The following is a 72,089-nucleotide window of genomic DNA, read 5'->3' as shown; positions in this document are numbered from 1 at the left end:
GGAAACAGGAAACCACAATCCTGCCAAAGGTTTTGAAACAAATGAAGAATGTAGGTATATAGCTCTTAGGACTTAAGTGGTGGGACTCTAAATTAGGCTTGGCAGAGGATATGAGGTCCACCACAGAATTTACACTTTAAATGAGTTGTCAAACTCTCAGTGAAGGTCTGGAAGGGGTCTGTCAGTATTTATAGGGTTGGAATCTAGTAAAGGCAGTGGAATGCTGTGTGGGATGAGGAGGGGCTTACCCTCCTAGTGTTTTGGTGGACTAAATTTTCCACGGGAAACAGCTTTTGTGGTGTGATGGATATTATAAACCATGGACTGGGACCAGAACCAAAATAAAATAATGATGTCCCATGGAGCCAAATCAGTGGGTGACTTTAGCTTTATATTGTTTACCCTAAATTGTAAACTGGATGTTGATTCGATCAAGACCAAGTGGAGAAAAATAATGCAAACTGTTTGGCTTCTGCATTTGGAAGGCTTATCGGATGGTAGTTGGGCACACTCTTGTACGCAGCTTCTTTTCCTTCCTATTAGTTTTTCACTTAGTCTAGCTCTATGGTATCAGGATGCTGCATGCTCAGATTCAGGAACCAGAGATATTTTATTTTGGGAACACCCCCCACTATAAGAAAAATCTTTAATGAATGTTAAAATTTTCAAGAAAAATGTACTGAGTAATAAACAGAGATCCTCATGAGACGTGCATACAGAAAATATGTCTTAGAATTTGAACACTACATTAACTCTTTAAAAAATTATTTAGTTTTATTTATGTGTACTTATATGAGCCTGTGCAACTATGTTTTCCACATAAATGTAAGAAGCTGTGAAAGAAGTCCAGCTAAAGGAATATGTTCCCTTACAACTAGAGTTATAAGTGGTTGGGGCTACCACGCGGGCTCTGGGAACTGAAGCAAAGTCCTATGCAATGGAAGAATGTGTTCCACCTATGGTCACTTGATTTTTGACAAAGGAGCCAAAACCATCCAATGGAAAAAAGATAGCATTTTCAGCAAATGTTGCTGGTTCAACTGGAGGGCAACACGTAGAAGAATGCAGATCGATCCATGCTTATCACCCTGTACAAAGCTTAAGTCCAAGTGGATCAAGGACCTCCACATCAAACCAGACACACTCAAACTAATAGAAGAAAAACTAGGGAAGCATCTGGAACACATAGGCACTGGAAAAAATTTCCTGAACAAAACACCAATGGCTTATGCTCTAAGATCAAGAATCGACAAATGGGATCTCATAAAACTGCAAAGCTTCTGTAAGGCAAAGGACACTGTGGTTAGGACAAAACGGCAACCAACAGATTGGGAAAAGATCTTTACCAATCCTACAACAGATAGAGGCCTTATATCCAAAATATACAAAGAACTCAAGAAGTTAGACCGCAGGGAAACAAATAACCCTATTAAAAAGTGGGGTTCAGAGCTAAACAAAGAATTCACAGCTGAGGAATGCCGAAGGGCTGAGAAACACCTAAAGAAATGTTCAACATCTTTAGTCATAAGGGAAATGCAAATCAAAACAACCCTGAGATTTCACCTCACAGCAGTGAGAATGGCTAAGATCAAAAACTCAGGTGACAGCAGATGCTGGCGAGGATGTGGAGAAAGAGGAACAGTCCTCCATTGTTGGTGGGATTGCAGACTGGTACAACCATTCTGGAAATCAGTCTGGAGGTTCCTCAGAAAATTGGACATTGAACTGCCTGAGGATCCAGCTATACCTCTCTTGGGCATATACCCAAAAGATGCCTCAACATATAAAAGAGACACGTGCTCCACTATGTTCATAGCAGCCTTATTTATAATAGCCAGAAGCTGGAAAGAACCCAGATGCCCTTCAACAGAGGAATGGATACAGAAAATGTGGTACATCTACACAATGGAATATTACTCAGCTATCAAAAACAACGAGTTTATGAAATTCGTAGGCAAATGATTGGAACTGGAAAATATCATCCTGAGTGAGCTAACCCAATCACAGAAAGACATACATGGTATGCACTCATTGATAAGTGGCTATTAGCCCAAATGCTTGAATTACCCTAGATCCCTAGAACAAACGAAACTCAAGACGGATGATCAAAATGTGAATGCTTCACTCCTTCTTTAAATGAGGAAAAAGAATACCCTTGGCAGGGAAGGGAGAGGCAAAGATTAAAACAGAGACTGAAGGAACACCCATTCAGAGCCTGCCCCACATGTGGCCCATACATATACAGCCACCCAATTAGACAAGATGGATGAAGCAAAGAAGTGCAGACCGACAGGAGCCGGATGTAGATCGCTCCTGAGAGACACAGCCAGAATACAGCAATACAGAGGCGAATGCAAGCAGCAAACCACTGAACTGAGAATAGGTCCCCTATTGAAGGAATCAGAGAAAGAACTGGAAGAGCTTGAAGGGGCTCGAGACCCCAAAAGTACAACAATGCCAAGCAACCAGAGCTTCCAGGGACTAAGCCACTACCTAAAGACTATACATGGACTGACCCTGGACTCTGACCCCATAGGTAGCAATGAATATCCTAGTAAGAGCACCAGTGGAAGGGGAAGCCCTGGGTCCTGCTAAGACTGAACCCCCAGTGAACTAGTCTATGGGGGGAGGGCAGCAATGGGGGGAGGGTTGGGAGGGGAACACCCATAGGGAAGGGGAGGGGGAGGGGGATGTTTGCCCGGAAACCGGGAAAGGGAATAACACTCGAAATGTATATAAGAAATACTCAAGTTAATAAAAAAAATAAATAAATAAAGGGACTGGAGAGATGGCTCAGTGGTTAAGAGCACTTACTGCTCTTCTAGAGGCCCTGAGTTCAATTCTCAGCAACCACATGATGGCTCACAACCATCTGTAATGGGATCTGATGCCCTGTTCTGGTGTGTCTAAAGACAGCCTCATACAAATAAAATATATATGTAAATATATATATATATGTAAAGAAAGCATTTTTAAAAGTTCAAGGTCATTTATTTTAAGTTTTTACATCATGGCCAGCTTCACATACCCCTCTGACTCAAAAGAAAAAAATGGAAAAGAAAAATGCATTTTAAGACTGCATTCCCTTGTTTGCTTTACTGTTTGTTCATTCAGTTGTATTTGCTTTTGTTTTAATTTGTTTTTGTAGACATATATGAGAATGACCTTGCACTCTTTCTCTCTCAGTTCCTGAGTGATGGGTTTATAGACACCGGCCTTTCTGGGGCTTTTTTGAATGAAAACCTGTATTAATCAATCTGTATTCACTTGTATGACATGACTAGGTTTGCATGATGTATACAAAAGTCTGCATTGCTAAATTTGTGAACTTCATTACTTTTGATTTTCATTTTGAGTGAAATCTAAGAAGAATGAGATTGCCTTGAAAAGCTTTAAGAATTTGTGAAGGAACACCCATTCAGAGCCTGCCCCACATGTGGCCCATACATATACAGCCACCCAATTAGACAAGATGGATGAAGCAAAGAAGTGCAGACCGACAGGAGCCGGATGTAGATCGCTCCTGAGAGACACAGCCAGAATACAGCAAATACAGAGGCGAATACCAACAGCAAACCACTGAACTGAGAATAGGTCCCTCGTTGAAGGAATCAGAGAAAGAACTGGAAGAGCTTGAAGGGGCTCGAGACCCCATATGTACAACAATGTCAAGCAACCAGAGCTTGCAGGGACTAAGCCACTACCTAAAGACTATACATGGACTGACCCTGGACTCTGACCTCATAGGTAGCAATGAATATCCTAGTAAGAGCACCAGTGGAAGGGGAAGCCCTGGGTCCTGCTAAGACTGAACCCCCAGTGAACTAGACTATGGGGGGGAGGGCGGCAATGGGGGGAGGGTTGGAGGGGAACACCCATAAGGAAGGGGAGGGGGGAGGGGGATGTTTGCCCGGAAACCGGGAAAGGGAATAACACTCGAAATGTATATAAGAAATACTCAAGTTAATAAAAAAAAAATTTAAAAAAATGTAACTCACAGCAACAATTTAAATAAAAACTTAAGCCCAGCAAAAAAAAAAAAAAAAAAAAAAAAGAATTTGTGAAGGTGGCTGGAGAGATGGCTCAGCGGTTAAGAGCACTGACTGCTCTTCCAAAGGTCCTGAGTTCAATTCCCAGCAACCACATGGTGGCTCACAACCATCTGTAATGGGATCTGATGCCCTCTTCTGGTGTGTCTGAAGACAGCTACAGTGTACTCACATACATAAAATAAATAAATTAAAAAAAAAAAAGAGAAGAATGTGTTCTTAACCACTGAGCTATCTCTCCAGAACCGTTAATATACCTTTAAAAGTGGTTTTATTTTAAAGATTTGGTGTTATAATAGGTTAGAAAACAAGCCTGCTGGGAAGGATGAGGGACTCTTTCTGAGAGACCACTGTGCAGACCAGAAACAGTCCAGGGAAAACCTAACGTTGGTAGCACTTGATGACAAGTCTTCTAGCTAGTTCTCCTCAGTCCCCTCTGACCATACTCACTCTTCATAGATATCTCTTTTATTTTTAAATATAATTCTGGTCTCACAGGACAGAAAATACTCTGATATTGTCAACATTAGACAAACGTTTAGTAGAAGTTGAAGTTGATAGTTTGCTCCTATAAGTGATATTCTAGGTTCAATTTTCATTGTCACAAAGAAAAAGAAACCTATTTAATTATTCCTTTACATTCCTCAGGTGAGTTCGGGTGAAGTCTGGTGCATGCTAGGCAAGTATTCAACCACTGAGATGCAATCCCAGCCTAAGTTTAAAATATAATGATGAATACATTATTAAAGTAGAGATATTATATTTAATATATAAATTAATTAGGTGTCTTTTATAGAGTGCATTTCCTTAATTAGTCATAATTATGTCTGCTCTGTTTTATCTTTACTCTTTAATTTTGGAGAGTCAGTTTGACAGGTTCCTGAGTCTTATTTTTGATAATTTCCAGAGATAATTCATATTCCTTCTCATTTTTTCACCCTTTCCCCTGTTATCTCTTTAAAATCATGATTGACAACTTCTTTTCTCTTGTCTCTGTGCCAATATTTCAGTATTAAATCTGTAGACCCTTTGCACAACACAGACCTTGTTCACTAGGCTCACTGAGTTCTTGGGTGTTTAATCTCCCTTGGCTCCACCAATCACAGGAAATGTCGCTTCAAAAGCCTGATAACTCATCTGTTGCATCCAAGATCCAACTTCCACAGCCCCACAGAGCAAAAGACGAATCCATGCTGCAGCCCCCTCGTCACACTTCTGGCTCTTCAGCTTTTGCTTAATGTACCCAAAGTGCCAGCAAACAAGAACCTTTCTATCTCGCTAAATTCGCCCATGTACTCCTCTCTACTCTTCAGAAAATGAAGCCCTCTTTAAGCTTACTTAGGTTCATTGTTTATAGTCTGTGTGCTTTATAAATTTTATAATTAAACTATAAGTTGTCAAGATACTTGAAAAGAGATGATCAATACAATTTTTTAATTGTATAAGGATTTTATGAAGCATATAAATATAAAACATTTTTTAATAATGATTTTTTTATTTTTTTTAACTTGAGTATTTCTTATTTACATTTCGAGTGTTATTCCCTTTCCCAGTTTACAGGCCAACATCCCCCTAATCCCTCCCCCTCCCCTTCTTTGTGGGTGTTCCCCTCTCCATCCTCCCCCCATTGCCGCCCTCCCCCCAACAATCACATTCAGTCTTAGCAGGACCCAGGGCTTCCCCTTACACTGGTGCTCTTACTAGGATATTCAATGCTACCTATGAGGTCAGAGTCCAGGGTCAGTCCATGTATAGTCTTTAGGTAGTGGCTTAGTCCCTGGAAGCTCTGGTTGCTTGGCATTGTTGTTCATATGGGGTCTCGAGCCCCTTCAAGCTCTTCCAGTTCTTTCTCTGATTCCTTCAACGGGGGTCCTGTTCTCAGATTAGTGGTTTGCAGCTGGTATTCGCCTCTGTATTTGCTGTATTCTGGCTGTGTCTCTCAGGAGCGATCTACATCCGGCTCCTGTCGGTCTGCACTTCTTTGCTTCATCCATCTTGTCTAATTGGGTGGCTGTATATGTATGGGCCACATGTGGGGCAGGCTCTGAATGGGTGTTCCTTCTGTCTCTGTTTTAATCTTGGCCTCTCTATTCCCTGCCAAGGGTATTCTTGTTCCCCTTTTAAAGAAGGAGTGAAGCATTCACATTTTGATCATCCGTCTTGAGTTTCATTTGTTCTAGGCATCTAGGGTAATTCAAGCATTTGGGCTAATAGCCACTTAACAAAGAGTGCATACAATGTGTATTTCTCTGTGATTGGGTTACCTCACTCAGGATGATATTTTCCAGTTCCAACCATTTGCCTATGAATTTCATAAAGTCATTGTTTTTGATAGCTGAGTAATATTCCATTGTGTAGATGTACCACATTTTCTGTATCCATTCCTCTGTTGAAGGACATCTGGGTTCTTTCCAGCTCCTGGCTATTATAAATAAGGCTGCTATGAACATAGTAGAGCACGTGTCTTTTTTATATGTCGGAGCATCTTTTGGATATATGCCCAAGAGAGGTATAGCTGGATCCTCAGGAAGTTCAATGTCCAATTTTCTGAGGAACCTCCAGACTGATTTCCAGAATGGTTGTAAAAGTCTGCAATCCCACCAACAATAGTGTTCCTCTTTCTCCACATCCTCGCCAGCATTTGCTGTCCCCGGAGATTTGATTTAGCCATTCTCACTGGTGTGAGGTGAAATCTCAGGGTTGTTTTGATTTACATTTCTCTTATGACTAAAGATGTTGAACATTTCTTTAGGTGTTTCTCAGTCATTCGGCATTCCTCAGCTGTGAATTGTTTGTTTACCTCTGAACCCCATTTTTAATAGGGTTATTTGTCTCTCTGCGGTCTAACTTCTTGAGTTCTTTGTATATTTTGGATATAAGGCCTCTGTCTGATGTGGATTGGTAAAGATCTTTTCCCAATCTGTTGGTTGCCGTTTTGTCCTAACCACAGTGTCCTTTGCCTTACAGAAACTTTGCAGTTTTATGAGATCCTATTTGTCGATTCTTGATATTAGAGCATAAACCATTGGTGTTTTGTTCAGGAAATGTTTTCCAGTGCCCATGTGTTCGAGATGCTGCCCTAGTTTTTCTTCTATTAGTCTGAGTGTATCTGGTTTGATGTGAAGGTCCTTGATCCACTTGGACTTAAGCTTTGTACAGGGTGATAAGCATGGATCGATCTGCATTCTTCTACATGTTGCCCTCCAGTTGAACCAGCACCATTTGCTGAAAAATTCTATCTTTTTTCCATTTGATGATTTTGGCTCCTTTGCCAAAAATCAAGTTCCATAGGTGTGTGGGTTCATTTCTGGGTCTTCAATTCTGTTCCATTGGTCTATCTGTCTGTCTCTGTACCAATACCATGCAGTTTTTATCACTATTGCTCTGTTATACTGCTTGAGTTCAGGGATAGTGATTCCCCCTGAAGTCCTTTTATTGTTGAGGATAGTTTTAGCTATCCTGGGTTTTTTGTTATTCCAGATGAATTTGCAAATTGTTCTGTCTAACTATTTGAAGAAATGGATTGGTATTTTGATGGGGATTGCATTGAATCTGTAGATCGCTTTTGATAAAATGGCCATTTTTACTATATTAATCCTGCCAATCCATGAGCATGGGAGATCTTTCCATCTTCTGAGGTCTTCTTCAATTTCTTTCTTCAGAGTCTTGAAGTTCTTATTGTACAGATCTTTAACTTGCTTGGTTAAAGTCACACCGAGGTACTTTATATTATTTGGGTCTATTATGAAGGGTGTCGTTTCCCTAATTTCTTTCTCGGCTTGTTTCTCTTTTGTGTAGAGGAAGGCTACTGATTTATTTGAGTTAATTTTATACCCAGCCACGTTGCTGAAGTTGTTTATCAGCTTTAGCAGTTCTCTGGTGGAACTTTTGGGATCACTTAAATATACTATCATATCATCTACAAAAAGTGATATTTTGACTTCTTCTTTTCCGATCTGTATCCGTTTGACCTCCATTTGTTGTCTGATTGCTCTGGCTAGAACTTCAAGAACTATATTGAATAAGTAGGGAGAGAGTGGGCAGCCTTGTCTAGTCCCTGATTTTAGTGGGATTGCTTCAAGTTTCTCTCCATTTAGTTTAATGTTAGCAACTGGTTTGCTGTATATGGCTTTTACTATGTTTAGGTATGGGCCTTGAATTCCTATTCTTTCCAGGACTTTTATCATGAAGGCGTGTTGAATTTTGTCAAATGCTTTCTCAGCATGTAATGAAATAATCATGTGGTTCTGTTCTTTCAGTTTGTTTATATAATGGATCACGTTGATGGTTTTCCGTATATTAAACCATCCCTGCATGCCTGGGATGAAGCCTACTTGATCATGTTGGATGATTGTTTTGATGTGCTTTGGATTCGGTTTGCCAGAATTTTATTGAGTATTTTTACGTCGATATTCATAAGGGAACTTGGTCTGAAGTTCTCTTTCTTTGTTGGGTCTTTGTGTGGTTTAGGTATAAGAGTAATTGTGACTTCATAGAAGGAATTCGGTAGTGCTCCATCTGTTTCAATTTTGTGGAATAGGTATGAGGTCTTCTATGAAGGTCTGATAGAATTCTGCACTAAACCCGTCTGGACCTGGGCTCTTTTTGGTTGGGAGACCTTTAATGACTGCTTCTGTTTCCTTAGGAGTTATGGGGTTTAACTGGTTTATCTGTTCCTGATTTACCTTTGGTACCTGGTATCTGTCTAGGAAATTGTCCATTTCCTGCAGATTTTCAAGTTTTGTTGAATATAGGCTTTTATAGTAAGATCTGATGATTTTTTGAATTTCATCTGAATCTGTAGTTATCGCTCCCTTTTCATTTCTGATTTTGTTAATTTGGACACACTCTCTGTGTCCTCTCGTTAGTCTGGCTAAGCGTTTATCTATCTTCTTGATTTTCTCAAAGAACCAACTTTGATTCTGTTGATTCTTTCTATGGTCCTTTTTGTTTCTACTTGGTTGATTTCAGCTCTGAGTTTGATTATTTCCTGCCTTCTACTCCTCCTGGGTGTATTTGCTTCTTTTTGTTCTAGAGCTTTTAGGTGTGCTGTCAAGCTGCTGACATATGCTCTTTCCTGTTTCTCTCTGCAGGCACCCAGAGCTATGAGTTTTCCTCTTAGCACAGCTTTCATCGTGTCCCATAAGTTTGGGTATGTTGTACCTTCATTTTCATTAAATTCTAAAAAGTCTTTAATTTCTTTCTTTATTTCTTCCTTGACCAGATTATCGTTGAGTAGAGCATTGTTCAACTTCCATGTATATGTGGGCGTTCTTCCCTTACTGTTATTGAAGACCAGCTTTAGGCTGTGGTGGTCTGATAGCACGCATGGGATTATTTCTATCTTTCTGTACCTATTGAGGCCCGTTTTTTGACCAATTATATGGTCAATTTTGGAGAATGTACCATGAGGAGCTGAGAAGAAGGTATATCCTTTTGCTTTAGGATAGACTGTTCTATAAATATCTGTTAAGTCCATTTGGCTCATGACTTCTCTTAGTCTGTCTACGTCTGTGTTTAATTTCTGTTTCCATGATCTGTCCATTGATGAGAGTGGGGTGTTGAAATCTCCTACTATTATTGTGTGAGGTGCAATGTGTGTTTTGAGCTTTAGTAAGGTTTCTTTTACGTATGTAGGTGCCCTTGTATTTGGGGCATAGTTATTTAGGATTGAGAGTTCATCTTGGTGGATTTTTCCTTTGATGAATATGAAGTGTCCTTCCTTATCTTTTTTGATGACTTTTAGTTGAAAATTGATTTTATTTGATATTAGAATGGGTACTCCAGCTTGCTTCTTCCAACCATTTGCTTGGAAAGTTGTTTTCCAGCCTTTCACTCTGAGGTAGTGTCTGTCTTTGACTCTGAGGTGTGTTTCCTCTAGGCAGCAGAATGCAGGGTCCTCGTTGCGTATCCAGTTTGTTAATCTATGTCTTTTTATTGGGGAGTTGAGGCCATTGATGTTGAAAGATATTAAGTAATAGTGATTATTGCTTTCTGTTTTATTTATATTTGAATATGAGGTTATGTTTGTGTGCTTTTCTTCTCTATGTTTTGTTGCCAAGATGATTAGTTTCTGCTTCTTCTAGGGTGTAGCTTGCCTCCTTATGTTGGACTTTACCATTTATTATCCTTTGTAGTGTTGGATTTGTAGAATGATATTGTGTAAATTTGGTTTTGTCATGGAATATCTTGGTTTCTCCATCTGTGTTAATTGAGAGTTTTGCAGGATACAGTAACCTGGGCTGGCATTTGTGTTCTCTTAGGGTCTGTATGACATCTGTCCAGGATCTTCTGGCTTTCATAGTCTCTGGCGAAAAGTCTGGTGTGATTCTGATAGGTCTGCCTTTATATGTTATTTGACCTTTTTCCTGTACTGCTTTTAATATTCCTTCTTTATTTTGTGCATTTTGTGTTTTGACTATTATGTGACGGGAGGAGTTTCTTTTCTGGTCCAATCTATTTGGAGTTCTGTAGGCTTCTTGTATGTCTATGGGTATCTCTTTTTTTTAGGTTAGGGAAGTTTTCTTCTATGATTTTGTTGAAGATATTTACTGGTCCTTTGAGCTGGGAGTCTTCACTCTCTTCTATACCTACAATCCTTAGGTTTGATCTCCTCATTGAGTCCTGGATATCCTGTATGTTTTGGACCAGTAGCTTTTTCCACTTTACATTTTCTTTGACAGTTGAGTTGATGATTTCTATGGAATCTTCTGCTCCAGAGATTCTCTCTTCTGTCTCTTGTATTCTGTTGGTGAAGCTTGTATCTATGGCTCCTTGTCTCTTCTTTTGGTTTTCTATATCCAGGGTTGTTTCCATGTGTTCTTTCTTGATTGCTTCTATTTCCATTTTTAATTCCTTCAACTGTTTGATTGTGTTTTCCTGGAATTCTTTCAGGGATTTTTGCGATTCCTCTCTGTAGGCTTCTACTTGTTTATTTATGTTTTCCTGTGTTTCTGTAAGGGAGTTCTTCACATCTTTCTTGATGTCCTCCAGCATCATGATCAAATATGATTTTGAAACTGGATCTTGTTTTTCTGGTGTGTTTGGATATTCAGTGTTTGCTTTGGTGGGAGAATTGGGCTCTGATGATACCAAGTAGTCTTGGTTTCTGTTGCTTGGATTCCTGTGTTTGCCTCTCGCCATCAGATTATCTCCAGTGTTACTTTGTTCTTCTATTTCTGACAGTGGCTAGACTGTCCTATAAGCCTGTGTGTCAGGGGTGCTGTAGACCTGTTTTCCTGTTTTCTTTCAGCCAGTTATGGGAACAGTGTGTTCTGCTTTTGGGTGTGTAGTTTTTCCTTTCTACAGGTCTTCAGCTGTTCCTGTGGTCCTGTGTCCTGAGTTCACTAGGCAGGTAGGTCGCTTGGAGTAGGAAGGTTTGTCTTACCTTGGTCTTAAGGCTCAAGTTTGCTTGTGGGGTGTTACTTATGAGCTCTCCATGGCGGCAGCAAGCAGGAAGATCTGCACCGCCCTTTCCGGGAGCTTCTGTGCACCAGGGTTCCAGATGGCCTTTGGTGTTTTCCTCTGGAATCAGTAATGTGTGCAGAGTGCAGTCTCTTCTGGTTTCCCAGGCGTGTCTGCCTCTCTGAAGGTTTAGCTCTCCCTCCCACGGGATTTGGGTACAGAGAACTGTTTATCCAGTCGGTCCCTTCAGGTTCCGGCGATGTCTCGGAAGCAGTGGACCTGCTGCTCCTTGGCCCTCCTCTAAGGGAACCCAGAGGTCCTATACAGTTTCCTCTTGGACCAGGGATGTGGGCAGGGGTGGGCAGTGTTGGTGGTCTCTTCTGCTCTGCAGCCTCAGGAGTGCCCACCTGTCCAGGCAGTGAGGGCTCTCTCCCACAGGTTTTGGGAGCAGCGAGCTGCTGCGGGCAGGGATCCGCGGGTTTGGGACTCCCGCCAAATACTGGAAGTGTCCGGTCCTAGAGAAATTTTGCCTCTGTGTGTCCTGAATTCACCAGGCAGGTCGCTTGGAACAGGAAGGTTTGTCTTACCTGTGGTCCTGAGGCTCAAGTTTGCTTGTGGGGTGTTGCTTATGAGCTCTCCACAGCATCAGCCAATATAAAACATTTTTTATTAGTAGTATGTTTAAGAAAACATTTTAATTTTATAATTTGGGAGGGCAGCGTTATAGTTTTTGGGCTTGATTTAGCTTTAACATTTTGATATAAAGCATTCACCCTCACAATGAAACTTTCTGTAGTAAGGAAGCATTTGTAGAACACTTTGATGTTGGCTATTGTTTTCCCATGTTCTGTTGCTTAGAGGAGTGGTCAGCATATTTCCTAGAATGACACTGGCTCCAAGTTTCTTGCCCTTGTATCTCTAAATATCCAGGTATCTTCTACACTTCTGTAAATAAGCTTTGTCACCAGATCTCTGACTAAGCATAGGCAGTGACTCTTGACAGCAAAAAAATAAAATCATTGCATTTATTAGAAATGACAAGAATTGTATGTCTTATAATAGTGGGGAAGGCCTACTTAATGTAAGAAAAGATTTTATTGGATCTAAAGTAAGCATTGTATTTCTCAAGGAATTCATATTGTAAAGGCAAAATCTAATCAAAGGAAACATAATACTCAAATATTACAAATCAATATATATATATAATCAGATATTACAAATCAGAATATATGTGTGTGTGTGTGTGTGTGTGTGTGTGTGTGTGTGTGTGTATCTTTCCCTTCCCTTTTTGTTTCTTTTTTTTCCTAACCACAAAGGTATATTTCTCTTTGGTCTTAAAGGTATATGTCTTTTGGTATATATCTTAAAGAATTGTGTGTTTAGTTTAAAATGAAAGTCTGAAAGGTCATTGCCAGTGGTATCATTTTCAGATTGCATTTGAAGTCACTCCATCTTTCCGTTAAACTTCATTCCAGTGTGCAAGCATGAGAAGTGTAGTGTAATTATTTAAACAGAGACAAAGAGGCCTCTGTTCAGAGTTGCAAGCAGTGTTGGCTCAGGGCCATTGCCCTGGGCTGAGTGATGAGTGCCAAGCAGATAAGAGGTAGGGAAGGCCACAGAATGTCATTTAGGAAGCAATTCCTGGGGCCACAGCAGCAACTTCAGACACACAGCATTCCTTAGGGGGCAATAATTGATTTGAACAAACACTCAAGCAATTTAGGACTAAAGGCAAATAAGAGTCTGGGATCTTTGTTTTTCTGGTTTTTGTTTTTGTCTTTTGTTTTTCTTTTGTAAAATGAATTTCACAGAATGAATGACAATAGGAATGGAAATTAGGAGAGATCCAGAGAATTCATTGACCATCCACTCCTTAGAGTTTGATTGCTCAATGAGTAGTTAAATTAGGGATCCTTACCACCCCATGGCCTTGCACTTAGTTTACATCCTACTGCTTACAGTTTTAAAGTTGTTAATAAAACACAGGAAGCAAAGATGATTCTGTTTCCAGTTACAAGGCCTGGACTTGAACATTTACTCTAGTGATCTGACAGGCTCTTGTATGTAGATAACACTTCAAAAAACCTAGCTGGGTTGTACTTGTTTCTTCAACAGAGTAGGAAATACTGTTACCCTTGAACTTTTTGTCATTTTGAGGCACATTCTGTAGGCAAAACTAGATTATACAGGAAAAAGTCTGTGTTAATTAAAACTCTTATTCACATCTACTAATTTCAAATGCTTCTTGGATTGCTAATTACTAATATTCTGAGATTTTAACAAACTACTTCCTGACGATGAATTTGTTTGGTTAATTTAAAATTTCTTGCATTGACCTTGCATATACTTTGAGTTTCCTCTTTTTCCTATAATGTTTAAAACAAGTTATTAATAATAATGTTAGTATATTGCTTATTATTTTCTCAATATAATTGTTATTGTGTCATGTCATTATATATTTATAATACTAGAGTATGTATGCAGCCATACATAAAGCACGATTCAAACAAATATATACTTCACAAAAATAATGTCATTAAAAAATACAAGGGGAATTCAAGGGCTAAATCATTCACACTAAATATTCCTATGATGACTTTTAAGCCCCGATGATTCTGTTTCCAGATACTGAGTCTCCATGAGGTTGTTAAAAATCTAGTAACACCACAGTGACTGAACATTAAAGAAATATATCCAGCATCTTCACAAGTCAAACTATACAAGTTGGCTCTCTTTTCCTGTTCCTCATACATGGGTACAAAAAAAAAATCTGTCTGCAGTATAGCATAAACCTCCAACCCCAGAACAAATCAACTCATGCTTAGTTTTGAACTTCTAGCATCCAGAACTATGAAAATGTCAGTTATTTGTAGTTTATAATGTTAAAGGAAGATTTGCTCCCTGGATGCTGCTGTTCGCCAGTTTGATAAATGCAATCAGGACAGTGAGTGACCCAGGTTACTCTCCATGAAGCTGGCCATGGTTCTAGCTGGAACGTGCTCACTGGATCTTTCGCAGAGCACAGGTAGAGAAGGAGAAAACACTTAAATATGCAACTATTTCCCTTCTAATTACAATCCCAGTCTATGAGTATTATCAAGCTGCCTTAGCACTCAGTTTGTCAAAGAACTGGAAAAAGCCACACTGCTGACTTGTGTTACTACTTCAAATCCATTCATGATTTCTTCAGAAACTGGCTTTTTTACCTAATTGATCGCCATTTCTCTTCTGATAATTTATTCATGGTTTTCTAAAACTTAGAGTCTATAATCAGTGAAGTGCGGGTTTCCTTTAATCAAATATCAGTGGCGGCTTAAGAACTGACATGATTGTTCTCATGACTTGTGAACCTTGGGATTTCTATTCCTTTGCATCTTAGATTCTATTTCTTCCATTGGCTTTTGTACTGTTAGCCAGTGGCATAGAATTAATGTAAGCAGGAAAGAGACATAAGAGACATGATGTCATGGTCTAGACTTATGTCTTAGAAAAAATGAAGGGAGTATTTTCACTTTTCTGTGCTGTAATTTGACTTAAATATTTCTCTGGTATATATAGAATAGGAGAAAAGGGGGAAGCAAGGAACCTCTGCACACTGATGAATCCTGGGTAGCTGGTGCTGATATAAGGATTTTGTATGTATTTTATTATTGTTATTATTGTTGTTATTATTCAGTTTTTGTTATATTGCTAGTAATAGTAAAAAACCTTAAAAACAAACTGAGTCAGAGTTCCTTCGCTAAGTTTCTTAAAGGAACGTCTTAGATATTAGAGTTAAATATTAAGTCTGCTCAACTCCAAAGGGCATGTTAAACTCCACTCTTTGTATGAACTCTGTAAAGAAAATGGCCTCTTAATGAGTGTAAGCCAAAAGTTGGTTAGCATTGGCATTAGATAAAGGGGATCTTAGGAACCAGGAAACACAGAAACTAAAAGCAAAACAAAGAGCATTTTACCATGTTGTTTATAAACCAGTTCCATCTCAAGCACTATACTATTCTTCTTTCCTGTTACCTCTGTCTAGGTAATGCAGGTGTGGGGGAAAAATCACCAACTCGATGGGTCAGATTCTAAACAAACCAACCCCACAGTAATTCTGATGAACAAAACAGATTTAAAGAAAGCTGCTGGCAAGAATATGGGACAAAGAAATTGCTTGTCAGGAGCAAAAGAAATGTACAGGAGGGCAGGATGCCAGAGTCAGGACAATGGATCCAAAATCAGATATGGAACAGACACAAGATCAAAAGGACATGAACTCACCTACAACTGGGCAACTTGATGCAAACAGTATCTAGTAGGGAAATGGGGGCAGTAGATATTGATCTTTCCCAAGGCCATTCATCACTACTAAGGCAATGGAACGTGGGCAACAAATAGAGATCAGATTTGAGGATAGACTCCATTATGAAAAGACGACCAATTTTTAGAAGTAGATAAAATGAATATACAACCAGAAGCTAGGCCAAGCCAGAGAAGTTTAGAGATGATGAACAAATCCTTTTAATATAAACAGGATGCTACAGTGAGACTTAGGCCACTATGTGGAATCTGCATGACCTTTTTACTTTAATGTTCCTCCTGTTTATGCCTCACACTCTCTTACCACTCTTAGCCCATTAATGTTTCCATGAAGATCACAGTGAACACATTTTGGTAGAATGCATTTCTAAACCTATGTAAGCTACTTCTGTGTGTATGGTGCTCCTCCACTGTTTCCCGTCTCCTTCACTTTAGCTCTCCCTTGCCACTTTCCTTTCGAAATCCTGTCTTCTCACTGTTTCCTTGGTGATATATTGTGCTGCCACATCTTGGGATAGCAAGAAATGTGGACAAGTTGTTGGATGTCGTAGGAGATCCTAAAGAAAAGATACCGCCATCCTGTGTTTGTCAAGTGTCTTCTCAAATTCTACAGTACTGAGACTGTGACCTTGCCCATGATATCATAGGAATCTTCATAGAGGACCAAAAAATTCAATAGTAAGCAGAACTATAATTTAATTAGTTCTTAGGAAGCTCCTATCAAGATAAGGCACGGTCTACCTATTCTGTTTTTCAATATAAATAGGAAGAATGAAGAAGAAACAGAAAGGAAAAACTTGCTTCCCCCCTTAACTTCACATTTTCTGCATTTCCATTTTATGAATGAACAGCAGATGATTGAGGAATTACATTGTCATCTAATGGTCCTTAATGTGTTTTACAACAGTGCTTAGCTTTATGTAATGTGACTAATGTATATATCCACAATGGCAGTGATTTTCAGAACCTAATTAGGGGAAAATCCAAGCCTCTGGATTCCACATTTTCTTTGCAATAGTGTCTTTGTTTTTTGGAGAACATCTGAATTTTCACATAGTATACACTGAATAGTAATTATATTTTTTTTCTGTCCGTCATGAATGTGGAGAGCAGACACGGACAGCATGAAAATGAATAGACTCGGTGTACTCCATCATCTCTTTATGGAATGGGGCACCAGGCTGCTTTTGTACACAAACTATGCATTTTGACCACTCTTAAAATTTGAACTGAAATCACTTCTCGTTGAATTTTAGTAAGTTGAAATTATGGTTTTAATTAAGACTGGAATACCCTTGCTGTGTATTGTATGTCAGGGTTCTTCCTACTATCTCTAGCTTTTTGTGATCAGATCAGTTGATCACTCCACTCTTCCAGCTTCACAGACAGTGGCACTTGTCCAACAAGGTAGAAGAAGCTGGCAGGAAACTTTGTATTCATAACTGTTTCCTCCTTCATTGTTCACATGGAGCAGTTTCACGGAAGAGCAAGGACATTTGTGGAATTATAGAATATTAGCTAGAAAGGGACCTTAGATTAATTTTTACTGTTTCTACTTTACCTAAGGAGATGAAGATAAGACATCAATATAAAGATACAAATAAACATATGAAGCTTCAGTGTTAGAGTTGAATCCTGTAACTTACTAGCATGGCATTTTCTTATAATATCCTAAGCATTTTTTTAAATCATTACCCGATAAATAGAAAAATATACAATAAAAACAGTCCGATCTCTGACTGTCCCCAACTTTGAAACAATGTTGATTTCATTCCTCTGCCATGTTCTCCTTTATTCAAGATACACCTGCATTACCAAAAGTTATCAGAATGTTGAGAATTTTAACAAAATAGACAATCACGTATATAGTATCACATATTAGACACAGGATGAAGAAGATTTCTGACTATCATTTTAGTCAAATAAATAAATTATTTAAAATTTAAAACCTTATTTTCAGCTGTATATTAATGTCTTCAGAAAATTAAGCCTTAAACAGGAAACTTTGAAGAGAAGGTGGTAATTGATTTGCATATATTTCCATGTGATTAGTTCAGCTTTAATAACCACCCATGCCTCATATGTCAAATAGTCACATAGATTGTGAACATTGGGCAGGGTTTTAAGAGACCCAATTGGGAATTTGGGTTATGCTGTGCTGGCCTGCATGTGTGTGCACACACACACCATGATTTCCCATGAGCCTAGAGAGACGAGCTGAGTATGTGGAATGTGATCTCCAAGAGGGTACCAGAAACTGGATGTGAGGTTGCTAGGCAATTTCCCCCATTGTTTTAAACAAACTTCACAGAACTGGCAGCAGCTGTCAGAGTTCCTGGCTCCTAAGAATAACAGAGTTGAATAACACAAAGAACAAAGGTCTGCCACAATAATGGCAATAAATAACCGGAACTTTCTATGCCGGTGAATGCAGGCACTTGAATGTTAAAGCAATTAATAAGGTTAACACATACAAGAGGGTATTTGAGCTCTATTTGTTGTCAAATAATTCTCCTCGGACACTTTAATTTAAATAACAAGACCATCTGAAAAGAGTGGTATGACGTGGTTTTGACAAATTATCTTTCTAAAATCACCATTTCTTGGTTTTGCTTGCATTCTTATTTCACCTCTGGAACAACAGTATAACCTTCCCTTTGCATATGTTAAAAGCATCTTAAATGGAAATGTATTCTACACAATGCTAAATAATGACTCATTGAACTATATCAAAAAAAAAAGTTCTTTCTTTTAGCCCTTCCTAGCCTTCTAGCCTTCCTATTTCCTTATTCTTGCCCTCTTTATCACAGGAGGCTATATACAAGGATATATGCAATGAGAATAAAAGGGTAGCACACACAAGTGGGCCACACATAATTATCCAGTTCTGACTAGCTTCTGTGAGTGTTGTCAATGCCACCTTATATGAGCATACTTCAATGTGTGTGTGCGCGCGCGTGCGCGCGTGCGTGCGTGCGTGCGTGTGTGTGTGTGTGTGTGTGTGTGTGTGTGTGTTTGCCATAGGAAGATGGGCTGCAATGTGCACAAGTTTGCTATGGGAAAAAGGAGTAAAAAAGAGACAATCTCTTGTAAAAAATGTATTATTTCAAACCCAAATGTTAAACCCAACTCCTACTTTCTAATATTTCAAAATTGAGATTTTAGTCCTAAACTAATGAGTTATAGTCCTGGTATTTTACTTTTTATGATTGAATCGTTCTCTTACTAACATCAGTGTGTGCTTAGGTGTCTCTTGCAAAATAATTTGAGATACACAACCTAGATATATCTTGCTAATAACTTTAATATATTCTTGAATTAATATATTAAACATATTTAATATATATTGTATACCTGTCGAATAATGTTACAAAAATATCTGTCAATTCTACATCATTTGGAAATTTGCAAAGATTTTTCTTTTTTAGGGGAAACAAAGTTTTATTGTTTCTGTGATGAAGGCAATTTTCTAAGGGTCTCTGATTGACGTTTTTTTAAAAATATACAAGCAATCAGTAGAGATTACAAGGGAAATACATAGAGATTAAATATACATTGACTGACTTTATCCAGTGATTCTCTCTTATATATGTTTGTCAATAACAAAGTGAGGAACTTTTGTGGGTACAATTTCTATGTGTAAACTCAGAGTGATGCCGCTTTCCTATGTACACAGGTGTCTATAAAAGTCCATGAGGTATTGGTGCCAGAACCACCCTGAAATATAAAATATATCCTGGTTAGTCAAGTCTCTTACTAATTGGTGGATCGTTATGTAATCTTGCATGCAGTTACTTGTACTTTAAATCCTGTCTTTTATTTTATGAAAAAAATATAATGAAAGTGCTAGAAAAGTAGCTGTTACACCTTATCAGGTACATGTTTAGTTCAGGGACAGTTTTTAGCTTGAATATTTTGTATTCTCTGTTGGTTGAGGCAGATTCAAGACTGGGAATATGCAGAACAACTTGCCCTATCTTATATGTGTGAGTGATTTACCTACTTATATGATGATATCCCGAACTGCTAACCCATGTTTTAATGGTTAATTTTAAATAAGAATATGGTCAATCCAAACTATACTTATTATACAATCAATTTCACAATTGCTGCTATGTTGTAAGAGCATGCTTTCCCTGATGGTGACCGATCATATGTTCTGACCTTTGGCAACGGGGGACAGTTACAATGTGGCTGCATGCCATTTCTGTATCTGTGGTTACACTCTTGTGTAATGTGTAAATACACTACAGCAACTTCCTGGAATACCAGAGTAATATTCAGCCATATATGTAACTACTCACTTGAGACTTATGGTATGACGTTTCCAGAAGTATTGAAAATTTAAGTCTTGGCAAAATTCAAAGCCTCTTATTTTGAAGTATTAATTTCTAGGTTTGTGGAAACTCATGTTGTTTGGGGGGAGTGACAAAAGTCTACACGTCTGCTTCGGGTGAATGGCTGCAATTGTTCCATTTCCCTTTATTTTCATTTACACTTGGTTTGAGATGAGAAGAAACAGCAATGCAAAATGAGACCTGCATATTGGGTACTGTGAACCATTTTCAGTGTATAATAAATAACAAATAACTTACTCTTCAATATTGAGGTAAATTACCTCATTCATTTGCAAAGAAAGGAAATTGAGATACTAAGCAGTACTGATGACTAATGAGATAATTTTAAAACTTAAATGTATAGAATTCAGGGTCCACACTTCAGAAATCACATAATACAAATGGGGAAAACATAAGCATTAGAACTTTTGATCTTAATATTTGACCTAATGTAAATATTGAATATCTTAACTGCTCTATGCCGTTACCTCTAAAATGGAAAAAAAAGTACCCCATAGGAAAATTGTGTAGATATTTAAAATGTGCTATAAAACTCTGGCCCCAGCTAAAAATGATGGAATAGCTGTGATTATGCTGTCTCATTTTATTTTAAAGATGTATACTAAGTGAATTTTGTGTTTTTCATTACATGATCAGTGTCTACTTGAAATACTGATAAATGTTTCTTTTTCATTTTCACAGCATTCTCTGTCCCTCATCCTTTTTTCTTATCTGAAACTTTATCTGTCTCCCCAAGAGCTTCATTGACATTTGAAGCATACATTACCAGTAGGTTTCCCATACACATCCAACTCTTGCCATTTTAAATGACCTGAAACAAGCAGAGCTAATTCATCACGTCTCAGTTCCATTCTTGTTGTCTCTGTCTGTCTATCCAGCTTCCTCTCTACCTATTCAAATATTCAAAACTAAAGAAAGGCTTAATTGAAATCCATCTATTCTTTCAAGACCTCCTGTCTGTTTCGTTTGACAACATAACTCAGTAAAATCTTGTAAAACCCGACAGATGGATTGTTAAGGTCCACTTACCAAGGACAATTGTGTTTCCTTGGAGTATCTGGTTTGCTTCCAGTTTATTCAAACTGCCAATCATGTATTAGCTTTGTATGTGCATGCCTGTGTTTACATGGTTTTCTGGAATTTGAGCCCAAACCCCTAGTCCACTGAAAAGCCTTCAAAGTGTGTTAATTATTACTTTCTTTATAGAAATGTAGTAATGTATATTTTAATTGTACTAGCTCTCTATCTACTCTGCCTTTACACACACACACACACACACACACACCCACACCCACACACACACACACACACACACACACACACTTCTTTCTTAATTTTGTATGCATTCTATTGTAAAGGTAACATAACCATAACTTACACACACACAAAACACAACCTATCTAAAATTAATAAAATAGAGAAATTAAAAGTAACTAAATTTTAAATACTTATAGATAGATAAGTATCCAAACACAAATACTTCAAACTTTGGATCTTATTTTTTCTGTTAATTTTGTATTTGTGATTTCTTCAATGGACTTGGAGTCTGTTAGCACGTAATTTTCTATCATTATTTAGAGACAAATATTTTTGTCATTCTTTCAAAACCTTTATGTAAAAAAATAGTAGATTATAAGTACATCATGATTTAATTGAAGTATTTATATTTGACTAAAATCTATTCTACTTAATGAAAAGCACATATGGAAATGCCTGATTTTTAACTGCACATTAGTAATGGATACTAATGAAAAGGAAGACTCACCTTAAAGGTAACATGTTATTAAACTACCATTACTATCAATATGTGCTGCCAAAGTATTTATCATTTCTTTATTCACTGATCAACTGTGGCATTATATATTTTTCTATACTTAAGCTATATACATTTCTAGAAAACCTTTGAAAGGTAAATATTTCAATATCTGAATGACTGTGTAAGTGAGTTGATGCATTTCCAAGCAAAAATTTATTTTTCTTCCAAATGAATATATGAACATTGTATCTGGTATATTATTTTACTTCCATTTCTACTTTATATATTAATATTTTACCAATAATACTTTGTTTATTTCTATAAATAAGTTTTAAATCCCTATAAGAAGACATCATATATCTATGCAATGGTTTATTCCTGTAATTCCAGCAGTTGGGGGATGAAGGCAGGAGGTACCAGGGGCCACTTTAGTGACATAGTGAGTTCATATTTAGTTCCATAGAGAATTCGAGGCTAGACTATGCTAATGAGATAATAGTTAGCAAAGCTGAACTAGAAGATTCTATGTCTTCTCAATCTCTATGGTGTCACTATTCTTGTGCTAATAGAGAGAGATAGAACACATAGCCCACATGTTTTTAAATCGATCAACAATAACACTTTGACAAAGGAAAGAAAATCATTCTCCACTCTTTCTGTATCTAAGAATCATAGACAGTTTTTACCATCACACTGAATTGCTTTTTAAATTTGGATTAGAACACCTTGTTGTCAAATTGCAAAGCACTGAAGCTCTAGTGTTTCCAAATGTCATCATGTGACCTCTCAAGTCTCTGGGTGTGGGTGCACCATAGAGAAAGAATCTGAATGAATCATTCAATTGAGAGAGATGTATGGAGCATACAAAATTGAGTGGAAAAAAATAGACTAACTCAAGAAGAATGATTCAGAACCAATTGGTCATAATAAACTAACTATCTGACATGGTTATTTTGATGGTACAATGGACAGATCCTATTGAGGGTTGGAAATGTAGCAAAAAGACCAAGAATTCAGAATGTTCTAGTTGTTCACATCATGTTATACCTCAGCTGTTCACTTATCCGTGTGTAAAAATCCTCTGTCTAACTGTTTCAATTATCTTTATATTTTTATGCACATAGTGCATGAAATCACTATCATTTTAGAGGTGTTGCAAAAACAAGAGAGAAAAGCATAAGCACATGCAGCAAATATTCCATGTTTCCCATATGAAATCTGAGTTTTGGCTTTGCTTTTATGTATTTGCCAGAAGTCATGCAAATATATACACAGACACAATTTTCTTCAGATAGAAGCCAGGTTAAAAGTACATTTGGATTTCTTTGCATGACAAGATGTGTGTGTGTGTGTGTGTGTGTGTGTGTGTGTGTGTGTGCGCGCGCGCGCGCTTGCAATTTTATTTTTCCATGCATGTATAACAATTTTCATTTAAAATGTCAGCGGCGGCTTGGTCACATCTTAAAATACAATCTTTGTGATGTGTATCTACAGGGAAAATTTGTCATTGGACGTTTAAAATGGCTTCAGGTAGAATTTCTTATATGCTTTAGTAAGGGAAGAGCATTTAACTGTACGTCATGTTGCTCCTTAAAATAATGTCGTTATATATTTTTGAGAATATATGAAGGCATACTGTGATCTGAATAGAAGATGTGCGACGTATAGGATAAACCAAAGAGAAAGGCATGGGGCAAGTTTTTAAAAAGAGGATTGAAGAGAAAAGCCATGTGATGGCCGTAATTACCAGACCTGTTCTAACTGTAATGCCATTGTGGTATTAACTCCACGTCTGTCTCTGTCTGAAACCTGAACAATTCAAAGAGATGAGAAGATACAGTGGCCCTGACCCATTAGTTCTTGTTATTCTTAAGATTAACAAACCATTCTACATACTGATTGTATGTCAAAATATTTTATGCACTCTGATGAGAGGATATTATATTTTAGTAGGATAGCCATAAAGCATTAGTAATATAAAGGATTCGTTTTTACACCAAGAGTTTTACTCTACAGTGATGTATGTAGTGATAGTCAAAATATTTAATTTTGAAAATGTGATTTGATTTCTTGGAGTTTAGTCTGTGTAAAAAATTACATAATATACGATTATATAATGATCTAGTACTCTATAAGCTATCTGATTTTGACAACACCTCTCGAACTTTACTGTGCCTAGCTCTACCTGAGAATTGGTCCCAGTGGAAATTTCTATAACCAGCTATAGTTCGCCAAATGGTAGGCAGCTCATTTGGATAGGTTATCACTGAAGAACCAGGTCATTTTGCTAGCACTACTATGACTCAGCCTTTTAAAATTGCTGTTTAATTTTTCCTTGTAATTTCTTTTTCAAAATACCATAATCAGACGATTAAACCCAAATTTAAAGAAAGACAAGTAAAGACACAGAATCTAGCAAAAAGCCTTAAATTCAAGGCTACAGACTTTAAATTTTACCCATCAAGGTTTATCTTTTGGCTCACATTGTATTGATGTGAAGGTGCATTATAGAGTTAAAATAATTAATTTTTATACTAATTAATTTCATTACTCATTATTGAATTGCAGTAGGTATGTTGAAGACTGTGGTAAAAGGAAGCAAAAGGGAAAATATCTACATGTTTCTCACACTGTACAAACTCATCAACTCCAATTAGGTTAGCTTCCAAAAACTACTTCTCAGAGGGAAAGCATTTTGCTTGGTAGGGTCAGTGTGACCTCTCACCTTGGAGATTCCTTACTTCAAATCTGAGAAATACCATTTTCTTACCTGGACTCTACTCACATCCTCTTAAGTTATCTAAGAAATCTGCAGAGTACAGTAGACCCAGAATGGGTAACATCCACTTTATATTTTTTAAATTTTGTGGTTATGATTCTGGATCATTCCAGACTAGATTTAAAATCAGCATGTGCTTTAAGTTTCTACATGTTTTAAAAAAGGAAAGGTTACATTACACTCCACCAGGGATAGAGTAACATATTGTTTCTAAGGTTTATATACATGTTCTGCAACGATGCAACCTATTGACCATAGCTAGTACAAACAATTTTTATTACTAAGAACTATTTTTATTACAAAATTAATAGAACGACAAATCATATAGAAATTCTGACAAAAACTTAAGTTGTCTTCATAGGTTCTAAGTTTCTTAAGCAAATGTTAGAAAAGCTGAACTAAACTGTCACATTCATATAATAGATTAACAGTGTTATGAACGAAAACATTAACTCATTCAAATGTACCTCTTTCTGTTCTCACCACAGTGAAATAAAGAAATCATATTTGTATGTTCCCTGAGCTAAAAATATCATTCAACTACTATATAATACTTCATTAAAGTTACACCATTGTGAGTGGCTTATGTTAGTTTAATTTTTGGCTCCATATTGACTTTGAGAGTAGTTGTACCAGTTTGAAATCTCACCACCAACGGAGGAGTGTTCCTCTTTCTCCACATCTTTGCCAATATGTGCTGTCAACTGAGATTTTGATCTTAGACATTCTGATTGGTATAAGGTAGATTCTCAGGGTCATTTTGATTTGAATTTCCCTGATGACTAAGGACTTTGAACATTTCTTTAAGTACTTTTAGGCCATTTGAGGTCCCTCTGTTGTTTTTTGATTGGGTTGTTTGGTTTTTTGGAGGTTAGCTTCTGGAGTTCTTTATATATTTTGGATATTAGCCCTCTATTAGACTTGGGGTTAGTGAAGACTTTTTTATCCAATCTGCAGGTTGATGATTGTCCAATTGACAATATCCTTTGCTTTACAGAAGCCTTTCAATTTCTTGAGGTCCCATTTATCAATTCTTGATCTTAGAGCCTGAGTCATGGGTGTTCTGCTTAGGAAAGAACTGCAGGGAAGAAAATGGAGAAGAGACTGAGGGAAAGGTGCTTCAGTGACTGGCCCAACTTGGAATCCACCTCAAAGAGAGGCTCCATGACTTGACACTACTACTGATGCTGTGATGTGCTCATAGAGAGGAGTCTAGCATGGCTGTCATCTGAGAGGTCCAACAAGCAGCTAACTGAGACAGATGTAGATACTTATACAAAACCATTGGACTGAAGTTGGCAACCTCTGTGATTGAATTAGAATAAGGCTGGAAGAAGCTGAGGAGGAGGGGTGACACCCTAGGAAGACCATCAGTCTAAATTAACCCAGGCCCCTGAAATCTATCAGACACAGAGCCACCATCCAGGTAACATACAGGTCCCCAACACATACAGCAGATCACAGACTGGTCTGGCCTCAGTGGGAGAAGATGCACCTAACCCTTGAGACCTTAAGGACACAGGAAGTGGGGGCTTCTGGTGGGGTTGGGGTGGATCCTCTTGATGATGGTGGGAAGGAGGAATTGAATGAGGAACTGTTGGAGGGCCGACAGGGAATGGGCAAGGACTGCTATAAAAGAATAGAAGTAATACAATTTTTTTTATTAACTTGACTATTTCTTATATACATTTCGAGTGTTATTCCCTTTCCCGGTTTCCGGGCAAACATCCCCTTCCTTATGGGTGTTCCCCTCCCAAACCTCCCCCCATTGCCACCCTCCCCCCAACAATCTAGTTCACTGGGGGTTCAGTCTTAGCAGGACCCAGGGCTTCCCCTTCCACTGGTGCTCTTACTAGGATATTCATTGCTACCTATGAGGTCAGAGTCCAGGGTCAGTCCATGTATAGTCTTTAGGTAGTGGCTTAGTCCCTGGAAGCTCTGGTTGCTTGGCATTGTTGTACATATGGGGTCTCGAGGCCCTTCAAGCTCTTCCAGTTCATTCTCTGATCCCTTCAACGGGGGTGCTATTCTCAGTTCAGTGGTTTGCTGTAGGTATTCGCCTCTGTATTTGCTGTATTCTGGCTGTGTCTCTCAGGAGCGATCTACATCCGGCTCCTGTCGGTCTGCACTTCTTTGCTTCATCCATCTTGTCTAACTGGGTGGCTGTATATGTATGGGCCACATGTGGGGCAGGCTCTGAATGGGTGTTCCTTCAGTCTCTGTTTTAATCTTTGCCTCTCTCTTCCCTGCCAAGGGTATTCTTGTTCCCCTTTTAAAGAAGGAGTGAAGTATTCACATTTTGATCATCCATCTTGAGTTTCATTTGTTCTAGGCATCTAGGGTATTTCAAACATTTGGGCTAGTAGCCACTTATCAATGAGTGCATACCATGTATGTCTTTCTGTGATTAGGTTAGCACACTCAGGATGATATTTTCCAGTTCCAACCATTTGCCTACGAATTTCATAAAGTCATTGTTTTTGATAGCTGAGTAATATTCCATTGTGTAGATGTACCACATTTTCTGTATCCATTCCTAAGTTGAAGGGCATCTGGGTTCTTTCCAGCTTCTGGCTATTATAAATAAGGCTGCTATGAACATAGTGGAGCACGTGTCTTTTTTATATGTTGGGGCATCTTTTGGGTATATACCCAAGAGAGGTATAGCTGGATCCTCAGGCAGTACAATGTCCAATTTTCTGAGGAACCTCCAGACTGATATCCAGAATGGTTGTTCCAGTCTGCAACCCCACCAAAAATGGAGGAGTGTTCCTCTTTCTCCGCATCCTCACCAGCATTTGCTGTCCCATGAGTTTTTGATCTTAGCCATTCTCACTGGTGTGAGGTGAAATCTCAGGGTTGTTTTGATTTGCATTTCCCTTATGACTAAAGATGTTGAACATTTCTTTAGGTGTTTCTCAGCCATTCGGCATTCCTCAGCTGTGAATTGTTTGTTTACCTCTGAACCCCATTTTTTAATAGGGTTATTTGTCTCCCTGCAGTCTAACTTCTTGAGTTCTTTGTTTATTTTGGATAAAAGGCCTCTATCTGTTGTAGGATTGGTAAAGATCTTTTCCCAATCTGTTGGTTGCCGTTTTGTCCTAACCACAGTGTCCTTGGCCTTACAGAAACTTTGCAGTTTTATGAGATCCCATTTGTCGATTCTTGATCTTAGAGCATAAGCCATTGGTGTTTTGTTCAGGAAATTTTTTCCAGTGCCCATGTGTTCCAGATGCTTCCCTAGTTTTTCTTCTATTAGTTTGAGTGTGTCTGGTTTGATGTGGAGGTCCTTGATCCACTTGGACTTAAGCTTTGTACAGGGTGATAAGGATGGATCGATCTGCATTCTTCTACATGTTGCCCACCAGTTGAACCAGCACCATTTGCTGAAAATGCTATCTTTTTTCCATTGGATGGTTTTGGCTCCTTTGTCAAAAATCAAGTGCCCATAGGTGTGTGGGTTCATTTCTGGGTCTTCAATTCTATTCTATTGGTCTATCTGTCTTTCTCTGTACCAATACCATGCAGTTTTTATCACTATTGCTCTGTAACACTGATTGAGTTAAGGGATAGTGATTCCCCCTGAAGTCCTTTTATTGTTGAGGATAGTTTTAGCTATCCTGGGTTTTTTGTTATTCCAGATGAGTTTGCAAATTGTTCTGTATAACTCTTTGAAGAATTGGATTGGTATTTTGATGGGGATTGCATTGAATCTGTAGATCGCTTTTGGTAAAATGGCCATTTTTACTGTATTAATCCTGCCAATCTATGAGCATGGGAGATCTTTCCATCTTCTGAGGTCTTCTTCAATTTCTTTCTTCAGTGTCTTGAAATTCTTATTGTACAAATCATTTACTTCCTTGGTTAAAGTCACAACGAGGTACTTTATATTATTTGGGTCTATTATGAAGGGTGTCATTTCCCTAATTTCTTTCTCGGCTTGTTTCTCTTTTGTGTAGAGGAAGGCTACTGATTTATTTGAGTTAATTTTATACTCAGCCACTTTGCTGAAGTTGTTTATCAGCTTTAGTAGTTCTCTGGTGGAACTTTCGGGATCACTTAAATATACTATCATACCATCTGCCAATAGTGATATTTTGACTTCTTCTTTTCCGATCTGTATCCGCTTGACCTGCTTTTGTTGTCTGATTGCACTGGCTAGAACTTCAAGAACTATATTGAATAAGTAGGGAGAGAGTGGCAGCCTTGTCTAGTCCCTGATTTTAGTGGGATTGCTTCAAGTTTCTCTCCATTTAGTTTAATGTTAGCAACTGGTTTGCTGTATATGGCTTTTACTATGTTTAGGTATGGGCCTTGAATTCCTATTCTTTCCAGGACTTTTGTCATGAAGGGGTGTTGAATTTTGTCAAATGCTTTCTCAGCATCTAATGAAATGATCATGAGGTTTTGTTCTTTCAGTTTGTTTATATAATGGATCACGTTGATGGTTTTCCATATATTAAACCATCCCTGCATGCCTGGGATGAAGCCTACTTGATCATGGTGGATGATTGTTTTGATGTGCTCTTAGATTAGGTTTGCCAAAATTTTATTGAGTATTTTTGTGTCGATATCCATAAGGGAAATTGGTCTGAAGTCCGCTTTCTTTGTTGGGTCTTTGTGTGGTTTAGGTATAAGAGTAATTGTGGCTTCATAGAAGGAATTCGGTAGTGCTCCATCTGTTTCAATTTTGTGGAATATTTTGGATAATATTGGTATGAGGTCTTCTATGAAGGTCTGATAGAATTCTGCACTAAACCCGTCTGGACCTGGGCTCTTTTTGGTTGGGAGAACTTTAATGACTGCTTCTGTTTCCTTAGGAGTTATGGGGTTGTTTAACTGGTTTATCTGTTCCTGATTTAACTTCGGTGCCTGGTATCTGTCTAGGAAATTGTCCATTTCCTGCAGATTTTCAAGTTTTGTTGAATATAGGCTTTTATAGTAAGATCTGATGATTTTTTGAATGTCCTCTGAATCTGTAGTTATGTCTCCCTTTTCATTTCTGATTTTGTTAATTTGGACACACTCTCTGTGTCCTCTCGTTAGTCTGGCTAAGGGTTTATCTATCTTGCTGATTTTCTCAAAGAACCAACTTTTGGTTCTGTTGATTCTTTCTATGGTCCTTTTTGTTTCTACTTGGTTGATTTCAGCTCTGAGTTTGATTATTTTCTGCCTTCTACTCCTCCTGGGTGTAAATGCTTCTTTTTGTTCTAGAGCTTTTAGGTGTGCTGTCAAGCTGCTGACATATGCTCTTTCCTGTTTCTTTCTGCAGGCACTCCGGGCTATGAGTTTTACTCCTAGCACAGCTTTCATCGTGTCCCATAAGTTTGGGTATGTTGTACCTTCATTTTCACTAAATTCTAAAAAGTCTTTAATTTCTTTCTTTATTTCTTCCTTGACCAGGTTATCATTGAGTAGAGCATTGTTCAATTTCCACGTATATGTGGGCATTCTTCCCTTATTGTTATTGAAGACCAGTTTTAGGCCGTGGTGGTCCGATAGCACGCATGGGATTATTTCTATCTTTCTGTACCTGTTGAGGCCCATTTTTTGACCAATTATATGGTCAATTTTGGAGAAAGTACCATGAGGAGCTGAGAAGAAGATATATCCTTTTGCTTTAGGATAGAATGTTCTATAAATATCTGTTAAGTCCATTTGGCTCATGACTTCTCTTAGTCTGTCTAGGTCTGTGTTTAATTTCTGTTTCCATGATCTGTCCATTGATGAGAGTGGGGTGTTGAAATCTCCTACTATTATTGTGTGAGGTGCAATGTGTGTTTTGAGCTTTAGTAAGGTTTCTTTTACATATGTAGGTGTCCTTTTATTTGGGGCATAGATATTTAGGATTGAGAGTTCATCTTGGTGGATTTTTTTCTTTGATGAATATTAAGTGTCCTTCCTTATCTTTTTTGATGACTTTTAGTTGAAAATTGATTTTATTTGATATTAGGATGGGTACTCCAGCTTGCTTCTTCCAACCATTTGCTTGGAAAGTTGTTTTCCAGCCTTTCACTCTGAGGTAGTGTCTGTGTTTGTCTCTGAGGTATGTTTCCTGTAGGCAGCAGACTGCAGGGTCCTCGTTGCATATCCAGTTTGTTAATCTATGTCTTTTTATTGGGGAGTTGAGGCCATTGATGTTGAGAGATATTAAGGAATAGTAATTATTGCTTCCTGTTATATTCATATTTGGATGTGAGGTTGTTTGTGTGCTTTTCTTCTCTTTGTTTTGTTGCCAAGACGATTAGTTTCTTGCTTCTTCTAGTGCATAGCTTGCCTCCTTATGTTGGGCTTTACCATTTATTATCCTTTGTAGTGCTGGATTTGTAGAAAGATATTGTGTAAATTTGGTTTTGTCATGGAATATCTTGTTTTCTCCATCTATGTTAATTGAGAGTTTTGCTGGATACAGTAACCTGGGCTGGCATTTGTGTTCTCTTAGGGTCTGTATGACATCTGTCCAGGATCTTCTGGCCTTCATAGTTTCTGGTGAAAAGTCTGGTGTGATTCTGATAGGTCTGCCTTTTTATGTTGCTTGACCTTTTTCCCTTACTGCTTTTAATATTCTTTCTTTATTTTGTGCATTTGGTGTTTTGACTATTATGTGACGGGAGGTGTTTCTTTTCTGGTCCAATCTATTTGGAGTTCTGTAGGCTTCTTGTACGCCTATGGGTATCTCTTTTTTTAGGTTAGGGAAGTTGTCTTCCATGATTTTGTTGAAGATATTTACTGGTCCTTTCAGCTCGGAGTCTTCTCTCTCTTCTATACCTATTATCCTTAGGTTTGATCTTCTCATTGAGTCCTGGATTTCCTGTATGTTTTGGACCAGTAGCTTTTTCTGCTTTACATTATCTTTGACAGTTGAGTCGATGATTTCTGTGGAATCTTCTGCTCTTGAGATTCTCTCTTCCATCTCTTGTATTCTGTTGGTGAAGCTCGAATCTACAGCTCCTTGTTTCTTCTTTTGGTTTTCTATATCCAGGGTTGTTTCCATGTGTTCTTTCTTGATTGCTTCTATTTCCATTTTTAATTCCTTCAACTGTTTGTGTTTTCCTGGAATTATTTCAGGGATTTTTGTGACTCAGTCTCTATGTGCTTCTAATTGTTTATTTATGATTTCCTGGAATTCTTTCAGGAATTTTTGTGATTCCTCTCTATGGGCTTCTACTTGTTTATTTATGATTTCTTGCCATTCTTTCAGGGATTTTTGCGATTCCTCTCTGTAGTCTTCTACTTGTTCTCTAAGGGAGTTCTTCACGTCTTTCTTGAAGTCCTCCAGCATCATGATCAAATATGATTTTGAAACTAGATCTTGCTTTTCTGGTGTGTTTGGATATTCCGTGTTTGTATTGATGGGAGAAATGGGCTCCGATGGTGCCATGTAGTCTTGGTTTCTGTTGCTTGGGTTCCTGCGCTTGCCTCTCGCCATCAGATTATCTCTAGTGTTACTTTGTTCTGCTATTTCTGACAGTGGCTAGACTGTCCTATAAGCCTGTGTGTCAGGAGTGCTGTAGACCTGTTTTCCTGTTTTCTTTCAGCCAGTTATGTGGACAGAGTGTTCTGCTTTCGGGCGTGTAGTTTTTCCTCTCTACAGGTCTTCAGCTGTTCCTGTGGGCCTGTGTCTTGAGTTCACCAGGCAGGTCACTTGCAGCAGAAAAGTTGGTCTTACCTGTGGTCCCGAGGCTCAAGTTTGCTCGTGGGGTGCTGCCTTCGAGCTCTCTGCGGCGGCAGCAACCAGGAATATCTGCGCAGCCGTTTCCGGGAGCTTCAGTGCACCAGGGTTCCAGATGGCGTTTGGTGTTTTCCTCTGGCATCCGAGATGTGTGCAGAGTGCAGTCTCTTCTGGTTTCCCAGGTGTGTCTGCCTCTCTGAAGGTTTAGCTCTCCCTCCCACGGGATTTGGGTGCAGAGAACTGTTTATCCAGTCTGTTCCTTCAGGTTCTGGCGGTGTCTCAGGTGCAGGGGTCCTGCCGCTCCTGGGCCCTCCCCCACGGGAACCCAGAGGCCTTATACAGTTTCCTCTTGGTCCAGGGATGTGGGCAGGGGTGGGCAGTGTTGGTGGTCTCTTCTGCTCTGCAGCCTCAGGAGTGCCCACCTGACCAGGCGGTGAGGTCTCTCTCCCACGGTGTCTGGGAGTAGAGAGCTGCTACGGGCCTGGATCCGCAGGTTTGGGACTCCTGGTAAACCCAGGAAGTGCCCAGTCCTAGAGGAATTCTGCCTTTGTGTGTCCCGAGTTCATCAGGCAGTTCTCTTGCAGCAGAAAAGTTGGTCTTACCTGTGGTCCCGAGGCTCAAGTTTTCTCGCGGGGTGCTGCCCACGGGCTCTCTGTGGCGGCAGCAACCAGGAAGCAATACAAATATTTAAAATGAGAAATGAAGCATCATTGCAAGGTTAACCACATGAATACAGAATATAAATAAAAAAATGATCATTCTAGTTTAAGTATATGCATAAAATAAATGTCTGTTTAAAAATCTAACATGCCTCAAGAAATAAAGAATGCATGACTAGTTCAGTATCTGTCAACACAATTAGTAGATTCTACGGGGAAGAAGATGGGGAATAACACCTAAGTCTCTGGGCTTAAACTGAGAATAAATAAGGGTGAGAAATAGGCATCTTCTAATGCTGGTATGGGTTACCATAGGAAGGCACTGAAGCTGAAGAGAGAGAGAGAGAGAGAGAGAGAGAGAGAGAGAGAGAGAGAGAGAGAGAGAGAGGAGACAGAGTCAGAGAGAGAGAGAGGAGACAGAGTCAGAGAGACAGAGTTGGAAAGAGAGTGAGAGACAGAGATAAAGAGAGAGACAGAGAGTGACAGAGAGACAGAGAGCTAGAGAGCTACTCTAGGGGGTTCAGCTTCACACAGGAGCACTTCAGTCTCGGTACAGAGTGCAGTTGCAGGAGGTGACGATCCTGACTAGGGAAAAATAGTGCCTTACAAATATGCCCCGTAGTTTTCAAAACCAAATATTCAGACTGAAAAATTAGGTGTCAGACATATGTTATAGCAAGCAAAGAAAAAGATATACATTATTAATAGAATGAAGAGTGAAAACTCAAGAAAGAAACTGAAGATGCTTAGGAACCAAAATTAACATGGTTGTCATTACTGAATAGAATTGCACACCAACCAGTGCAGGAACCTAGACAGCACATACTACTTACACGTTTGGAAACCCCCCGCTTCCTGTTGTTATTGTTCTGGAGCAATGGAAAGCCATTTGAAAAGGCCCACAATGAATCCTTAGCAAGAACACTATAGAGGAAAATATTCCTCTCTGCATTGCTCTTTCATGGCAAGTGCTGATCTTCAAAATCTTTCCAGTAGAGGGGGAAACTCTGAGTCAAGGAAAAAAAAACATAAATTTCCACATAGATAAGAATTACTTAGTTTAAACCTTGAGATCCTAAAACAACTTAAACAAGTCTATAATGAATAATAAGATAGAAATAATAATATAAGACAAAACAAAACTAAACTTCCCAATTACAAAAGTCCTGTTGAACCCAGTGCTAAATTGTAGTATATCCTTAAAAACTCATACCAATATTCCTTAAATTATCGCAAGACAAAAAGACATGGAATGCTAAGAAGTTTATTTTACAAACCCAGGATTACTTTGATATTCAAGCTAAATAGGCAACAAAATACAACTATCTGCCAGTCCTCCTAGTGAACGTAGTTGTAAAATTTTTCAGACTAGACATCATTAAAAAATAGATACCAACAAATACTGGTGATGATGTAGGGGACTGGGGCACTGAAGTACTGAAGCTGGGATTACAAATTTATCTCTCCATTACAGGCATTATATATTCCTCATCAAACTTAAAATAGTGCTGCAGACACAGCTCTGTGGGTCAAAGCACTTGCTATGCAAGTGTGAGGATGTTATATGAATTACCCAGCATTCATGTAAATGCCTGGTAATTGTTGGGGCTGCTTATAATTACCACCCTTGAGCAGCAGATGCAAGTGATTCCCAGAGCAAACTAGATACCCAGATTAGCCAAATTGGCATCTTCTGATTTCAAATGAGAGACTGTGTCTCAATGTACAAGGTAGTTTAATTTATGAAGACATCTGATTCACATAAATTCCCCAAGTACACACAGATGGATCCAAACCACACACTTGCATGTACGCACACACATACTGAAATAGAATAACAACTGGAGAACTACTAGAGGATTTAGCTGAACTACATGTGGGACTATAAGTAGGCAAATGTCTTCATCAGAATTCAGTTGCTGTATAGAGATATCATGAGCATGGCAACTCTTGGAGAAGAAAGCATTTCACTGAGGCTTGCTTACAATGTCAGAGGTTTAGTCCACTACCCTCATGGCACAGAGCATGGGGAGCATGCAGGCAGACTCAGTGGGTGAGACTTCTTCATGTGGATCTGAAGGCAGCAGGAAGAGAGAAGTAGCTGAGGGTTCTACATTTGGATCTGCAAGCAGCAAGAAGAGAGAACCATTCAGCCTGTCTTGGGCCTCTGATTCCTCAAAGCTTACCTCCTTATAACATATATCCTCCAACAAGGTTACACCTACTCCGACAGCGACACATCTTCTATTCCTTAGTTCCACTCCATGATAATTAAGAAGTCAAATATATGAGCCTATGGGGGCCATTCTTTTTAAACTACTACAGCAAAATACAGAACTATCTGCACAGTCATGGTTGTTGTGGCATTTTCAGACAAGTCAGGTTATGGATTCTTTCCAAGTGCATTTGGTAGGCAAGAGATAAATTGAATCTCATTCATCTATAAAGAATAACAAGTTATGTCATTTTCAGAGAATGAGTGGAATGGGAAATGACCACAAGTGAAATGAACTGATTCAAGAGGATACTTTTTCTCTTATATGTGTTCCTAGATTATGTATAATATACAAAATATACAAAATATAGCCATAATCAATATGTGGATATAATTGTATGAAAGTAAAAATCAAGTTTATTTAGAGCAAGGAAGTGAACTGATGGTGACAGTGGATTAGGAGTTAATTGAAAGAGATGAGGATGACATCAAACTACAAGATTCGCATGAAGATGTCTTGGAATCCATCACTACGTGCAACGAGTATATACTAATTTAGAAAACATCAAGTGGAAAATCTTAACAAGAAACCACCGGATCAACTGGCTTAGATCATGATTAAGTGTGAGTTTATTTCAGATGTGCCAGGGAGACTTAGTGTTTTAAACCTTTTGAATGTAAGTCACCTACTAGAGAGGAAAATGAGAGAATTTATTTGATCATTTCAATAGATTTGGAAAAGAGTTTAATGCTTATTCATGGCAAAATGATCAATGATTGAAAAATACCAATGGAATTCTTACTCTGATGGAAAGGGTCTACAAAAAACTCCCAGGAAAGATCACATTTAATGATAAATAGAGTTTGGGTCTTGAAATTAAAACAAAAAAGAAAGAAGACGATCTACAGTCATCATACTGCGACAAAATACAAAGTAATGGAATAAAAGACAGGAGGTTCAGGATGGAAAAAGTATCATTGCTAAAAGAAAAATATTCATTTCACAAAACAAATACAGACCACTGAAAGTAGTCAATAAATTTAACTAGGCTATAGATAATAAAAATCAATATTTAAAAGTAATCAGAATTCTTTAAACCACAAAACCATAAAGGTATTGAAAAGGATGGTGACTAAGGCATCTTAGTTTTTGATCACTATGATAAAATGACTTTGATAAATCAACTTAGAAGGAAATAAGTTAATTTTGATCATCATTTTCCCACCCTCAGTTCATGATTATTTGGTCCTGTTTCTTTGGGCCTGTGATGACACAGGACACTGTGAAAGTGCATGGCAAAGAATGCCCATTCACACCACAGTATCCAGAGACAGAAAGGAAGTAAAGGGGGCTATGCTACAAGATCTCTAAGGACGGTACATATTGTCACTTAACTTCCTTACACTAGTGCTACTCCCTAAAGGTACCACAAACTTAGACCACACCTCACATGGGCCTGTGAAAGACACTTGATATCCAAGACATAGCACAAAACTTCCATGAATTTAAAGAGACTAATATTTACACTGAAAATTATTAATAACAGTTTCATGATGTACAGAAATATTAGAGAAGGTCCTGTGTTGATAGATTAAGAGTTTTAGTGTAAATCTCCTCATTTGAATATTAGATTAAACAACAAATGTAGATTAATATACAAATTATATAATTTAAACTGAGATTCTAAAATGCATGAACTTCAAAGGGACAATAAGTAAAGAAATTGTATGAGTTATCATGATTTTAGAAAACTCCCATGTGACTAAGTACAAAACAGTAATGATAAATTCATTGTAGTATTAGACAATATTAGATAATTCAATCTAGGAATCATAGTGGAGTCCAGACAGAAATAAATAAACAGGTTGTTAGCAGTGAAATGAAAAGAAATGTCATCTCAGTTAATATAATGGAATTTAGTATGTGTGCTAAGCCCACTTCTTTCAGAGTAATAATTTGGAAAATGATTGGCAAGCCAGGTTAGCACACCAAGCAAACACCAAATCTCATAATGGTGAATGAACGCACTTTCCAAGATATTCCCAACACTTCCCATCCTAGGGGAGGTCCAGGTCAGCATAGTTAAGGTGGTGGAGCCCATGGGATGTATGTTGTGGCCAGAGTTGGAGTGCATTGTCTTCATGACTCATTTCATGCAGTCCACTTCATGGTGTGTAATGTTCCATCAATGAAAATGCTTGCATCCTTTTGATATCACATTAATTCTATTTCTAGTTATTTCTCCTAATGTATTCATCGTTTTCCCTTCCCCATACCTTTTCTTTCTGACAATGCTGGGGATGATACCAAGGTGCTTTTGGATAGGACACAAGTGTACTTCCAGTGAGCACCCTCCTATGGCTTCTGTCAAACCAGTATGTTAGCCGACCCTGCTACTATTAGTTCACTGTTTGTTAAGATGTGGTTCCATTGACTGCTCATCCAAAAGGCTTTGGTTAAGCATATTAATTAACCTGGTGACTGCCTCTACCTTGGGATCTTCCTAATGAAATGACCCTAATTTTACTATATGTTATGTGGTATTTGTCTTCTAGTTTCTTGCCTTTGTGGATACCAGGCATATTTTGTTCTGTGTAATGCCTGGCATATAGCTGGACTCCTAGAGTATGTGAAGGAATAAATTAGCTTCTCATTCAATGTCTTCCCAGGATGAAGATTTGAATAAAGGATTTCCATGATGATAAAAGTGGCTTTACACGTATGTTTTAGTTCATTGAAATTACAGGTTACTGAAGTTGTAATCTAAGCCATGGCCTTAATTCTCTTCTCTGTTTTGCTGATGCAATCCTGTTTTGTAGTTCAAAGTGAAAGGACACATTTAAAAAACTAGTTTTTAAATTCATTTTCTATAAGTTTAAAAGAAATAAAAATAATGTATACCTAGTCATTAGTCTAATATAAACAGAGAAAATTGCTGAATTTATTGAGAAACCAATATAATAGAAAAATATATATTGCAGGTTCATATATCATGTATAACAATATATTTATGATTTTTCATGCTTGTAATAATATTTAAACCTTTTTCATTAGTTGAGCTGTAAGCTCTCAGTAGATGACTGATTTTTTTTGCTATGTTGTATCACCTAAAACATGTGTGATCTCAAACAATGCATCTTTAATAATGACTATCTTAATGTGTAATGAGTTTATATTCCTAACTTAGACACTGTCTGAATGATGTTAGTACTGGAGGAATTACTTATATCCTGAAAATAATTTGTAATGTACAATTATTTTGAATATTTCCATTGAGGATGTGTTAATTCAGCATCAGCCTGATTTTTATTTTCCTATTTTCATTATTTTTCTTATTTTTAGTAAACTTTCACTTTCAGGTGAAAACCGCTTGATTTTGGAAATACATATTTTTTTAAAAATATCATCTAGAAATGACAAGTACTCTATCAATTATATTGTATACTTATTAATTTAGAGATTGTGATTTTTGTTTTTTAGTTAATTGGTAAATTATTACCTGAGGTTTTGTGAAAGGCATTCAGGTACTGTAATGCCCGCAGATATTTTGTTAGTACTGAGGGGATGTTGTGCATGAGATAAAGGATTTGATAACACATGGAGAGCATGGAAGAAAGAACCATTATCCTGACATTTGTCTCTAGTGACAGAAAAGCAGAAGATTCCAAAGCAAGGCTGAGATCTCAGTGAGCGACACTGGAGTGATGACTTAACCAGCCTTTTCACAGGCTTCTAGAGGTTCAGAGCTCAAGCCACACTGATTGATTTCACTCTACTTTAACACAAAATGGACAAAACAACAATAGCAGCAGCAACAATAGAAACCTCACAATAGGGCGTCTGCAGTCATTTTAGTAGACTTTATAGATTTTTATAGATTTTATAAACTGAAGAACATCAGATTTGTTCTTCCCCTATCCTAGTACATACTTGCTGCAACAACAGAGGTTTCTCCAGCTTAGTTGTCGGGATTTTGTGATAACCTAAGCGCATGTTGTACATAGTAGTAATATTGAGTAGGTGTGATGGTTTATATGTGCTCAGCCTAGGAAATGGCACTGTTAGAAGGTGTGGCCCTGTTGGAGTAGGTGTGTCACTATGGGTGTAGGCTTTACCACCCTAGCCCTAGCTGTCTGGAAGCCAATATTTTGCTAGTAGCCTTCAGATGAAAATAGAGAACCCTCGGTTCCTCTTGCACTGTGACTGTGGGACACTGCCATCTTCCTGCCTTTATAATGATAGACTGAACCTCTGAACCTGTAAGCCAGGCCCAATTAAATGTTGTCCTTATAAGAGTTGCCTTGGTCATGATGTCTGTTCACAGCAGTAAGACAATAGAGAAGACCTAACAGAAATCTTTGAAATTCAAAACTGTTCAGGCATTCATCTGTGTAACTTTATTTTTTATTTTTAGCCATTACTTTTTCTATATTTTGAATTACAATCATGGATAATAAGCACCACAATTGGATCTTCCTCTACTTAGCTTCAATTAAAGTTAACTAAGTGATATTATCATTTTATGAATGAATGAATGTGCTAGATGTCTTTGAACAGTTTATTCAAATTCATGTAAGAAATGTGCGCCATAGTAATACTCAACATTCTCATTTACATTTGTGAATAATTCATATATACATCAATAATTAATTTATGAATAATTCATGTATGTATGTATTTAACCACATACATGTCCATACGTATGCACACATGTGCACATCCCTGTCTGGTAGACACAAAACAAGTAAGTGAAAAATTGTCACATTTGGCTCAAAACTGAATGGCAAACTTAAGTGTGGAATTTATTCGTTTTGTTATCCTTTTAACCAACAAGGTTTCACTTTTCTCATTTGAAAGATGATATTAAAGTATAAACATAGAAATGAATATATACATTATATATATCAAGTAGATTTAGTTACACATAGTTACAATTTTTGAGATAAATTAGCATGTTCACATACAAATAAAAATGTACACATCTCACTCAACCTACACACAAAATAAAATCAAAGAAATAAGCTGTAATTAAAACATTTAGAATATATGTGTTAGTACAAGTAGTCCTCTTATTTTACCATGTAACCCCTTTGTCTTTTTAACCATTGAATTTCTTTAAAATAAATTGAATAGAAGTGGGGCGTTATAATTGTTTTGTTGAAGACGTCAATTGGTGAGATTGTGATAAATGATGTTTACTACCAACATATAGGAACAGAACTGTGGACATTTAGGGGCTCAAACAACACAATGCCATAGAGGAAACTTCCTTGGAAGTTGTTATTGTTTGTGTTTTTGTCTTTTTCCTGGTGCTCATAATGAGATTAAAGTTCTTATACTTGCTCTAGGAATAACCGAGTTTTATTTCTTTGTTGAACTGTGGAAACAATGGAGTCAGCAAGTTTTTCTATATTGGAATAATTGTTTCGCTGCACTCTATATTTGCTGCTAGGCTTCCTTAACATAATGTCCAATCCTGTTTTTCTTGGTGGTAAGCTTATATATTAATTAAAACTTAGAAGATTTTGAGTAAATTGTGTGAAATTGAAGATATAGTATCAGAAAGTTAGTGCCAAGGCTCCACTGAAGGAGTTGAAGACATGGTTTAGCAGCTAAGCGAAGTTTCTGCAGGGAAGCCAGGACCAGCTCAGCCCTCACACGAGCAGCTCATAACTGCCTGAAATTCTCGTTCAGGGGATCTGCTGCCATTTTCTCGGCATTTCTACACCATTATGCACACTTTCTTCCAGGCAGGAAAACTCACATTTATCAAAACAAAACTAACTAACTAAATCCTAAAACTAGAAAATAAATCTAGTGAACAGACCATTTCTTAGCAAATATCTAGCTTTCCTTGTTTTAGATCCATTGCCAAAATTAGGTAGACTCTGCTGTTACTACACAGCCTCAAAAAACATCCAGAAAGCCAAATCCAGTGGTTAAAAAAAAGCAAAAGCAAAAGAAAATAATAATAGAAGAATCGAATGTTGCCTTTTACAGTTCTGCTGCTCCTAAGCAAATGATTCTGCAAACACTGTTGCAGCCATATAACAACAACAACAAAATAAAAAAAAAAAAGGTAGATAAAAAACAGGACAAAGTGTTGTGTCATGGCAGGACGAATTCTGCACCTTTAAAATTTACAACTAAAGTGGGACCTCTGATTTATGTTAAAACAAAAGGTACCATATTAGAGGTGCCAGATGAGGGATAATTGATTGTTTGTGGAAATCCCACGTTTGGACCATAATTTAGCTAACATGTTTATTATCCTAGCTCTACCGTATTATTCTTTCCTGGCGTGGCTTTGAGAATGTCTGATACTTAACTCAATCCGCCCTAAGTACATATCTGCATTTAGAATATGAATAGAAGATGGTTTCCATCCTTGCTCTATTCCAGTTCTGTCCAGAATTGTGTAGAGAAAATGTATAGGTTTCATCAGCAGGTTTGTATATTTTCTTAGCCTGTGAAACAAAAATGATTTACCCATTTTGAGAAACAGTCTTTATTTTAAGATTTTTTTTCTTTTAAAATCTGTGACTTAGAATTAAAATGACTGGGACTGACTATTATGAGTACTGTATGCACACATTAGAAATACAGCGCACAGACTTTTCCACAGTGTACTTTCATGATACAACACTTACAGTAATAGCATGGCTTACAGTAATAACCATCTTCTGTAGTATAATTTGGCCTATGCCACACAGCCCAGTGTTAATGATTTGACTTCCACTATTTTATGAGCAGCCTAACATCTATTTAATGACAAGTGAAAGAACACTACTGGAGGCCAGATACTTCAATAGTATCCAATTAACCCTTTGAGCTGCGAGAAGAATATTCACAAACTTCAGAGTTTTCACCATTTGTTTGTTTGTTTGTTTGCTTGTTTGTTTGTTTTTCCTCCCAATCCCCACTCCTCACACAGACTCGTCCCCTTCTCCTCTGAGAAGGCTGAGAACCCCACTGGCTGCTAACCCACCCACCCTGGCGTATCAAGTCACTGCAGGACTGGGCTCATCCCCTCCCACTGAGGCCAGACAGGGTTGAACAGGTCAGTCAGACCAACTTAGTTTAAAATTTTAATTATGAAATTTTAAGAGGCTGTCACTGTGTAGCACAGGCTGGCCTCAAACCTGTGATTCCTCTGTCTCTGCTTCCTGAGCCATGGGAGTGTGCCCTGTTTGTTACTGTTGTTTCTTTCAGTTCTTTTCAAATCCCTCCCCCACCTCAGAGGTAAGTGAACTATCACTTGTCTACATATCTGCTCCTTTACTTTCAACTTTAAGTGAATATTATTAATCAATATATCGAATTTATTTAAATAGTTTTTCTTAAAAATAATTGAAACTCTTTAAGAGAAAGTTATAAAGATGCAGTACTTAATTGTAATAATGATAAATTGACTCATCTTTTATTCTGTTAAGATAATTTGCATTCTATTTCTTGATTTGGATACTTTTATCAGTGATGGAGATATTTCAAGGAAAATTGTGTCTAAGAATACTATGTTACTTGTCTATTTTGCAAAAGCAACTATGAAGACACTTCTTCATTAGTGGAGGATATTTGAAAGCTACCCATAAATATAGTTGTGAAAATTGTCTTTAAAATAGCACTTCTATGTGCTCAGAAATCCAGACTTCACACTTTATCTATTTTTATTTTGAAGATTGCAAAAGATAAATACATTTATATGACAACCATCAGACAAACACTCCGTTTTAACCTTTATATCCATGGATGTCTGGGGTCAGGAATGATAGGCTATTGTCCTACCTGGCTGGGAGAGGAGAGTGGAAGGAGAAGAGGACTGGCTGAGGGCAGGTCTCAAGGCTAGCACCTTCTGACAAACTGCAGTCACACAGGGTCACCTGTTTGTCAAACTTGCTTATCTCTGAAAGGCTCTGGATCCTTTTCGGGAAGGTTTCCGCCATTTTTGAATGTTTGCATTTGCCTTCCTCTATTATCAGTTCTCTTGTTCTGTCAGCACTAGTGGTAATCACGTACTCTACTCTGTGAAAGTGGGTGACTCCATGTCCCACGCGCGACTTTTCGCCGGCAAGAAGCACGCGGACATTTAGAAATCCTTACTGTGACCACTTTATTAATCTTAGAAGAGGAAAAGCCACACCGCGCCAACATGGTGCGCTTATAAAACCCTAGTGCAGCGCACCCACACCTGATTGGTTGTTACCCATGATCTCAATAGGCACGCCCCGGAGTGGGCAAAGACCTGGCACGAAGGCACTCTTGCACATGCGCACAGTTAACTTCCTGAAAGGGGGCCGGCTGGCGCGGCGAATGGCGGAGTCTATCCTGGCCTACCACGTGGGGCGCAGTGAAAGACAGCGTAGTGGTGGCGAATGTTATTGTGGCCCTCTACAACTCCACAGTAAGAATCAATGATTTTTCAGTTGTTTATCTAGAAGCGGCTACATCTGTGTGTGTGATGATGATGATGATGTTCCTGGGCAAAAGGAATATTTGAAATGGGCTACTTTATCATTGCAGGTCTGGCAGGACCTTGAGAGAAACTTAACATATGAGATAAACCAATCAAAAATGGACATTATCGCCAGGGACCATTACTGCATTGTAAGCAAATCAGCATATTTTTCAGAAGCATCCTAGTTTCCTAGCTTCCCTTTTGCTACCCTTCATCTTCATAAGAGGGCTGATGGTATTGGGCTTGACGGACAGCACAAGTTCTGTCCACCTGAGAGGACATGTAGGACTGTTCCTAGCCCGTCTATTGTTTGTTCCCAACCACATTAAACAATCAGTGCTAATAGTTTTCTTCTAGAAACACGGGCTTCTACTTTAGTCTCAAGCCTTGTTAAAGGAAAGCATAAAAACAAAACTCTTCCTATGCCATGCACACTAATCCACTGCCAATAGATCCTTACGGTGCTCGGTAGTACAGCAGTTACTCTAATAGGAAGTAAGGATCCTCTGAGTACGGTAGTTAAGTTCCCTAAGAAATGTACAAAAAGGAAACACTGACCTTTCAAGACACTAAAAGCAAATGGATGGATCTCATAACTCTGCTCTCTGTTCTCTGTTATGGTTCCCAAAGCAGAAACCATCTAACATCATAAGACAAGAATTTCTAATGGTATATTTTTACAGTAAAAATATACTTTGAATTTTATAAGGGATGCACATTTAAAAAAATAGGACAGTATTGTCTTCTTGCAAGATGGAATTTTATAGCATATTTGGACATGCTAAGAAATCAGAATGAATCTTAAAAGCAAGAAAATTTTAAATAGTGGTATTAACAGACCAATGACTGGATTTTCTAAAAGATGTTTTTTTTTTCTTCAGATGTCCTGAGGTGTGCCTATATTAAAAATAATGGTTGGAACTAGAGGTGTGCCTATATAAAATCATAGGTCTAGGTTGCACTATTTGAAGGATGGAGGTCAAGATAATTGAGGTCTTATCACCAATACTACCTGAAGATGTTCACTGTTTAGAGAGCCAGAATTAAAATTGTAAGAGGAATTACACTAAATAATTGGGAAATGAAGCAACACATTAAATTGCCTTCTTGGTAGATTGACTAAGGTCATAATTGAAAACACAATTCATATGGATTCAACAAACCAATGGTAGAATTTTGCTAGGTATGAAGAGACTGGAAAAAGTTATTGTTGATGAAACTCAAGATGTTGCCATGGGGAATGACCGTTGAAACTGGAGACATAAGCCCTTGTTGACAAGAAACGTTTAAACAAGGTAAAAAGATCTTCACCTAAGTTTGTGATTTCTTTTTCTTACTTTACATCAAACCTGAGAACTTGTGTGTGCATGCTCTCAGGGACTTTAGTCCCTTGCTCATCAGGTATATGTCCTGTCCTGATGATATATGTATATCAGCCAGGATTAATGGTCTTGTTTCCATTTCCTACCTTGAACATGTGGGAGAATCATTATTTTTGGATTTTTAATGATGAACTGAAATGTGTGTGTGTGTGTGGGGGGGGGCGAACTTATGGCTAGAGTGCTCCTGAGGTGGCAGGGAAAGGGTGCAGCATACAGAAACACTGAAATGTTTCCTGCATACTGCAATTCAATGCAATGCCAATCACAATATGAAGGCAGTCTTCACAAACATACAAAAATAGAAACCTAAACTTTTATATGGGGGTACAAACAACAAGGAATATTTAAAGCAATCTCTAACCAAAAAAAAAAAAAAAGAATTACATATTGCCGAGATACCACCATACTAGTTTCAAATTTATAATGTATACTATACTACAAAGCAATAGTAAAAACAATAGTAGTAGCAACCATGATGACGATGATTTAGAGACATCATTTTTCTGCTACAGTAAATCAGTGGACTGAAAGGTAAGTCCATGCAAGCTCCAGTGCATGATCTTCACAAGGGTGTGTCCTCAACTTCGCAATGATGTCCTCCATCTACTTAAGTATTTATACACGCCCTCTTTTCCAATTTTTCTACTTGCTCCTCATAATATACATATGTTGTTGAAAAATGTTCTTATGTGAAATAACTACAACAGATAAACCGTTGCACTTATGCTTGTTTCATTCTTTGCTTGTTCAGTTCGCAGCCTGGAGAATACTTCTGTTCTTGCTACTGCTGTTCTCCTCCCCTGAAGCCGGGGACTCTGGTTCTGTCAGATTTCAAGACTCGCTTGACTTGAAAGCAAGTGATATTTTTAAAAGTTGGAACTCCAAATGCTGCGTGCCAAATAGTTCATTTTTACTGCCTAAATTCCATGCCGTACTTTAAATGAAGAAAGGCTCAAAAAGTCTCCACTAAGGTCGGGAACAGGGCAGGTTATCCCTTCTATCTCACCCTATTAAATATAGTTTGTGAAGTCTTAGCTAGATCAGGAAGATGAGAGAAGATAGTAAAAGGAACATAAGTAGGAAAAGAAGTGTTCAAGGTATGCTTGTTTGCAAATGGTGTCAACATTTACATAAATTACAAGAAAACCTATTCGAGCTGAAAAAATTTCTACAAATTAACAGGAAAAATAGTTACTACATATACTTCTAGAAGGAACTACATCCTGTGCTTATGAGCTAGTAGAATTAATCTTATGAGGAAGTATATCTTACTAGATAGAATTAAGAGATTCAGTGCAATACTAATCACAATATGAGGGGCAGTCTTCACAAACATATAAAATAGAAATCTCAATTTTTATATGGATGTACAAACAAGCAAGAATATCTAAAGAAATCCTGCAAAAAGGAATTATAGATTGCTGAGATGTCATAGTACTTAATTTGAAACTATACTATAAAATCATAGTAATAATAACTATAGTAACAATAATGATGATTATTTAAAAAACAGCATTTTTCTGGTACAATAAATCGGTGCAGTGAAAATTATGTCTATGCAAGTTCCATTACATCATCTTTACAAAGATGACAGGAATGCACACAGAAGTGCACAACAACATCAGCAAATGATACTAGCAAACATGAATTTCAACATTAAAAAATGAAGCTATATGCTTCTCTCTCCCTGTTCACAAACTCAACAATTCATGGATTAAGGGATTGAATGTAAGGCACAATATACCAAAACTGCTAAAGGGCAAATGTGGAGTACATTGGAACTTACAAGCAAATTCAAGGACGTTCAGAGAGGACCATGGCAGAAGAAGAAACCGATAGACAGGGTGACTTGAAAGTAAAGCGTCTCAGTTGTGTGAAGTGGCAGATGATGGAACGGGAGAAAATATTTCTGAGTATAGATTCACAGAGGAAATGATCAGTTTCTAAAACAGACAATAAAAGTAAGCATTAGGAAATTAAACAACCTAATTTAAAATGGACTAATTTAAACCTAATTTAAAAATAGAAAATTCCTCCAAAGTAATTTCTGATGAACACTTGAAACAGAAAGCCCACATATACATGGAAGCTGAAGAACACTCTATTCAGTGATAACTTGATCAAAGAAGAAATAAAGAAAGAAAGATGTTTTAGAATTGAATGAAAATGAAGGCGCAACATACCCAAACTTATGGGTCACAATGAAAGCAGTGCTAAGAGGAAAACACATACAATTGCTAAGAAATGAAACCAGCCTAGATACCCACCCCTGATGATAACGAAAATGTGGCAGACACACACGGTAAAATATTACTCACCTGTAAGGAATGAAAATTTTGCAAGTAAGTGAATGGAACTGGAAAAAATTATATTAGTAAAATCTCCCATGCTGTCAATTACAAATGGTGCATGTTCTCTCTCATTCATGGTAGTAATTTAGAATAATGCTTTGTGTGGTCATCCTAAGATGTATGAAGTAGTCAGGAAACTAGGAATTAGCCAGTGAGCAGTAGGATGGATGCATTTAGTTAGGGGAGAATAGTAGATTAGAAATGAAAATACGGACAAGGAATATCGTGTACAAAAATTTTCGACAGGTAGTAGAACAGTAGAACTGGCATTCAAGGGGGCATCAGCAGCACTAGTTAAAATGAAGTACACAGAGGAAGCTATGTTAGAGCCCAGGCTCTGGCAACACGAGTCAAACATGCGGTAGTAAACTTTTGAAAATTAATCTATAAATTTTAGATAAGAAAAAGGGATTCCTTGATTTCAAGAACCAGGATAACAGAATCTCCCAAATAAAGTAGATTGGCTAATGCCCAAGTGCCATGCTATAGATTATACAAAATAAATGTTTCCTTTATAGATTACATATTTACAAGCATGAAATTAAGTCCTCCATGTTATAATATGTAGGAATTTTAGTATATTTCTATAGTTTGGATTTTAAGTGCCCCCATAGTCTGAAAGGCTTGATTCCATTACAATGGGTCAAAATATTAACATGTGATTTCTGTGGGAGAACTTTAGGCGGCAGTAGGCATGGTAGGCTTAGCTCTCTGAGAATCATATTCTCATCATCCTATATTCTTCTACATTGTGTGGTTCGCACTGCCATTCATGTCTTGTTCTGCCCTCAAAGCAAGGAAGCCAGCAGGTTATGAATTGAAACCTATGAGACAATGTGTTGAAATCAACCCTTTTTTTTTCTTAAAATGGGTAGATTAATTCGGGAACTTGCAGTAAAGGAAAAGTAATTAATAGAAACCACCTAAGGGCATGGAACATGAAGTATTATGGCTCTAGATTTAAGGGTTAATTTAATGACATTTATATCTGTGTAGTTTGAAACAAGTTACTTAATTTCTCCAGCTCAGGTTTCAGGTTGGTGAAGTGAAGAGCAGGGAAGCTATGTATCAGTGTTCAGGGTGAGGGTTTAATGGATTATCAATATGAGTTATAAATAAATAATTTTTATTGTTGCTTGTATATTTATAATTTGAAGAAGTAATAAAAAAGCCTATTACTCTTACAGCTGCTGCAAGGTCATGGATCAATTTTTAAGACTGAACAACAACAAACAACAAATAGTCATGTCTGTAATATTGCACCGCTCTGGCTGTTACATATGTGTCTATTTTCCTCTATTTTTAAATCTTAACAATAGTGATGATCTGACTTTACTACTAAAAGAAATCCCAAGGAACAGATTATATTGTGAAAAACTAGCACTAATGGAACACTTTATAAAATATCTACTTACAGTTTTAGGTTTTTTAACGTGAAATTAATCCTAGATTTGGACATTTATGCATTTATGGATATTTATTCTTTATCTGAAAACCTAATATTTTACCTTAACCTAAGGAACTATACTCTTACATGTTGGTTGGATTGATTTTTGCAGTGTTAAAAATATGAGAAAGTTATTTTACTGCCCAGTTAGCAGCTGTAGGTGTACTTCCAAATAATTCACTTTAACATCAACGCAAAATATGGTTCGAGAAAATGAAGTTCTTTCTTTGTATTTAAAACAAAATTCTGGAATTCAATTATTATTATAAATAATCTCTAGAAAAAATCAAGACTTTTAAATATAGGTATTCCCAGAAATGATATACTTGTGCTTTTATTAACCCTAGAGACTATTTTATGAAATCTTACAAACAAATTAGTTTTTTGCTTGGTAAGTTTCTATTTCTAAGATATGTCTGTTTGTAACCTGGTTAAAATACAGGATAAAGACTGTCATTGTCACCAACAGCACCCTCATCATTACTGTCTGTCAACGTCTAGAGCTTTGGGGGCCCTGGGTATGGTTGCAAAGCACCAGGACACACGGGATGTAGAGCAAAGGCAGAAGCAACCGCATGCAGTTACAAGCTTTATCAATCCTTATATAGATATGAATATGCATTACTTCAATTTCCATCTTGGCAAGATACCATAAGATCATTATTCCCACGATACCAGGAACAACTGAAGCAAGACTAAATAAAGAAATACGACTAAACAAAGGTTTCTCCTCAAAATATTCACATAACAAGTAACCCCTCTTCTTATTATCAAAGTATACTCACCGTTATCAAGAGAGTGTGAGAACCGCTTCCACAGAAACAGGACACAGCAGAACATAGTTTAAGGCCAAGTAAGAAAAACATTTTCTTCTCAAGGGCAGCATTCCAGCCCCTACTTGCACCTGTCACCAGTCCTTACTTGACTCTACCTGGGAGCTGCATCTCTATGTCTAAACAACTCTACTCATGCCATTCTTTCCCAACAAGAACAAGAGCAAGAACAAGATCAACAATAAGAACACACACACACACACACACACACACACACACACACACACACACACGCACGCTGACTGCATATGTAATCTAACCGTCATTGTAGGTATAGGTATTTGGGAACAGCAAATAGTTTTACTTTTGTGCTGTTTATTTTCCATAAGTATATAGACACCAGCCAATAAATTGAATATGTAAATAAACTATATCAAAGGCATTAAATACCATGAAAATCAGACAAAATCAGATTGTGTTGTATTTGAAGAAATTGGAATTTCAATGGACTACAAGCTGAAATATGATACATTGGTTTTGTTCATTGAAAGGGTGGTAATCTGTGCAATTTAAGAGGAGTTTACAGCTCCATTGGCTTTAAAAAGTGAAGGCCAGAGATAGTTTGGGTTCAGAAGTTCAAGGCCAGTGTAGTAAATATTAATATTTAAGCAAATTCTTAAAGGGCATAAAAACTTAGAGAAAACGGAAAGAGAAAATGAGGGCACAAATGCTTTAAGACCAGAGCATATGTGACTGTAAGGGATTGCAAGGAATGAATGAGTCCAGGAGAGAAGTGAGGTAACAGTGAAGCTATGATTATGGATGTGCAGGCTACTGTGTTTCTGTTTTAATCGGAGTCCAGAGAACATGAGTTTTCTCCAAGACCTGGAAGTAGATTGCCATATTCCCATGTGACAGTATTAGTACTCAGACCATGGTCAGTGTAGAAGATAATAACATCCTCCTGCTTAATTATGAAGACTGGAAATTCACAACTGGTAAATTCTTTTTAATGGAGATCTATCTTTTGCTTATGGTTTTCATTAAAAAAATCAAAGACATGATTCCAGAATCAAAATGGTTATATTAAAATAGGCATTTTTTGGGAAAAGGCATGGATTTGTTTAATGAAATAATGGAGGTAAAAAATTAGTACATTTCCTAATCAGTGGCCAAGAACCTACTCCTAAATATTCACCACAAACATGTTAATTCACTATCAGACTGACAGGTCAAAGATACCTTTTGAAAATGAGTAAAGCATGTACAAGAATAGGTATATTTGCTTAATAAATATGGCAAAACTTACTTTATGGGCATTTTTCATCATTTCACATTACTGGATTGGGGTGATTAATTTAAAATATTAAGCACAAAGTTAACTTGCTCTGGTGTTCCATTATTTTCTTTCCTATTAATAATTCCATGTAATTTAGGAGCACTGATAAGACAGCTTTGCTCTATGACTGGGTAGCAATGCCTCCATATGGAGCACTAAAGTGTTTACTTACCTGTCCAACTAGACACTGGAGCTTGGAAAATGGCTAAACATTTCTGAGAAAAAATAATGTAGGGAATTAAAAACAGACTCATAAGAATTTGCTAGACATAAGTAGACTTTAATACATTCTCTATTTAGTTTCTCATATGTCTTTAACTGTTTTCTGTAACTCATGGAAACCTAAAGAGCTATGTGTAACAAAATTTAAACTGCACCTTATATTTAAAACACAAGTGTCATGAATTTTCTGCCTTATGAAAAGACTCACATAAACTGGAGGGCTTTAGAGAGATCATGTAAAATCGGCCATTCTCCTGGAAAGATCTGAGAGCTTTGTCCACCACATACCATGACAGTCTGTCTTTGTGATGTTAGTACATCTCCCATGGTGTCAAAGATCACTTTTGATCCATATGGAGGCAAACAATTCCTCCTACTTAGGTACAAATGGCCTGCTCCTGTGCTTGGGAAAACAAAGTGGACCTTTGTTAGAGCACTGATCTGAAGGAGCCTCTGAAGAGGGAAAGCGAGTGATTCATAAGGCTGAAGTTTCAAAACAGTTAAATGGAGTAACCAAGCTGGAAATTTCTGGATGACTCAGGGCAGCCTACTCTCTGGCCCACAGCAGTTCAGTAGAGGATGGACAGTTTCCTCACACAGGAAATGGAGTTTAGTGGGAGTGAAGTGGTAGGAGACAGCTGGGCAAGTAGATGAATAAAAAGTGTCCTTAGTCTCCAAGAGTAGGATTATCCCTTTGGAAAATTTATTTCCACTGAGGTGACAAGGCTGAGGCACCGGCTCATTAAAGAGGTGAAGGAATTAGGTGTTTAAGAAACAAAACTTGTCACACAGGAAGACGCCATGCTGATGAAGAGAGACTTGGGGAACAATGTTTCATCGACTTAAATTATCTAATTAATAAAATTACATTTACTTGTCTTTCTTCCCTGGCTCTTTGAGATGGTGTCTTGTTGTCTAGACCTGCTGGCCTGAAACTCCTGAGTTCTAGAATAGTGGTGTGACACATCCACTGAGCTTTAAATTATCTAACTCCAAGTACAGCACACGTCTTTAATATAGTTGGCTGTATTTTGGTGGACAGAATTATGGAAGTCAGGATATAATGTAGACAATTGATGGCAAAAATAGATAGAGGTGTTAAATACTTGGCAATATGACAGACATGAGTCCTTCACATCTGTCATGTTCTGTTAGGAAACAATTAAACAAGGCTGTTATGGAGTGTGTGATGGTCTTTTTCTGGTGCATCATCTAGAGGCAAACAGAAGACAATCAAAACATATTAAGCAAAACACATACAACATGTGGTGTATAAACCAAACTGCTTCTATATGTTTACTCTTTTTATCATTAACATTTAAGCACTGGAAGGTATTTGCAATGTTTGTTTCAAAGAGTTTCAAAGTTTTCTAATTTAAAATGTAAGTACAGAGGCTGGAGATAGCGTGCAATGGTAGAACTCTTTTTCGGTTGTTGAGGTTTGCCTTAATTTATTTATTCACTTTATATCTCAATTGCAGCTCCCTCTCTGCCCAGTCTTCCCCTCACACTGTTCCTTCCTCATACCTCCCTCCCCTTTATCTCTGAGAAGGGTGAGGTCTCCCCTGCATATCAACCCACTCTGACACCCCAAGTCAGTGCAGGACTATGTACATCCCCTCTGGCTGAGGCCAGCTAAGACAGCCCAGTTAGACGGACAGAATCCAAAGGCACGCAGCAGAGTCAGGGTAAGCCATGCATCAGTCATTAGGAGACCTCCATGAAGAACAAGCTACATATACAGGGGTCCTAGGTCCAGACCTTATATGTTCTTTGGTTGGTGGTTCAGTCTCTGGGAGCCCCCAAAGATTCAGGTTAATTGGCTCTGCTAGTCTTCTTGTGGATCCCCTATTCCTCATCCTTACCCCTCCCCTGGGTTCCTCAATCCTTCTCCAATTCTTCCACAAGATTTCCTGAGCTCCATCTAATATCTAGCAGTGGGTCTCTGAATCTGTTTTCATCAGATTGTGGGTGGAGTCTCACAGAGGACAATTATGCTAGGTTCCTATTTGCAGACCTAACAGAATGTCATTAATTGTGTCAGGAGTTGATTCTTGCCCTTGAGATGGATCTCAAATCGAGCCGCTTATTGGTTGGCTATTCTCTCACTCAATGGCATCTTTATCTCTGCACTTCTTCTAGGTAGGAAAGTTTTGAGTTAAAGGTCTTGTGGGTAGTTTGGTGTCCTTATCCTTCCACTGGTAGCCTTTCCTGGCTACAGGAGGTGGCCACTTCAGGTTGCATATCCTCTGGTACTAGAAGTCTCAGCTAGAGTTACCCTTACAGACTTCCTGGAACCTCCCTCATCCCAGGTATTTTCCACATCTTAGAGATGACCGCCACCCTCCTACTCTTGCTGATTTTGTTCATTCTCCCAGTCCTCTCTCCCCAGTTCTCCCTACATTTGGTCTCCCTGCTCTTCTAATCCCCACCCCCTGTCCCATGCAGATCCCTCCTACAGTTCAACTCTGAAGACAATTTTATTTTCCATTCTCAGTGAGATTCAAGTATCCTTGAGCCTCCTTGTTATTTAGCTTTTTGGGGTCTCTGAATTATACCATGAATCTTCTGTACTTTATGGCTGATATGCACTTATAAGTGAGTACATAGCGTACACGTCTTTTGGGGTCTAGCATTCACCAGCTCCAGGTTCCGTGTGAAGCCCTGCAAAAAGGAATGGATGGTTGGATGGAAGGATAGAAGGATGGCTGAATGGATGGATGGATGAATGGATGGATGGATGGATGAATGGATGGATGGATGGATAGAAGGATGGCTGAATGGATGGATGGATGGATGAATGGATGGATGGATAGATGGATGGATGGATGGATGGATGAATGGATGGAGGGATGGATGGATGGATGGATGGATGGATGGATGGATGGATGGAGGGATGGATGGATGGATAAATCCACGCATGGGTGGAGGGATCTTGTTCTCTTCAAAGATGTTTTTGAGAACAATGATTTAGTAAACTAGGAATAGTTACTAACATAAAGCCAGGAAGTGATGAATGAAGAGTGGTTGTGACTACTATTTTTCTAGCATTGGTAAAGATTCACTGCGAGGACCCAGTGAAGGTTAAATCCCATAATTTGATACTTTATGTTTTGAGTATATTGTGAAGCTGAATAGGGAATGTGATACACAATGAGATCTGAGTTGTTCAGTGAAAGTTGCTATAGGTACAAATCAGAACTTCAGTTAATGAAGGTTCACCTTAAAAATGTTACCCTTGGGAAATAACCTCAAGTTATTCACTATAATAGGATGGATGAGGATGTCCCAGCTGCCTCACCACCTTTATAGAATGATGTCATGACACACACCAAGATTTTCTCCTCTTCTTTCCAAATAAATCGCCCACTATCTGTCATTCCTAAATGATATTTAGAAAATAGATAAGATGAACAAAACACATATGTTGTACATGTTCTAAAGGAGATTATGCTTTGTTTGCATTATAAAATCTGCCCCACTTGCCATTTTAAATCTTAATGTCACTGTAGATGCTTTTGGGAAAAATAGCAACTCCATGATAAATACTTAAACTCCTTTTACTATCTTTAACCTTAATGTCATTCTCTTACAGACCTTTATAGGTAATTTCAGTCTGCATCCATAAATGAAATGCCATGTCAAAGCAGAGAATCAAATAACTGCTGTATTGATGTGCACATTTACTATTTAACTTTATTGACCTTGCCAATGTCTTTGGAAGAGGCCCAACACTGGCATTATTTATAGAATCTATGAATAATTAATGGTATGGTTATAAGGCAATTTGCTGGAGAAAAAGTACAGATATTACCTCCAGAAGGATATGCCGAGTCCCAGGAACTGACCTGTCCATGGAAAAAAGTAAATCCATTCTTTGATGAACAAACATTTAATATATCTCAAAAAAATTTCAGGTGCCTACCACAATCAGCTAATTAAATCCCAAGTTCCTTGTGCCCCTTCTCTTATTCAGATATTATGGTACACTGGTAATCACTTTCTACTTTGAGGTCTAAGTTCTCCTCAAGAAGACTTTTGCAACACTTGGTAAGTTTAATAATTTCAAGTCCCCTCATTGTTTTGCCTTTTGTAAAAGTGGACATTGGTTCATGAATTCTCAGCACTCTTGTGTAGAGAGATGAAAGAGCATAGAAAACCTGAGCTGACTATTCTTTTGACCTAGAATAACAGTCTCTCTTGTTTGCAGTCTGAGGATATGAGATTGGAGGAACCTTGGTGGGTGACGAACTTGCTGTGAGCTGTTGGGAGAACCACCCTGGAGAGTATACCTCTGGTACACTATGTCATCACCAAAGTGAAAGAGAGTTCCTGGGGTAATGTCTTGCTAAAGGAGGGATTATGCAAGATTGGAATCAAGGATGGAATGGACATAGACAAAATGTCAGTATTGCAAAGCAAGAAGGGAAATGTTCTGTTTAGAGTCTTCCATTTTCCTTCTCTGTAGACCAGTTTAAGGGGTGAGGGGTAATGGTGTTTTTGGTGAAGGCAAGAAAGGCTTGAGAGTTTCTGTCCAGCTCCACTTACCTTGATATGGATTTACAGCAGAGGCATTAGTGTAACAGTTAGAACAAGATATTATGACTTCTTAAACATTCCTGAAATCATACAAGTTTTATACAAATAATATATGCATTCTAAAAGTGCAACTAGAAATTATTCAGAGGATACTGTTGAAGTATTTGTTTGACAACATATACTATTACAGTGAACTGTAAAAAGCAAGCAACTTCTTGGAAAGAATATGCATCTCAACTGAGATGAGTGCATGTATCAAATGAATTTAATCCATTTTCTTGGGAAACAAATGAAAAGTGACAACCTATTAAAAGTTTCATTTATGTTACCTTAGGACTTGAGATTATAAGACCATCCAAAAATTCACCAGTTACTAAAGACTTAACTGTCAAGGAGTCCACATTTCAAGGCCGAGTTGTATAATGTATGCATTAATAGTCCTATATAACTCTGACAGATAATATATTTTATGCTGTTGCTATGAATCCATTAATAAAAATTTAACCTATAATTGTCTATATATGTGTTTCTAATTATTGGAAAAGGCAATAATAGTGGTCACTACTAGGAATAGGAAAGCATATATATCTGAGGATTAATATTTGTGGTCCACAGGTAGCCTATATAAAGGTTTCTTAAATCTTTTCTGCTTTGTTCTCTCTGTGATTTTATTTAGCTGCGGGTTCATAGAAAACTAAAATAGATATACAAGCCAAAGACTTACTGATAAACCAAAGGTTTATTTAAAAACAACTTTATGGTTTTTTTACTTACATATAAAATCATTGTATTTATATGTAATTTTATATAATTAAAGACTAAAGCAAATTTTTATACTGAGATAGATGTGCTAGTTTATTTTCCATGAAGAATTTAATGTTGGGTAAATATTTGCTTTTGCAAGGCATAGGATATCAACTTTCCAGTTGATCTACATTTGAATTTTATAGTCATTTACACTTACAATTTCACTTTGAATAACTATAAAGTACACAGCAGCAGAAGGATGCTTAAGACTAATTTAGACATTGTTAGAAATCTGTTCTAATCCCAGACTAAAACTCAATGAATAATGTTTTATAAAACTCAACTAAACAAGAAAATGTTATGATCAAATATTGTACTAAACACAAATCCAGTGACATATTAACTTGATGTTTGCATGTTCAAGAGCGATGGTAAGAAAATGTTAAAAGTCTTTGTTTCCCTTATTAAAGTGTTATAGTTCTGTATAAGATCAGTAAGTATAGTAAACACACTCTAACGCATAATGTCCAATGCTCTCTACAATAAACAGATATCTCAGGCAGTGTTCCTTGAAGCTCTGGGGCATAGCGGCACTCACAGTGTGCATACATGTCCAGAAACAAGGCTACTGTGACACTCTGCATGCCAGCACAGGTGGAACTGACCATTCAGTCTGTATTTGATTTGAGTTGATTTTGGTTTGTGTATACCAAGAACCTCTTATTGATGTTATTTTTCATTTGCTGCCACCACAATTCTGTTAGTGACAAACTGTGTGATGGAAACATACATGTGAACTGAGAATAAAATAATTGCAAACGATGTCTTAGAGTAAAGAAGCTGTTGGAGTTTGGTTCTGAGAGTCAGCAGGATGTTCAAGTGTTTAAGGATACGCATTCTATATGTGGCAACTGTAAAAGTCCTGCCTCTCTTGAGATGGCCTCTTGTGTATTGCTTGGATCTGTTCAGTCCTGTGAGCTTAACTGATACCTTCCTCAGTGCTCAGTAGCTGCTGCAGGTGCCCATCGAACAATTATCTAGAAATCCATAGAAAATGTGACTAGAAAATACTTTGCTCAATTTTCACATACATCAAAGGAAATAAACCTCTTCATTATAATTAGTCATATAAAATATCTTCAGTTAAAGAGATGGCTCAGCTGTAAAAAGCATTTTCTGCTCTTAAAGAGAGCATGGGTTAGTTTCCCATCATCTACATAACCTTCATAACTTCTTGCAATTGTAATTCCAAATTCAACACAATTTTTCTGGCCTTTGTAGATTTCTGGAAACAGAGGTTCATACAACTCATGTAGGTACACATACATGAAAACTAACATAAATAATCTTTGAAAGTATACCAAAAACATCTTTTCTAAAAAGTTCTTTAAAACATTTATGTGGCCTAAGGCTGACTGACAAGTTCATCTATTATTCCAAGAGAGTGGGTTTTAATGGAGCCTACAAACAAACTGAATTTGTGCTTGGTAGGTTTTCTACTATTAAATATTTGCAGCTTTTGCATTTTTTGAGTTGGAAAATGAATATAATTTATATTTGACAGTGTTACTGGTGACAGTGTTTCATATTTTAGAAATACATTGCCTCTTACCTAATAAATACTGTGATGGCTAAAAAATGTATAAATGGGTTTCTACATGTATAAATTATAGATAAATTTAGACATTCATGTCTTTTATTATATTTGACTTTGTGTCTTTGAATTTTTATGTTAAACATAATTAATAAATGCTTTGGAAGAATTTTTTTAAATGGCATTAGTCAGACAGGCTATGTTATCTTTAATGGTAATAGCAATCTTACCTTCTGTAAACTTTATTTTTTCTTTTAGGTCTATATGTGACCATCACTTCAAGGGCATGCCAAGCAAGATTCAGTACATGCAGTATTTAATATCTAATCTAATATTTGCATGTTTTAAATATATTTAGACTTTCCTTAGTAGAAAGTTAGAATCATTTCTATGCCCTATTAGTTAACTTATGTGACTCCCATTAATACTACCCTAGTGAAATGTAGACCAGTAGAGTCTGAGTTGCATTCAGGCTAAATAGCAGTGGACACAGAGATGTGAAAATGATACCATTAGTCTTCTAGAATGAGGTAATTGTCCCACGTACATCTATTTTTCCCCTTTGACTCTAAATTCTGAAGAAAAGATGCTTCTTGCTATTTTATAGAAATAGACCATAAATTCAGACCCACCATATTACTTACTACCTGTATTCTTTGTATTTGGCCATTCTTCACCAAAATAACTCTTATTTAATGTATCATGTTCTTTTCAGAAAATGGCCCTTGTCAATATTGAGGACAGAATCTTGGGTTGGTAGAAGGAGTCCTGGACTAGGAGGCACAATAGCTTAAAGACACTTTTATGCTAATTTGTGACATTGTTCCAATACATTCTCTGGAAAGTTGCAACCATATGCTGAAAGTTTCCCATTAGCTGTAAACTTGCTTTTCACTCTTCAAGGAGTAAACAGATCTCTTCATTCCCTCTTAAATCAAAGGAACACATTTTTAAATTCTTTCTTCCTATTTCCTTTCTGCCCTATGCTTCCAGGTCTTGGCCATTAAAAATAAAACAAAAACAAACCACATCCCTCAAATGGAGTGTGTTCCTGCACCTTCACTAGCCGTTTCACCCTTCACAGCTTTTTTGAAAGGAGTAGGGATATTTTATTTTATTTTTGCAGCCAAGACTCTAGGTCAAGCCTAAAAATAATTTTGTGTAATTGAACTCTTACTCACCAAAAATACCTTTTTTTTCCTTTAGAGTAGCATTTCTCTATTATTTCTTACATTAAAGACTCTGACTTTACTCCTTGAACTCAGAAAGCAAGGAAAAGTATATTGTAAAAATAAAATTTCACACTACTCTGATAAAATGTGAGCTTATTTTTAGTTGGAAACCAAAAGGTAATTTTTATTATACTGAAGAAAAGAAAACTTTGGGTGATGCACGCTTAACTGGGTTATGTTCATTTCCCTGGGCTGGATCACCATTTCTTACTCCTTACAAATTATTTACATTGTTTTGGATTATATTTGTTCTTATTCTGAGCCTACTTCTCCAAGATGAAATATCTTCCAGCCTTTTAAAAAAATTCACTCACCATGAGACTAATAGTAGTTTTACAAGCACAGAAAACCTTTGAACATACCAGTGAGATGCTACTGAATCCATCACATCTGTCACAAGTGAAGGATGGCTTTTCTCTTGATCCTTTAAGATGGTGTATGTACACTAATCATAAGCAGAAAAACAAATGATTAAAAGCTGGTTTATGTAGGCCCATTGTTTTCCTCTATGGATAAAATTAATAGTCTTTATTAAGATTGGTGTTATATATCAATTATAACAGGAAACCAAAACACAAAGTCCTACTCACAATGACCCAATGTGAAAAACTTGGTAAAATGATGGATGTATGTATGATCCAACCTTCCAAAAGTTGAGCTCACTATGTGATTCGGAGGTGCAAAGTGTCTCGTTTTATGACAATGCTATTGAAATCTGGGTACATGATGGCCACAGGAGAGAAGAAGGGATAGAGAGGGCAATGCCCATGTTCATACATGTGTTGGCTATCAGTTGCAAAGACACTGACATTTCAGGACCTACATCTGTTTATATGCCCTTGTTTACCTACAAAGAGACTAAGAATGTTTAGTCATCCTGATCAAATAGAAATAAAATCCCAAGGAGGATAAGCACTAGACACAGCTACAGTAATGAAAGGGATTTTATGTTCAGTCAGTTAAACACTCTGAATTAATATATGTCCCAGATTGTGTGCTAGGTGCTCTCTTCCCTTTTCTCCTTTCCCATCCTTCCTTCTCTCCTCCCTCATGCTCTCCCTTTCTCTCTCTTTCCCTTCTCCCTCTCTTTCTCAGCTAATCTGATAACTTCTTTTCTACATAGTTTGATTGAGAAAGAGGTTGATTCCTTCTGGTTCACAGGCTGAAGGCACATCCCATCCTTGGTAGCTCGAATTGATTGTATTGCAATCACAGTTGAGTACCAGCAAATGATGACTGTATGCTCTCAGCTCCCTTTCTCCTTTTTTTACAGCCCATGACTCCAGTCCAGGGAATGTTACCTTCTTTAACATGTAGTACATCCCCCTCAATTAAACTAATCAAGTCAGTTCTTCATGCCCAGAGACTGGTTAATTTAGATCAAACTGATGTTTGAAACTATCTAGTACTTTTTCCTTGTTTTTCTTTTCTCCCTTATCTCCTTTGCTTACTCCCAGCCCCCACCCAATTCCTCCTGACTACCTGTTAGAGATCAATCTGAGGACATGTCCTAGGCAAGCATTCTATCACCGAGTGTCACCATTACTTCTCATTTACTTACAGTCAAGCCAAGTATTTGTCACCTACTACATTGTCTTGAAGCATGAACCAAAGCAAAAGAATGACACTCTTTACAACTGACTGGGATGGTGATAAAGAACCAGTTTGACCCTTAATGACAAACATTCTGACCTTTACCCATTTGAATATTATTTATGACTTAAACAAAGTAATAGTCATAAAGGTGTTTATCAAATGGCTGTCCAAATGTGTCACTGTTACAACTTGACTTTTATTTTTCTTATTAATCATTCCATTCATTTACATCTCAAATGATATCCCACTTCTTAGCTACTCCTTCCACCACCACCACCCCCAATCCAATGATATCCTATTTTCCAGTTACCCCTCCACCAGATGCCCATCCCACATCTGTCCTCCCCCTCCCCTTTGCCTGTATGTGAATACTCCCCACCCACCCATCTACACTCTCCCACCCCACTGCTCCAGCATCCGCCTATGCTGGGGCATCAACCTTCCCCGGAACCAAAGGCCTCCCTCCAGTTCCTGTGAGGCAAGGTTATCCTATGCTACATATGTATCTGGAGCCATGGATCCCTCCAGGTACACTCCTTAGCTCATGGTCTAGACTCTGGGAGAACTGGGTGGTCAGGCCAACTTATGTTGTTCTTCCAATGGGGTTGCAATCCCATCTGCTTCTCCCATCCTGCCAGCTCCTCCACCATGTTCCCTAAGTCTGATTGTTGGTTCCAAGCATCCATATCTGCATTGGCCAGTTGCTGGCCGGACTTCCTCAGGAACTGCCACACTAGGTTCCTGTCAACAAGTACCCCTTGACCATGGCAACAGTGTTGGGTTTGGTGTCTGCAGACTTGTTAGATCCTCAGGTGAGTCAGCCCCTGGTTGGCCCTTCTTTCATTTTTTCTCCCTGTTCTTCCTTTGGACAGGAACATTTCTGGGTTAAAAACTTTGAGATGGGTGGGTGTCCCCATCCCTCAACCAGTGGCCATGCCTATCAGCTGGTGGAGGTCTCTACAGGATCTATCTCCCCCTTCTCTGTACATTTAAGCTAAAGTCATCCTCATTAGGTTCTGGGAGCCTCAAGTTTCCCTGGTGTCTGGGACCCTCCGGTGGTTCTTCCCAGTTCCTCATTTCTCCAGTTACATATTTTTGTTCAATTTCCTGACCCTCTGTACCTCTCTCACATCTCCTCCAGATTTTGACAATACTCTAGACATTTGTACTTGTTGAATAAAATTGGACTAGCCTCCCTAATGTCTGTGCATTTATACTCAAAAGAGGTAATATGTGGTGATTAAATTTAGAGTCATGTGACTTCCGACAGGTTTGAGGGTCATTTTGAGTGATCGTATTGACAATAGCTTGGCTGATTATATAGTAAAATTATCATTCCACAGCAGGCTGCAAGCTTTTGTTGTTTCTCTGCTTTAATCATGAAACAATGATGCCAGATTAAGTATTGTAAGATTGAGAGGACTTGGAAGCTGTTTGGTTTTGCCTTGTGATTTTTAAGAGATTCTTTCCCATATAATAACAACAATAATAACAATGATGATGATTAAGCCAGCAAGACTAAATAATAGATATTTAAAATAGCTAATAGAATGAGGTTTATTTACCTAAGTATATTCTTACAGACGTGCCCAAAATCTTGATGTTGTGATACAACATTATCTACAAAGTTCATATATAACAACCAGAAAAATCAAATTACAAAGAAAAAAATCCCATATTTCTCCCATCCACAGATGATATTCTTTCTTTTTATTAAAATGGATTTATCTCATATAATGTATCCTGATTATGTTTTCTCCCTTAGCTACTTCTCTTAACTTATTTCCACCTCCCATCTGAATTCATCCCTTTTCTGTCTCTTAGTAGAAAACAAATAGGCTTTTTAAGGGGATGTAATAAATATAATATAATACAATATAACGATCTATCATATTAGAAGGGAAAAAGAAGGAAAAAAGCCAAAGTAAAACACAAGAACCAGATACACAGAGGCCCACCCCTTGCACATTCAGGAATCCCATAAAAGCAGTAAACTCAAAGCCATAATATATATGTAAAGAACCTGCACAGTAAAAAGGGAGGGAAAATAAAAATACAAAGTAAGATAACATAAATAATAATGACATTGATATTAATAATGAACTCCAGACAACATTATGAGACAAGAAACTTCCAATGATGCTATTGAATTCATTTTCTTTTGGACATCTACTTCTATTCATGCAGCCTACAATTAAGAGTAGTTTGTTTCCCCAGGGAGACTCCTTTAGAGAAAACTAAATTTTAATTTACAAGTAGTTATTCATTGGAGAGGGATAGGGATGGGAGCATGTTGTCCACTTGTACTTTCGACTTCAGGACCCATTGTGTACAGACATGTGCATGATGCCTCAGACTGTGAGTTCCTATGAAGATACATGCTATTCATTTAGAAGGTCTCATTTCTTGGCATGTTCTAACCTCTATGGCTTTCATATCCTTTTCAACTTCTCAGGGTTCTCTGAGACCTGAGGGAAGGATTTGGTACCTGCTAGTGTCTTTGGTACACAAAGGTACTCTGCATGTCATGCTACTAAAGGAGAAATGTAAATACCAATCAAGATAAAATCCCATTGATTTACAACAGTATCCTGCCTGCCAGGAATAATAATACTGAAAGGGCGGCACAAGGCTTGCTTAACTGAAAGCCCATATGGTTATGGAACCCATTTTTGACACTGATAAGGTGACCAAGAACCTGAGACTAGATAGTCCAGGGACCTATGGTAAAACAAAATATTACTGTATTTTAAAATTATGTAGAAATAAAATGGCTGCTAATGACATTGTTCTATAGTCACAGACCAATGCCTTCCTCAACCTTTGTCAGAGAACATTCCTCCTGCAGCAGATGGGAACAAAGACAGACACTCACACCCAGACAATAAGCAGAGAGTGAGAGACCTAGGAGCACTCAGCTGTAATCAAGCTGTTACCATAAAAAGATAATTAAGGAAAAAAATTGAATTTATGATTCTCCTGCTTTCATTTCCACAGTGTTGTGTTAAAAGTTAAGCCACACCAAACTGGATATGTTTGGTCTTGGGACTTCAAACCTAGGGAAGTGTATGTTAAGCAAGCATTCCAGTGACTGAGTCATGTCTACAGTTCCTTATTCTGTCTTCAATATATTTATGATACTATGTTGGAGTTTATCTATAACAATCCTTGGCCATATATTATCCATGGGCCACGAGTTATACATGCTCAAGAGTCTAAACAAAATTAAGGAAAAAAATGAAACATAGGGAAAAGTTAATAAACTATAAAAACAAACAAAACAAAAACATGAACACTGAAAAAAGTATCCCCTCTGTCAAACAGAGATGCAACCTACAGCTGAATAATACTCAGGAGCTCATGGAATATGTGAAAAACTAGCTCAACCAAAGGCCTCCTTGGAGTTGATGATTAACGCACAAGACCCAGCATGTGCCCAGCTTTAAAAGTAGCCTTAGTTTTGAGGACACTGACTTTGGATCAGTTAGGTAGCCAAGACCATTTAATATTCAAAACACTACACTGTCAGTGCAGAAATTCATGAAATGAAATCTGTGACCTTGACCATGACTTTTCTCTTTAATATTACAAAAAAAATTCATCTTGAATGAAGAGACAACTTTAATAAATGTGCATTTGCATATAACAAATCTGCCAACATCTAAAAGCCATTATCCTAATTGATTCCTTGCCCAAACCTATTTATCTTTTAAGTTAAATTATTCATAAGAAATATTAAGTGTGTAAGCAACCTCCACCGAATTGAATCACAAGCCAGTCTGCTGTTTGCGAACTGCTATTGCTTTGACTATGAAGTGGGTTTTTTAGGCTCTTATTCAAATATCTAAGGATAAACTTGCTACTGTTGCAATAAGACAAATGAAAAGTATTTATTAGTATTATTTTTGTTAGGCATATAAAAGAAAGGATAAAGATAGGAAATATTAAAAGCAGACACATTTTATACATTCATGCTCCCAGAGTAAACACCATAGGCATATGAAATATATCAAACTAAAGAGACTTATTTCCCATGGTTTTGGGGAATGGGCAGACCCAAAGTTAACACAAGGCACATTTCCTTCTGAGGGCTCTTATCTTGTGGCAAGCTGTCACTACTGTGATTGCCGTGTATGTTTATATGACCTCTTTTTTTTTTGTCCTATGTTAACAAAGATTCTACATTGTCTACGCATACAAGGGTACACATTATATCATCAGAGTTCCAGTTTCCTAGCTTCATGTAAGCCTGACTTTTCCCAGTATGCCTCATCTCTACTACCATCATTCTGTGGAATAGAACCTTAAGGTGCATATCTTCAAGTGCATAAAGGTTCTGGTCAGAACCAGACTTTAAATAGGTAAGAATCATCATTATCCCAGGAAGATTTGAAGCACATAAAAATAAAACACTAAACATTTTTGTTGTTGTCTATGAGTACTCTGAGGTAGAGGAACTTACAAAACAGTGCATAAATAAAGTTATTAAAAGTAGATCATGCCTAGGGTACTGAAGCTGATCACACATTTAAGTCATTTGAAGAATCAATAGAGAGAGGTTAAGACATTAAGATATATCTGATATGAATTTATTAACATAAATCTATAATAAAATAATGCATATTTATGATAAACTCAGAATACAATTTGGATAATATGTACACATACTTTAAGAAAGTTTGTGCTGCATAAGAGATAATTAAAGTGTTGCTGAGGATACAGCTTAGTAGGAGAGGCCTACTGTATTATGTAGAAAGCTCTAGATATCATTCTAGAACTAAAAATATAAGTGAATATAAATAAATAAATAAATATGATATTTTGGAGGTAAATAGACTTTGTTCTTCTTCCCTATGTGATTACCCTGAATCTTACTCTTTCTCTGTTTCCTTCATTGTTAGTCTGTGTTAGTCTGTGTCTTGTTGCCTGATGCCTATGGATTAGGGTGTAAAGTTCTTGTCTATGCTGCAGCACAATGCCTGTCTGCATTTACCTACCAAGATGAGCATGAACTAACCCCTAAAACTGTAAATAAACCCCCAACTGAATGTTTTCTTTTAAAAGTGTTGTCTTGGTCACGGTGTTTTTTTGCAGCAGTAGAACAGTCACCAAGACAATAACTCTCTCCTCTTTGCAATGTGATCAAAAGCCCCATAATCATTAGGATAATACAAATTTCCTCACCATTGTAAGTAGCAAAGAAAAATAAAGAAGGACTGAGACTATATGATTTGTGTTCCATCCATTGATAAGTTTGATTGTTTGAGCTCTACATTCATGAAAACTTAGATCCCATTCTTGAGGTCTACTCCTCTGACTTGGTACTGCCCACAGTATAAGCAAATAGTATATCAGTCTAATCAAAGGCGCCTTTGGTCTAGGTCTTCAGACAACATTTTTTAATGATAAGAACATAGAGTAATCTAAATATTCAAATAAAGAAGTAAATATAGACTAAATCTGTCAAAAGTGGCACAAATTGACTCAGACAAATAAGATCCTTAATAGTCATCATAGACATAAAACACCTATGTTCACTTTCTAATTGAACTAAATATTACATTGAAAATATTAAGCATTAACAACCTTAAATATAGCCTACTCAACTGCATGCATTATATTTAATTTTATTTTTGTTTTTGAGAGAGTATCAAACTCAATACGTAATTGAGGTTGGCTTTGTACTTGTGACCGCTGCCTCTGTTTTGTCAGTGCAAGGACTGCAAGTCTGTAGGACCAACTGGACCTGTATACTTTTTAAACATATAAAACAAAATTTTAGATATGAAATATAGAATAATGCAAATCAAAAGTAGATTGAGCAATTGTATCATATTAGGAGAGTTGACAAGAGAGATGATGAAACAGAACACTGGCTCGACTCAACGTTTTACAGTGGGAAACAGTGTGATATTCTTAAGTTTCTTTAGCTCTTATGGATCACAGGAAGAATAAATCAAAATGTTATATACTGTGCATGAATTTACATTATAAGAGTGAGGCAAAATCAATATTTGAGAAGATATTGCAAGGAAAATTTCCCAGGCTCATAAAATGCCAATTTAGGAAATCTGACCAAGGATTTAAAAACAATTCAATCTAAATTAAATTAAAAGAATAACTACACATAATTTCCTATCTTAGTGAAACCTTGAAACAATCATTCTCAAAAGTAATCAAAGGGCCAAAAGATTGGCTCATTAAAGTTTCAAATCATAGGTTAAAAAGTAAAGTCTCCAGCAGCAATTTCAAAATGACAGTGTAACGTCACTGATGATTCATTTAAGATAAGAGCCAAAGACTTTGGCTCAAGCACCGTGCATCAAAACAGAACAAACCTATCTGCAGCATTGAGAATTCTAGGAAACCACAAGGTTACCACTAACATCCTCCGGAATGCTAATGCAGAAGACTTGAGGAAGAAGAAAGAAAAATGAAAACTTTCATGAACATACTGCTGAACTTAATGAATAATGAGAGTACGAAGATTATAACCTTTGAATGCTAGAGCTCAAACTTCAAGCATATTTAAAACACATTGGTATAAACAAGCAGACATGTTACTAGGAGCAAATGTCTTGTTAGGTATCTACCACTGTGATGACAAGACACAGGCCAAAGACAACTTGGAGAGAAACGGTTATTGGACTTCCATATCCTGCATTACGGAATCCCTGAGTGACTGCTTACTTTGCTGGCATTGTTTTATGTCTTTGGCAGTGAGTGATGATTCTGTGGGTGTTAGTGTTGCGCTTATTCATTCAAGCAGATGCTTTGTGGAGTTTGTGTCATATATCACAGAGAAACATGATCCAATTGAATCCATAGTAAGGATATTCAAAGTTAATTATTGTGACAAGAGTGAAAGATCTATCCAAGAACTTGAATGAAGACACTGCTTATTTTAGATATCAGACAATGATGTTCCTGCTTTACCATAATTCCAAATTCAATTTAGTCTGAAGTATATAATTACCATACTAAGAGATGCTTACTTGAAGACATTTTGATATATGTTGTTTTCCAAAAAGTTAACAGCAGTGTTAAGAATTTATACTATCCTCATAGATGAGAAATGCAGACAAGGAAGCTCATCCATTGTGATTACATTTTGTAAAACAATTCTAGATGTAAACTTAGTGCTCACTCACAGACTTCAAGATCTAATGCTTATATAATAACAAAACAGCGTGTACGCAGTTAATACATTTTGATCCAATGGTCTAGAAATGGAAAGAAGACAACATGTAAGGGAAGAGACCAGCTCTTCTATGTAATTGCTTCCCTAATATTTCTCATTTTCTTTATTCCTTTCTTCTATAATCATATACCTCTAGAGTTCACAATTCAATTAAAGAAAAATACAGGTAAAATTTCTAGGGAAAGTTATGTTCATCTGGTTAAAATTGAAAAGAGGATTCTGGAATCTCTCCAGAGGTATCAAAGCATGCATGGAAGATGTTTTCTGCTACCCTACAATTAGCTTCCTCAAAAGATAACGTCCTTAGAGTGTGATCATAAAGATATGGTCTGTATTTAGGTACTTTTAAGGTGCTATGTGTAAGAAAATATGCATCCTCATTGACTATGATCTTCTTTTGATTCAAATCAAACATAATTTGACTTGACAGAACTAATTCTTCTCTAATATTTGACTTAAAAAGAGTAATAATTTGATATGAGCAGAATCATAAAGCATTGAAATACTATAGATTTCCCTTCCAGACACAATAACAAACACATTAATATGGAGAGCTATTTATGATGGCATAGTCATGGAAATCAAATCCTGATTGGACAGCTTCTCTTCAGTCTGATATAGGGATTTCCCTAGGACTCTGATCTAATTGCTATTGAAATGTTCTATGACATTTGGAATAATCATACTTCTCAAACTGTTTTGATCATTCCAAGTTTTAGGATAGTGAATTAATTATGTTATGCTATGGTAAGCATGCAAAGGCACCTAGCTTTCCTGGGCTGAGGTATACACACCAAGAGAGGTAAAGACAGAGGGAGAAGAGCATGCTCATTTCAGAAAGACTTTATTTGTAAGTATGATTGGTATTCAATCTCTTAATCGACCTACAAGAGTAGCCCATTATGACCTGAAACAAAGAGCTTTCATTTTCACTCTAGTGTTTTACTCGTTATGAAAGGATTTAAGTTAACTATAGAGTCCTGGTAACAGTCCAGATGCGAAGAGGTGGATCATCTATCATTCATATTCTATAAATAACTTTGTTAATGAGAGATGGAATAGGAGCCAAATTAAATGTGTTTTCTGGCCAAAATAGCAGTTAACTCTGCAGACAGTTCCTGCAATACATAAAGGTAAAGGAGTGTTCCTACTTTCTGCTTTCCAAACATGACAGATGTCTGGCAGAGTCAAAGTTCACAGCGCATGAGAACAAACTCAAAATGTGTATCCCACGCTGTATTTACATTAAATTGGAATAACATGGGCCATAGGTAAACTGTAGACAAGTCAAGGATTTGTAGTTAAACTTCCCCTTTGAAGAAGAGCAAATGTCATATGTGTTTTCTGTGGGGCATGTAGAATCAAGGACGCATGCGTAGTGTACATGTGTACAACAAAAGATAAAGTACATGCAAGAATATGGCCTTCTCCATGTGAGCAACTGTCGAAAGTTCCCGTGGTTTTCTCTGCTCTTCACATGTGATTAAAATACCTTCTGCTTAGAGTTGCGGGTAAGAATTTTTGCTTAAAGCTCCTTTTCAATATAGCAGAAGCAGGGATTTGACAGATGAATGAGTCCTTCATTATGTTAGTAAAAATTGAAGTAATACTCAAATAAACAAGAAAAATAATGAAAGGGGAGGAGGGCGAGCAGGGGAAGGAGATGAGGGAGGGGGCTTTAGAGAAAACGAGCTTAGACTTGTAAGATGTAATTTCACAGATCTGCACTACGGTTTCTACATTGTCTATAAACCTCTTTCCTATTGTCCTTGTGGGGACCTCTAAAATCTCCTCAGAGTCTCTTGTGACCAACCTCTTCTGTGGTACAGCCCCAAGTGGGAAAGGTGTTTCTACAAACGCAGATAAATCCTTTCTCCTACAGTAACCACTCAGTGCAATTCTATTTGCCTTTAATAGCTGAGTGCACTTTTCATGTTTGTATTGTAAAAACTGTAAATGACCTTTAAAAGTGAATGCTATTTTATTTTGTTGTAAATAGATACTTAGATCTGTTTTTTTATTAAGAATGCATACCTCTGAAAATGTATTTTGCTAAAACCTAAGATTATTCTAAAGCCTTCATCCCTTTGAACCCCAAAACATCTTTTAAAGGATACAATCCTCTCAGATGGTATGAAACATAAGCCCAACTGTAGATTTATTTAGTTATTGTAGTCATAAATATTCATAAAATTTTGCTGGACTCACTTACATCAACAACCTTTAGACAAAATCTACTGTGATTTAAACATTTAGCTGAAATCCTTAAAATGTTTTGTTTATTATCTTTCACGGAGCCTATTATGGTTTGCCTAAATTAATGTTGTTACTATAGGTGATTTTATTGTACAAACAAAGGTGGCTGTTAATCTGAAAATTGTCATATCTCCCTATTGTAAAAGCATAGAACTATGATAAAACAGTGTAGTAAACATCCCATTTTCTTACTGTACATGCATATATAATTTACTATGATCTCTGAGCCATTCAGTTTCTGCTTTCTGGTCATCTAGGCAGTGTCAGGCTCGGGCTTCCTCTCGTGGAGTGGTTCTCAAGTTAAGGATGTCATTGGTTGGTCACACCCACCAGCACTGAGCCATCACTTTTCCAGAGCATCTTATCAGCAGGATGGATTACACAATAGAAAGTGTTGTGGTTAGGTTGGCGTTCGAGTTCCAACACTATGAGCTGCCTGGTTATGGAGGATAGCCAGTTCATGTTCCATATCTTCCATTGCTAAGAGACCTCACTCGGGTCATTCTATAATGCCCTGCAAATACCCACCAGTCTTCTCTCCCTCAGCCCTTCCTCCTCCTCTTCCCATCTCTGCTGCCCCCAGTATTCCCAAAATTCCACTCTATTTCCCTTTCCCAGAAAGGTCCATGCGGTCATCCAGATCCCTACTTGTTCTTTAGCCTCTCTGATTCTGCTAATCATAGTATGTTAATTGTAGTATGATCATCCTTTAATTGAAAGCAAATGTCCACTTATAAGTGAGTATATATCATGGTTGTATTTCAGGGTCTAGATTACCTCACTCAGGATGGTTTTTTTCTAGTTTTATCTATTTCTCTTCAAATTTCATAATGCTATTTTCTTTTCTATTGCTTACCAGTAATTTTTTATTTACATTTCAACTGTTATCCCCTTTCCCAGTTTCCCCTCCACAAACTCCCTATCAATTCTCACTCCCCTGGCTTTTATGAGGGTGCTTCCCCATCCACTCACCCAGTTCTGCCTCAGTGCCCTGGCATTCCCCTATGCTGATCCAAGGGCCACTCCTCCAATTGATGCCATCTAAAGCAATCCTCTACTACATATGCAGGTGTAGTCATGGGTCCCTCCATGTGTACTCTTTGGTTAGTGGATTAGTCCTTGGGATCTTGTCTGGTTGTTTGATATTGTTGTTCTTCCTATGGGGTTGCAAACCCCTTCAGCTTCTTCAATCCTTCTCCTAACTCCTCCCTTGGGGTCCCAATGCTATAATACTCGATTGTGTAAGTGGACCATAATTTCTTTCTCCACTCTTTACTTGAGAGACATCTAAGTTGTTCCCATTTCTGGATATTATAAATAAAGCCACTTGGAACATAGTTGAACTGTAGAACTAGAGTTTTTAAAAGGTTACTCATTGTCAGAGTCCGGATGTGCACGGCCGGACGTGCCTGAGGGAGAGCCAGAGATAGGACTTGCCAAACCAGCTATCAGCTCCAAGGACACTGACCATCTGTAGCTACCCCTTCCCCTTCCTTCACCCCCCTGAGTGAGATGAGCCACCCTACCTGCCTGCCGAGCTGCTAGAGAGCATGTACTCCTTGCTGATGTAATTTCGCACCGAAAGTAACTGTACACCATTTGAATTGAACAATCATGTGTAACCTCGCGAATGCCCCTAACCTCCCCTATATAAACCCCCGAGTTTGGAGGCTCGGGGTCGATTCCTCTGTCTCCTGTGTGAGATACGTGTCGACCCGGGATCCCGTCGACCTGGGATCCCGTTAATAAAGGTACCTCGT

General features: G+C 37.6%; 1 long non-coding RNA gene across 3 annotated transcripts; it reads left to right on the top strand.

The window, feature by feature from the left end:
• The first annotated feature begins 43,480 nt into the window (after nucleotides 1–43,480).
• Nucleotides 43,481–59,362, top strand: LOC134485926 (uncharacterized). Of its 3 annotated transcripts, none has more exons than XR_015671978.1 (5): nucleotides 43,481–43,596; nucleotides 43,716–43,799; nucleotides 44,834–44,945; nucleotides 55,375–55,568; nucleotides 58,303–59,362. It is a non-coding gene; the product is annotated as an uncharacterized LOC134485926 (long non-coding RNA). The 3 variants fall into 3 exon arrangements; XR_015671969.1 differs by lacking the exon at nucleotides 58,303–59,362 and adding an exon at nucleotides 57,001–57,269; XR_015671975.1 differs by lacking the exons at nucleotides 55,375–55,568; nucleotides 58,303–59,362 and adding an exon at nucleotides 45,784–48,517.
• Nucleotides 59,363–72,089: the final 12,727 nt, after the last annotated feature.

The sequence above is a fragment of the Rattus norvegicus genome, chromosome 2, assembly GCF_021556685.1.
Source record: "Rattus norvegicus strain SHRSP/BbbUtx chromosome 2, alternate assembly SHRSP_T2T, whole genome shotgun sequence".
Lineage (NCBI taxonomy): Eukaryota > Metazoa > Chordata > Mammalia > Rodentia > Muridae > Rattus > Rattus norvegicus.
The sequence above is the reverse complement of the archived record's forward strand: the minus strand, read 5'-3'. Positions and strand labels throughout refer to the sequence as shown.